The sequence below is a fragment of the Triturus cristatus genome, chromosome 6, assembly GCF_964204655.1.
Source record: "Triturus cristatus chromosome 6, aTriCri1.1, whole genome shotgun sequence".
NCBI classification, from domain to species: domain Eukaryota; kingdom Metazoa; phylum Chordata; class Amphibia; order Caudata; family Salamandridae; genus Triturus; species Triturus cristatus.
Genome location: NC_140589.1, coordinates 798,035,405 through 798,107,493, shown reverse-complemented (window position 1 = coordinate 798,107,493; position 72,089 = coordinate 798,035,405).

Below are 72,089 nucleotides of genomic sequence, written 5' to 3'. Positions count from 1 at the left end.
ATCATGAAATAAAATGACAATTTTTCCCTCGGGAGCACACCCACCCCATCAGTCCACGCACGGAACCTAGGCATCATCCTCAACTCCTTTCTATCCATGAACCACCAGATTAACTCCGTTGACTCCACCAGCTTCAACTGCCTCCGCAACCTCTGCAAGACTTTCAAATGGATCCCACCAAATGCAATAAAAACGTCACTTATGCACTCATAACAAGCAGACTGGATTACGGCAACACACTCTATGCCAGAATCAACAGAAATCTCCTGCACAAGCTCCAAACCATCCAGAACATCGCGGCCAGACTCGTCCTCAGAACTCCACGGCATGAACACATGACTCAACACCTACGAGACCTCCTTTGGCTCCCCGTCGAGAAGAAAGTAACCTTCAAACTACTCACCCACCCCTACAAATCCCACCACAACATCGGACCCAAATACCTCAACGAGAGTCTCCTTCCACGTACCCAAAAGGAACCTCCGCTCTGCTGACCTCGCCCTGGCAGAAACCCCACGCATCCGCAGAAACAGAGCAGGCGGAAGAGCCTTCTCCTACATCACAGCCAAGACCTGGAACAAGCTCCCTGTCAACATCAGCCACTCCCCCAACCTACATACCTTTAGGAAGAACCTCAAGACCTGGCTCTTTGACTAAACCGGAGCTGCATCCCCTTCCCCCCAGCGCATTGAGACCCTCACGGGTGAGTAGCGCGCTCTATAAAACCCTGATTGATTGATTGATTGATTGACAATTTGCTACTTCTATGTGTGCTGCAGAATACAGCACACATAGAAGTAACAAACAGCCATTATGGACTGTTTAAGTGCAGGAAGGGACACCTTCCTGCACATAAACAATCATCCCTGCAACGCAGGCACCCTTGCTCTATGGTGGAAGGGTGCCTGCGTTGGCGCTAGGCAGCTACTTTCAGCACTTGCACTAGAGAAAACAAAGGTGTGCCCCATATTGCTGTAGATACAGCGCATCCCTGCATCTTGGAAATACACTGCATCTAGATAATCCTGTCTTGAATGTCCATTCCTCTAGAAGTGGAGCACCGAGCAACGGTCTGAAAACACTTCTACTGCCACTGCTGTTCTGATGCTAGCACAAGCTTGCTTTGCAATGAAAACATCTCATTGTTGAAACCTTATGTGCGGTCCTAGTCTACACTGAGGGAAGACTCATTGGGTGCCCCCCTAGCAGGCCATTACCATGTGATGGGGTAATGCAATATAGCCTCTGATTCATTTCTTGCCTCCTGCCCTAAAACTCCTCAGCACTTTGAAACTGTACACAACCGCTCCAACTTAACCAGTGTAAAAAACTATTTGTAGCAGCTGGCCATTGAAAATATTAGTGCATATTTGTGCCAACCGATTGAAAATGTGCTTGACACTGGTGCAAGTTACATTGAATACAGATTCAAGTAGATCCCCCTCATAGTGGCCTTTAGTCCTAATTGATATTTTATACAAATTTCTATACCATGTAGCCCAAAGGCGGTGAACCCGATAGACAAATGTTTGTAGTATATAAAAAAAACGTATAAAAATAAAAGGAAAAAAAAATGCATTTCCCTGTATTAAGGTATTTGGCGGGAACGTTGAAGACAAATTGGTGTTAAAGACGATGGTATAAATCATTGATTACAATTGTGAAGAGGTTTGGACAGTTGGATCAGAAATTTTGCAATGCAGTGGATCAGTAAAAATGTCTGCCAACGCAATCGCCGGATATTATTAGATCTATTATTAACCCAATGCCAGATTCCTAATTACTCCCGCAGTCTAATAGTCCCAACTCAATTTGAAGACCTTGCTTTGGCTCTAATGCCTCTAAATCCGATGTAAAAGTTACAGTGAATGCTACAGAGGATCCATCTGAAATACAAAAATAGCTGTGGACTCTACAAAAAAATGCAACCATCTGGAGTTGAAAAAAATATTTTGGGTATTGGAGTTTATTTCTGTTTTAAATTTTCACAGATTTATTAATACAACAGTCATCGCTTCAATTAATAAATACTTTGTCTCTAGAATGACGTCACAAATGCAAATACTGTCTTTATGAACAGAACGGCAGCATACAATTCAGCCTACAACCCCAGTTGCAATGCAGGACAGGCCTTACATTTGAAACTGAATCACTAAAAGCTTCCAAACTCTAAACGTTACTAAATTTGTAACATGACATATCTGTGGAATTGTGACCAACACAATAGATATTGAAATCTGTAAAACACAGCAAGAATACGCTTTAATAATTGTAAGATCTGTCATATTAATTCACACTTATGTTTGTACCACACATGTCAGTTTGTGATGTATTTTTGTTTTGGGCATACCATTCTTTTATTTTTGTGTGGTCTTGCTCTTTTATAAGTTTGCAATTGCATGAAAGAGTGATTGGACACATCCGTTAAGGATTCAATACATTATTTTTGTATAGGAATTATCCTGACACAAGCATGAAGTGATGGTAATATGTTAAATAGTTTTATGGATTTATAGTCGACTGGAGGCATTTGTATATTCGGTTTAATTGGTTACAAAGTCTACATCTACACTCCTCATCATTGACAGTTTCAACACCATGACGTGTGCCCAAGATCTGCCAATAAAGTAAAATGATATAACTCTTTTGAATTTGACTCCTATTTGGAATTGTGAGGAAGTTGAGGACCTGAAATGACCATATGCCTTCTTGTATAAAATCTTATAAAACATTCTGTTCTAAATTTGGAAATGGCTGCTTTTACCTGAATGTTTTTTGTCATTCCGAGAACATGAAAGATTTCTAGATCCTGGAAGATACAGCAAGAACATAATATAATTTATCAATATAAATGTATTTTTTTTTTTAAAGAAAAAAGAATTGTAATCTATCCCTCAGTGTAACACTATTGGTGGGTGTAGATGTTGCTGGATGCAGGATCCTCATATCAACACAACTGTTTCTCCCACAGGCTCTTTTGCCTATTTGGAAAGTCACTAGAGCAGTCATTGAGCAAAGGGTGGTTGAAAAAGCTGTACTGTCCTCACTTGTGAGTTGCAAGATTCATTTGCTCATTGCACACAGTTCCTAACAGGGATGACATTTCTGTACTCAGAATTATTTGGAGACTTTTGTTGTTCATATTTGCCGCAACACAGTCACAAGATTACTACCATGACCATCTTCAGAGAAAACACAGCAGAAATTCAGGATCAGCACCCACATGTCCATTAGAAGTAAAGGCTCAGGGACTTAATTTGGACCTTTTATGTGGCTGTACACCATTCCGCCAGGTCAGCGGAGGAATATACTGCACTGATTCAGTAAATTACAGACTGACATATTTAGAGTTCTCTGCAAGCTGCTCGAGATCTGTATGCCTTCTCAGGAGTCCCCACTATGGAGGCTCCTCATAAGGCAATGAATCTATGCTGTACAGGTGCCATGTTCAATGGACCCTCATCACAACTTTTTTTTTCCCACTGAAAGCCGACGTTTGGCCTTGAAAACCAAAAAATAATGGCTCTGACGTGCTGGGATTTTATTCATATTTCCTGTTTGGGACCACCTGTTAAAGACAGAAACAATGACGGTGGAACATCTGCTCTCAATAGGGCTGGTGGTTTGAAGTCAACGACTGACTGCACAATGTCAGGTTGACTGTGGATCTGGTGGCAGAAACATAGAGGTACCCCTGACTCTAAATTCAACAAGGGAACTACAAGTTTGGTGGACAGGATATTGTACCACATGTGCGGTGAGTACCCTGTCCTTCAAACTATAAATGAGCTCCAAACTGCAAAACTAGAGTAACTAGTACCAATGATAAATGCACCCCTCTTGTTATCCTTCTCCAATAACTGACCTATTTATCACAAGGCTTTGCAAAAGATCTTCTAGCCAGGATCTACAAAATCTTTCATACCCTTTGGAATTGTGTCCCCAAATTACCTCACAGTTGGGAATAACTATGGGGCTGTTTATGAGTCTGGCAGTCCATCAGTGAAGGTGCGGTGGCAGTTGGGGACCACTGCACTGGTGGTCCGACCGCCATATTACGGTGGATGGATCGCCATGGGACCACTGCATCCACCTGGGATCCGTGATCCCTGGTTGTGGGGTGGCAGTCTGAGGGCCACAACATGCTAGAAGTGCCAATGTGGCACCACCAAGCATATTACGAGTTTCGTCACAACCAGCGGTCTCATGTCAGTGATCACACCATGAAATTGCTGGTGGTGAGGAAACCTAGGGGCCCCCTGGTACCTCAGGGTCTAGGGATGAATGCTGATGTGCCCCCCATCTGCATGCACCCACAGTTCCAGCACACCATGGATTTTACAGTCCATGCCTTGCTGGAATGCCCTGCGGTGAGCTCATGGAACTGCTTTTCTAAGGCTCTCCTATGAGCCTTTGAAAGGCAGCCCTGTGGGTACGCTGCCACCGGACCGCACACCCAGATTACAACTTGTAATCTGGTGGACGGTCAGCTTTGGCGGTGTGGGAGTGGGGCAGTGGATTGCGCCCCACTCATTCAGCACCGAAGTCGTAATCAAGCCCTAATTTTTCAAAGATAAACATGCCTTCCGAGTAAAAATGCATTAGTAATGGTTTAAAATTTAGTGTCAAGCACTTTTACATTTTTTGCAGATATTAGATTATATACTCTATTCTCATCATTCAAATCATATACAGTTTGTTATACTTGGCATTTGAATTTCGTTTCATTTTTTGGTACAAGGTCAGATGAATTTTCTTGTTGGGTTTCTTTTCTGTTTTTACACACTTCAAGAGCTGTAATCAAGTTAGTCCTATCATCATTTTTGACATTGTTGTCTAAATTGACAATGGTGTATTAGTGTATGTGTTAGAAGAGAGATAAAATGAGTCTTGCCTTAAATTGGATTGACGTAAACAAAAAAGTGAGGGGTGAAATCCTTGAAGAATCTCAGGCACTGTATTTTGCACACCATGCAACCTCAGATTAGACTCACCATATGAAATTCAGCCTTGGTTGTGCTCCAGAAGAAACAGTCCAGCCCGAACTTCCAAACCAAACATGGGTCGGCTGTTTGGGGATCTTCTACTGTAACTCATTTTGTAATAAATACCAGACATCTAAACAAATAAATATATTTAAAATCACAATCTGGAACTGTGAACTATTTCTGCTATCATTTCAAACTATCTTTTTCTTGATTTTTATTGGTCAGCTTCTGTAGGCTTGCCTCCTCTTTGTGTGCCTGTCACTCCCTTGACTCGCCGACACATTACTTGTGTCCTTCCACAGTGCATTACTTCAGCTCTAGTTTAAAAATTTTGTTTAAGCACTCTATGAGTGCATGTGTTTTTTAACTGTCTCCCTCATGTACTTCTCCTCCTTCTTGTTCTTTTAACAGAAACCCTCCATTGTCTTTCTGTATGCCCATAATTTAGCACAATTTAAAAAAATCATAATACAGGACACATTTACCAATCAAAGACAGGAAGAGCTGAAAGTGCACTTTGCACTCGTTAGATGCAGTGACACATAAAAATGAGACAAGAATTGTAGAACCCTAAAAGCATGCTTTAAAATGCAAGATGAACTCTACATACAAAGTAATTCTAATACACATAAATGAGTTGCATTAATAAGTGTTTCTTCTGAAAATTTTGTTTATGAACACTTATTGATGGAATTATACTATTAATAAGTAGCCTAGTATTTCTAATGTTTTCTGTTTGAATGCACCATTTAGAAAACTCGGTTCAAAAACATGTAGAAACTAGAAACAATCTTGAAAATTTGCATAGTAATATTAGAGATTCTATAGATTATGAAACAAATTTTGTGATGTGAAATTAGAAAATCTAATACTTATATGAATGTTGGGAAAAAATTGTGGTAGTAGGTTATTTCTAATGTTAGCTATCTTCGTGTAATAATCTCTTGTGAAAGTTTTACATATTTTCTATTTGATTTGACTTAATTGCATTATATTTGATGTTGGTTTAGATTTTGTTTCATTTAAAATTTGTGATGCTAACTTAAAGGCTTTTTCAAAAATGCTTTTTCTCTAATGCTGACCTTTTCTCCTATTTAATACAATAGACCACTTACCACAAGTGAAAGGTTGCTTTGTTTTTCCTGTACAGTGTACTCCCCGACATTCCTGAATGCTTCTTCAATGTTCACAGTAAAATATTCCTGTGGACACAGGATTTCTGCTAGTGCTGTAGATGATAACTGATTTCAGCTAGTGCTATAGATGATAACTTTGTATCGCTTTCCCACCGAAGTTAGGCCTATGTGGGCTCTCAATCTTTTGTTTCTCATGACCAGCGTAGGAAAGAATTTCACTATTGCAAGTGTCATGGGTGACATTACGTGAAGCTGAACATATGATAGTCTTTCAATGGTGGTGTGATGCTGCATTACAGGTACACTGCTAGAGACTTTATAAAAGAGGAAACCCCAAAGGTGGGGCAACGCCATTTTGATTTTTCGTACTCTGAGACCTGCTATGCTGATCAATTTTTGAGAACTTTTCCCTACTTTGAACTGCCTTGCTGATGCGACAGTCGGCAGCTGATGGACTGGAACCTTCTTTGCAAACCATTTCCCTTTTTCATTTCATTTTTTACCTAGTTCTATGCAAATGGACTTGCCCTTAAATGGACTTTACATCTGAACCTTTACCCCTTGTTTGCAGGATTTGAGCTGTAAGACAATGAACTATCCTACTGCCATAATTGTGGTGGGACCCTGTAACTCTGAAAACTGATTCTGATAATAACCCTCGGATAAAGCCTGCTTAAAAGTTTGGGCTGTTATACAACCTGTGATATTCTTAGCTGAACTTCTCAAAAGATTGCTTGTAGCAATGAACTTTGAATCTTTAATAGAAAACCCAAATTAATAAAATATCTGGCTGAGTCTATTATTGAGTTCTGTTGCTCTTTCATTCAAACTATGCTGTTTACTAATGAATTATTTGTGTTGTAGAGAGAAACAGTGAGCTCTGTCAGAACATTAGTGTTACTTCTTTTGTTTTGTGTTGCTGTTGCAGAGCTTTTGGTCTATATAGTCCAAACTCGACTTAACTTCTTCAGGAGGTTTGGTCTTCCCATTTCTATTCTTTATTTCTACAGCATGGTTTTTAGAGTGATGTACCTAAATCTGATCTCAAATTTGTGAGTTGGCTGTCAATTGATGATCCTTATTGGACAGATAACGTGGTTTTTGGCTACCCTAATTTCCACCCCGCCTATCGGCTGAGAAAGATTTCTCAGTGGATCAGTGCGTCTGTGGTAAATGGAAGTGCTGTGGATTGTATAATCGTAAAGGGCCCAGTACCGTTAGAGTAGTAAGAATAGTAGGCATATAATGATAAACCTTTACCACGCTTGCACTGCAACACCCACTACTACTCCCTCCCACTCTCTTTTGTCAATGTGCTTGTCGCCAATCCTTCCCGCCCTCTGTTGTCTGTCTACTTACCACCAGCCCCTCCCATGCACCCACTGTTATCCATGGGCTCCTCATCCACGTTCTTGTCTCCCCCCTCCGTGTTGGATCCTACCCTCCCTCTGTGTTGACTTCCTCTGTATTGCCTCCCACCCTCACTACTTCATTGTTACCTACCATCCTCTCCCTGTGTGTTGCCTATCGACCTCCCTCCCTCTCTCTGTGGTGTCTTCTTCCCTCCCTCCATGTTGTTTTCCTCTGATGGCCACATCATAGCACTTTTATTTTATTTCTCCCCTCACCCGTGTCATTGTCTTCTGCCCTCCTTCCCTCCATGTTACCTCCTGCCCTCTGTGTTACCTTGGGGGAGCAATAAAACAAAAAGCACTATGATGTGGACAGAACTGGCCACTTTATGGTGCTTTTTAGAATTACTTTCAGCCATGCTACACAGCAGATGTGCTGCTGTACAACATGGCTACAAAACATTGGCAAAGCCAATAGCTCTAGTAGATGAGACTAATTTGCTTTGGCAGTTATTGTTTCAAAAGAAACCAGTGTAATATCTTTCTTTCAAGTGATAGTCTTTCCCATGTTTTAGGTTGTATATTAAATTAAGCCTGGCATCTTATTCTACTTGGTTTCAGCAATAACAATTGCGTGGTGGTGAAGTGAGAGACAAGCTCACAGAAAATACACGGTCAGAGAGATTTCTCTACAGAACCCACCTAAAGACACATCAGAATATGAGAGTCTCTCAAATCCAGAAAAGACCCAGCTATGGTTTCTTCAATCAGTGGAATCACCAGTCACATAATTCAACATGCCATCTTAACTGATGTCACACAAGAACCTGAACGTTATACCATTTCCAGACAGCTCTATGAACATTGGGGCCTATGCATTAACTGCATTTTTTAGTATGTTTAGTGGTGCAACAATGGTACTACTCACATACTACAAAATTATATTCACAATATTATGAGCAGATCCTCTCCTATCTTTTATTGCAGAGATCTCCGTTCCGATTGCAGAGATTTCCACACATGTATGCCTGCATTTTAGTAGTAAATGTGGGAGGAACAGGGGACAGTGGTTGGCAAATTGGACGTACTTACTACCAAATGCTATCAGCTTAGTTAAGGATAAGGAGGGCTCAAGGGAGGATTTAGGAGGGGTTTAGGTATGGACATCCACTCACTCAAAAAACAGTAAGGCAATTGCAATTCACAAACTGCACTTCTAAAGTTACTACAGCTAAAACGTCTCCAAAACTGTCATAAATGTACTCCAGCTCAGATATGGAGGAAGTCCAATACCACACATGGGCAAACACTGGTACAGCAATACTCACCTAAAGAGAACAAGCACTGACAAAGCCAAAAGGTCTGATTTAGATCTCAATGGACGGGTTACTCTGTCACAACTGTGATGGATATCCCCTCCTCTGAAATATAAATCCCATAGGATTCAGTGGGATTTACATTTCAGCGTACAGGATATCCCTCACCATGTGTCTTTAATATGGCAAAATGTAATTCATTATACATTTATTAAAATAATTAGGATGTATTATGTTTTAGGTGTCATGTGTAATGTCCTTTCACCGCTGTTAGCTCTGGCATGTAATGTTGCACCAATTTGTCAATCATAGGATTCAAGAGTTAATCCATACAGAGAAAAAGGGGCTTCAGGTTATCCTTCTTCAATGTTTGACTTTAGACATTGTTAAACACATCTTGGTCCATCCAACTATTACATTGTTTTCTCATTTCTTTCCATTAGCTTAGATGTGTCCTTTTGCTTTTTTGTGAAATGCATTAAGAACTTTTTTCTATCTAGAAAACAGACTCTGTCATCACACATTTAATTCTTTATGCCATTCATTTACACAAAGCAATGTTGTGTTCTGCAAAGCAGAAGGAATTTTTACTTGCTTTTTTCACCAGTGGACTAACAGACATTAGTCTCTACAAAACCCAAAGATGTAAAAGTCCAGTCCTTCTTTTACCTAGAGTACCTAGAGTAATATGAGTGGCAACAAAGCCAAGACCAGGAAAGGTGCAGTTTTACTATACAGTTTACATAATGCCCTCTAAGGAGAATACAATTGGTTCAGACATCAAGTTGCACTAGCTAGCCAAAGGATGCCCTTACAGAAGAATACAATGGAGATGAAATGCTGAAGTTGTAATATACCTCCAATACACGCCCTCACAGAAGAGTTCAATGGAGACGGAGATGAAAAGCTTCTGTTGCCATATAGTACCAGAACAGAAGAGTGCGATGGAGATGGAAAGCTCTTTGCTCTAAAATTCCAACAGAGGTTCTCAAAACAGAGTGCAAATGAGGTGGAAAGCTGCAGGTGTGCTATAGAATCAATAGTGATTGGAAAGCTGCAATTGCACTATAATACCATTAGAGGTCCTCACAAAAGACAACAATAGAGACAGAGAGCTTGTTGCATAATACTACCAACAGAGGTCCTCACAGAAGAGTAGAATTACGTCATCATCCATCCTGGGTGTCTGTTATACTTTGGAAGAGAGAGTTATGCAAAAGACAGACAGTGCTGACATATTGAGAAAATACATACAACAGTGCTTTGTACCTAGGCTCAGGTTTTCCTCAGACAAGTGCAATAAACCAACATATTACCTCTGCAAGATCATATTTGCCATTTGCCATGAACTGTCTTCCACCATTAATATGTTCCTTTCTTTTTGGGATTACGATGTATACCCAAATGGAGAATGTCAAATGGGCAACTATTCCAGAATGACTGTAACATCCTGGAATTTTTGCACACAGTGAATATACGTGACTGCAACACCAGTACATCGGAAATAGGCGCAGGAACTGTAAAGCTGCTGCAGTTCCCCAAGTTGTTACTAGAATCCCCTCTCAAGTCAGATACAAATGCTTGAAATGTTAATTACCAAGGTTGACGGGTGTGACTTCTACCTAGAAAATTGCAATTGCACTCTTGTTATTCAAATGCCTTGTGCTAATTTTTCTAAAGGATTAATAAATATACCAAAGCTGGCTGGTAGTGATGAATCAATATTAAAACTTACAATAAATGTTTTTAGTGTTATGGAAATAGTTTGTGACACCCTGCTATTCTTGGGAACTAATAGTCTCTGGAGAATAGAAATGTCTAAAATGTTCTACTCCTGGTGAACTATTTTTTGGTGTATGTATACATGTTGGATTATTCTACCACCAGAGATCCTCAAAGAAGAGTCATATAATGTAGATGGAAAATGTGTTGCACTCTACTACCAAGAGAGGGCCTTGCAGAAAAGTCCAATGGAGAAGGAAAGTTGCAGTAGTTGTATACAACCAATAGAGGTTCTCACAAAAAAGTACTAAGGAGATTTTAGCATGGCCAGCACTAAATTGTAAACGTTTTTTGGCAAAGATCCCCAAAAAGTTTCCAATTTAGTGTTCACCATGCTAAAATCCCCTGCACTAATGTTTTCTCCTATTTGGGGGTCCTTTTTGATGATAACTTAAATTGGGGTCCATTAATTTTGAGGAAAAAGGGGGACCTGGCCCAGTTGAATGCGGCAATTTTTTATTTTGCCTCAAAAATAGGAAAAAAAAAATTGGGAGTCATGCTGAAGGTTTACCAAGCCAAAAGCATGGCCATAGCTAGCTATGGAAGCGAAATCTGGGGACACATGCCTGCGGATTCCCTCCAGGTGGCTGAGAATGATTTTTTGAAGCGCCTGTTTAGCGGTCCATGAGGAACTGATGTTCCCCTATTTAAGTGATGTCCTCGTGCTGCACCCCTTGGTGTTCTGGTTGAGGTGCTGGCTGAATAAAGAGTTAACTCTGAACCATGCAATTTTAAGAGAGTGTATGTCCCTCGATAATGCGTCCCGAATTACCTGGCTTAACTACATTAAAAGCAGCCTTGAAGGGGTAGGGCGCGTTGATTTATTCTGTAAGCCCGAATCCATTGCCAAGAAGGACGTGAAATTAATTAGGATGGCCTTCTTAACCTCAAGGAAATTGGACAGGGAGGCACGGGAGATGATGAAACCAAGTGTTCGTACGTTTTTAATGCTTAAAACAACTCCGACAACGGAACCTTAGCTTATGGGGTTTCTATCAATACATGAGAGGTTTGTACTAACTAGATTTCGGATGAACCTTTTTCACCTCCTGTTAGCCAGGCCCAAGGGCTACAGTAGAGGTCAAGTGCTAGCTCCCTGTGGCTGCGACGGACGGTCTCCACAGGACTTGCTGCATTTTATGTTTTTATGTAAGTTTTATGAAACCCCTTGAAGGTATTTTCTGGTTCCCATTTTAAAAAGAATGAAATTTACTCAGCCCCGTCCTCCCCTTATGTACCTTCAATTGTTGAAAGAGGACTGCATTAATTTTATAGTGGGGTTTTTAAAAGCTACTGTGAAATCCAGGGCCTGTATGGATGTTTAGACAACAGGAAGTTATGTTCTACGGGCACATTGCACTTTAGGTTCTGAATATTTTGGAAGGCTGGGTATTGGGTTTTACTTATGAATTGTGTATGTGTCTTACTTTTTTAAATTATGTTTTAATGTATCACTGTCTCTATGTACATGTAACCTTGCAACTTTTATGTTTCTCTGACGTGAAACCGAATAAAGTTTATTTGTATTGTATTGTATTGTACTAAGGAGATGGAAATGGAAAACTGAAGCTATGCTACACCACCAATAGAGGTCTTCACAGAAAAGTACAATGGATTTAAAGTGGAGTGGGCGTGGCTAGAAATTTGCACTCTTACTAGTCTAATGCCTTTAGTTCATTTTTCTAAAGAATAAACAAACATAACAAAGTTGTTGATAGTGATTAGTCCACATTGCAGCTTCCAATAAATGTCTTGAGTTTTATAGATATAATAAGAGGGTGGGGGCACACTGCCTTGACATCTCAGCACACAGTTCACTCAGATGCATTCTGGTAACACTTCCATAAAACTTAACCATGGTGCTGGAAATGCTGCTCAACAGTCTTTTCTTGTCACAGTACCACTCCTTGAGCACAGGTGAATCACCCAGCGCTCAACAGATTAACCAGCTCAAGGGAGACTTATCAAACAAAAACAGGGCAGGAACACACTGACTTGACATCCCAACACCCAGTTCACACAGATGCATTCTGGTAAATGCAGTGCATGGTAGCACTTACTTCGGGGACAGAGGCCTGAGAAGACTTTGAGCAGAATTTCTGGCACCTCTAAAACAAATTGCTACTCTCTACAGAAGAAGGACAACAATCCTGAAATATGTGTCTAGATATAAACAGCACAGCACCAACGATGGTGAAAATTACAGAATTTTACAGAAAACAGTGTTACCATGCACTGCATATACCATAAGGCATCTTAGCGAACTGAGTTCTGGGATGTGAGCTCTCCCTTCTTCCTTTGTTTGATAAGGCTCCCTTGAGCTAATGAGCTGATGTGCTGTAGTTGATCAAGCAGCACTCAGTGAGTAGTATGGAGCCCTGAGAAGACCTTGTGAGGCATTTCCAGTGCCTGTAAAAGAACGTGCTACTTTCTAGTGAAGAAGAACAGCAGCCCTGAAACACGTCTCTAGAGATACACAAAACCGGCTGCACCAACAATGGTAAGTACTAAAATCTTTTACTGAATTGAGTGCTACCATGCACTGTATTTACCATTATGCATCTACGCAAACTAAGTGCTGGGATGTGAGATAGTATGCTCCCTTCCTCTTTAGTTTTAGAGAAATAGTTGGATATACCCTAATATACATAAGGACTAGCACTCATGGGGAAATGCAAGTGTCTAAAAATGTTATCCATGGAGAATTATGTATTTGTACCTATTTCTATATCTATATATATATTCACTGAATAAAACATAGGTTTCAGGGGCGTTATAGTTAGGAATTAGCATTTAAAAAACCTTTGAAATTCACTGAAAAAACCATAGGTTTCAGGTATGTTATAGTTAGGAATTAGCATTTAAAAAACCTTATAAATTTACAGAAAAAAACATAGGTTTTATGGGTGTCATAGTTAGTTGGACATTTCACTTGTACAAAACCAGTGAAATTTCCCCGTTATAGTTAGTTCAGCTAACTATAACTCGCGCGCCCGTAATGCACTGCTGATGACGTCACATATTACATCACTCATGACATGGTAAGTGACATCACTCATGACATCACTGATGACATCTCAAATGACATCACCTATGATTTTTTCAGTGAATTTCAAAAGTTTTTTAAATGCTAATTCCTAACTATAACATATCTGAAACCTATGGTTTTTTCAGTGAATTTCAATGGTTTTTTAAATGATAATTTTTTTGATACTGTTTTTCTCCATTTTTTAAACTATTTATTTTTACATATTTTATTTTTTAAATACATTACATATTTTTAATAAACATTGAAAAAAAAATGTTTTAAAAAATATTGAAACTCTAATATTGTTTTATTGTATTTTATATTTTTTTAAATATATCTATAATATATTTTTATTGGGTTTTAAAAAAAAACAATTTTGGGAGTCGCACACCCAAAGCGTACCTTTCTCAATCACTGCGCAGAACTTGGCCGCCATTTTATGATTGTTGTGTAGGGTCCGCGTAGGGTGTGCGATGGGTGCGTATTTTCCTGCGCAATTGCTATGCGACCGGTACGCGACTCCAGGCGCATACGTGACACATATGTATTACTTTATGCGACGCTCACGCACTTGCGCGTGACGTCATATACGTGTTCGATGTGTTAGGAGTCGCACACCCAGCGCGTGCACACCAGGGGCTCATATAGCATTGTTTTTCCACACGGGGAGCTGCTAACATGGAGCTTCTCATGTGGAAAAGCATGTGGAAAAGCAAAATGGTTTGCATTTTGAAAGAGAGAGCAGGTTTCCCTGCTCTCTCTTTCAAAATCCAAACCAAGTTTGCTATGAAAGGGCGGGACAGCTCTCGCACTGCCATAGCAAACAGCAGTGTCCCGGGGGTGGGCACCCTGGGACACTGCAGGAGCCGGCCCTGGGGGTGGCGGTCCCCAGGGCCCTCGAGGGCTCTAGGAGGGGGGCAACATGGCCCCCCTCTACAACATACAAAGCCCCGGGGGGGTGGTGGTCCCCGGGGCTTGGGGGGCCTTTGAGCACCCCCAACCATTTTTGAGAAAGCCCCAGGGGGTAGCGGTCCCTGGGGCTGGGGAGACCTTTGAGCCCCCCACCCATCTATTTTCCTGGGGGGGTGGCGGTTGAGCCCCCCCACCCATTTATGTTGTAGCCCCGGAGGGTGGTGGTCCCCCATAAAATTTAAAACTTTTGCCCCCGGGATTTGGCCCCCCGGGGGCTAATTATTAAAGCCAGCGCTTCGTTTTATTTCTTTTTTTACGCAATGATTCGTGCACCCTGCGCGTATTTCGTAGTTTAAAAAAAAATATATATATATACGCCCCTGGGGGTCCTTGTGGGACCCCCTAAGCAGGTCTAGAGGGTCAAGGTACTTCTACCCTGTCCCTTTATGAGTTTTACACACTAGTTCCACTGATTTCTTCAGCCTCGGTTCTACCGAGGCACAAAATGGCTACCAACACTTCCTGGTTTGGAGTGTTGACAGACAGTTGACAGCCAATTAGCATGCAGCTCATGATCGGGATTCGCGGATCCAGCGCGGCCATAGATATGTATGTAATTTTGATTTTGATTTTCTCAGGAACTACTGAACGGATTAACACCATTTAAGGAAAAGGCACAACTCTGAACCAAGGTCTACTTTTGTGCCAAATTTGGTGTAATTCCGTTCAGCAGTTCGGGCTGTAGCTGCGACTAAAGGTCCCTATGGAAAATTGCATGGGGAAAACACGTTTTGGGACCCCCCTTTTTTCTCGGCCCCTGCTTGACAAATCACCCTGAGACTTTCAGGATAGGAGCGGACCGGAGCGGACCACGAGTTTTGAAAATTTCGCGAAGATTCGTCAACCGGCGCCAAAGTTATTCCAAATAGAATGTTGCGGATTTCCTAAGGATAATAGGTTCCACAGTTTAAGGGCCAAGTAGGCAAAGGACAAACCAGATCTTCTAGTTCTGTTGATTCTTGGAAGAGTGAGAAGGTCTAGCTTGGCTAACCAGAGTTCTCTGCTTGCCTTGGAAGGTTTTATAAGATGCTGAAGAATCTGTGGACCTGAATTATGTTTGCACGGTGCGGCATACATAGCGCCTTGAAGTGGACTCTTTTACTTATCAGCAGCTTGTGCAAGGTGGCAATGGCTGGGCAAGCTGACTGGGGTCTAGGTACACCCAGTAGCAAACGGGCTGCCACAATCTGCATGATTTGCAGCCTATTTATCACTGAGATAGGGCTGCCTAGAAACAGGGAATTGCCATAATCAAGGTGTGATAGAATCAGTCCCTGTACCACTGTTCTGCGAAGCTCCAGAGGGAGTTATTTGATAGTTTTCCTCAGAAACCCAGACTCTTGGGGGAAGTGAGATTTCCTAAGGGCGGAGGCCATATACGTTGGCCCCATAATGATGAGTTTTTATCAACCACTATACCTCTGTTTTCTCCCCATTTAATTTGAGGCAACTCTAGTGTTCCAAATAGAACACTCATGGAAAACAAGCAAAGAATTTCCTATTTACATGGGCAGGGTCAGACTTCATGCTTTTCCTTTCAAGTTAAAATTACCTGTGGGTCCACAGCTGACGAGTAATCTTTAACTGTGGGCGCACAGTTCATTTTATAGTCAACAGGCAACTCTTGTCAGCACTCCCTCTCTAACCTGCAGATGAGTTCTGTTCATTATAGCAGATACCTTACTGACACTTTTTTCTACAGACTTTTGAAATCTTATGTGCGAAACATTTATTGTCATTGAAATGCTGCTCGCAGTGTCAGCCGTGTCATTCTTCTCCGTGCCTCTAAATATTATGTTTGAGGATTACAAAGCTATCTCTACTCAGTGTCATAAGAAGGACAAACAAATCTTTCAGATTTACATGATTAAACATATGCCTGACAGATGGAAAGCAGGTTCTCCTCCCAACACCACAAAATGTAATTAGCATACTAATTTACTCTGTTAAGACCCCAGGCTCTGATTTTGACAAGCCCCTTCGCCAAAGTTAAACATATCTATTCCTTTAATAACATTCAGTCAGAGGGAGTTCCTTTCCTGCCCTGAAGAGAATAAGAGTAAAAATCTGAGCAATTCCAGTGAAGTATCTTAGGCAAATCCCTACAATTTGTATTGGCCCATACACTGACACTATAAGCTGCTGTTGTTTACAGGCCAGTAATTTTTCTTGTATGGGTTGCCCAGCACGTGATTTGAAATTTACACAGCAACACCTCTGTGAATTAGAGCTAATTTTCTTTTGTACTTTTCAAAGTCTATTTTAATGAGGAGATGAATTTCATATCAAGGGTTTTTTTGGTAAAATGTAGAAACAGGATGGTCAAGTTCCATGCAAATCATCAAATCTTTCAACATATTGATGGCCATTACATAATCAGTGGGACACACATATTTTAGGATCATCAGATAAAAGGCATAGAGCTATCATCATCCCCATAATTCATATGCAAGAGTCTGACATGTTTCCAGATTTACATATTTGAGGCTATCCATGATCATATGGAGGAGGGAAAGTTCCTAGCAACAAATTTTCTTTCCTTAGTTGCAGAGTTCAAAATAGACATGACTGGCCTATAATATCTCATCTTAACTATGTTGCATGAATTTTAAACAAACATTGGCAAAGCCAATAGGACTCACCTGTAGCAGAGATTTAGGCTTTGCCAATGTGTTTTAGCCATTTTCTACACCAGCGTAGCTGCTACTCAGCATGGCTAAAAGGTAGAGGAGAGTGGCACGGAGTGGAGTAGAGTGTCGTAGCCTGGAGTGCCATAGAGTGGAGTAGTGTGGCTTAGCGTGGAGTGTCATAGAGTGAAGTGGCAAAGAGTGGAGTTGCATAGAGTGAAGTAGAGTGGCTTAGCGTGGGGTGGCATAGAGAGGAGTAGAGTTGTGTAGAGTGGAGTAGATTGTCAAAGAGTGGAGTATTGTAGAGTGGAATGGAGTGGCGTAATGTTAAGTAGAGTGGAGTGGCATAGAGTGGAGCAGCATAGAGCGGAGTAGAGGTTTGTAGAGTGAAGTGACATAGAGTGGAATGTCATAGAGTGCAGTTTCATGCAGTGGGGTATTGTAGAGTTGAATGTTGAAAAGCGGAGTGTCATAGAATGGAGTAGAGTGTTGTAGAGTGGAGAAGAGTTGAATAGAGAAGAGTGGAGTAAAGTGGAGTAGAGTGGGGAGGAGAGTCGTAGAGTGCAGTTTCGTAGCTTGGAGTGTAGATATCATGAAGTGGAGTGGCGTAGAGTGTCATAGAGTGGAGTAGAATGTTGTAGAGAGGATTGGCAAAGATTGGAGTGGTGTAGAGGGCCGTGTCATAGAAAGGAGTGGTGTAGAGTGAACTAGAGTGGTGTAGAGTAGAGTGGAATATAGTGACATAAAGTGGAACTTTGTATAGTGGAGCTGCATAGACTGGAGTGTCGTAGAGTGAAGTGCCATAGAGTTGAGTGTCATAGAGTGGAGTGTCTTAGAGTGTTGTGGACCATTAGAGTGTAGTGGTGTAGAGTGCCATGGAGTGGAATGTTATAGAATGAAGTGGCATAGAGTGGAGTGGTATGGAGTGTCGTAGAGTGGAGTGTTGTAAAGTGGAGTAGATTGTCATACGGTGGAGTGGCATAGAGTTGAGTATGCACGGTGTGGTTGCACAGTGCCGTTACAGACAGCACATTTTTAATTGAGTTGACCATTACATTTTCAGACATACAGTTCTATTGATCAAACTATACAGAGCACAAACAATGATGAGATAATGTGTGGAAATCAGCATCACCCAGTGTATTGATTGTTTTGATCATATTAAAATATTTGTGTTCACCCCCCTTTAGAGTTACAAAACAGTTGCTTCATTTGTGCTTGCTAATTCTGATACATTCTGAAGTATTTGTACAGTTCATCTACTGGCATTTACATTTTGTTGCCTTTTATTTCCCATCCACAGCAAGATTGTCACATAAATCCACTCACTTTGCAGTCAGAGAAAGAAAAATGAACACCAATTTCCCTAAAAGACAAAGCCTAGCACTTGACATCTGTCTTTGCACAACAAATATGACAAGATAAAAACAAAATTTCAAGGCCTACGTATTCCTCATTCAATTCTGATTCCCGGCATGGTTATTGTGGGGGTGGTTAAGCACCCCCACCTCCCTACTTCAAGGCGTATGGCTTGGGCCGAAATTTAGGAAGAGGGTTGTTTAAGTTATTCATTAGTAGAGAGCACTGACCAAAATATACAAGCTCATAGACATAACCCTGTTCCTCACTGCCATGCGAGATTGGCAGAGATATCTAAAATCAATCAAGCAGAAAGATAGGAGGAAACTATTTCAATCTTGGAAGAATACAAGAAGGCAGTCAGAGAGGTTGCAAACAGGCTATGGTACACAGGAAGGACAGGGACATGCTGGACGGCCTAAAACAAATAGAAAGTAAGCAGATGTGATTTACAAAACATCAAGCCAATGGTAAGCAATATGTGAATTGCATTCCTAGTGAAGCTTTCAGTATGTCCCCGACAAGTCTTTGCAGCCAGACAGCTACGCTGTCTGGTAGGCTTCGACCGAAAAATGTACACTTACAAGCTGCTATCTGAGCAAAGAATGAACACAGTGGAGAGGACTTACTTGTATACAAAGTTCTTATATCAACACATGTTAATGCAGGATAGAGAGGTGTCTATTCCTGCACATCCCTAGTGAGTAAGACTTGTACATGATTGTGCAGACTTATTTTTTGCAAAACGTTTCAAAATGTAATTTTGATCTCTTGAGCATGCACATTTTACAGCTCTTCAGACTGCCCCTGTTGCAACAGAGCACAGTTCAGAGACAGGTTCAGTACTTTTCCCTGTACTTGCTTTCTGGATTAGACATGGAGCAAAAGAGCTGTGTGTTGTGTGGAAAGCATCATCCCCTCATGAATGCAATTGATGCATGTTTGGCTTGGTGCTGAAACGTACACCTTAGTGAAAGTAAAGATAAAGGCCTGCAAAGGACAGCAGACCTCAATTTTTGCATTCAGTGTTCCAATGCATGAGCATAACATCCCCTGCACTGCATATTAACATATGGTGCAAATCCCCAATAAGAGATGTATTCAGTGCTTAATTTGAGCCAGTGGGGGTGTTGGCACTTATTTTTGGGAACCAGCACTTAATTGTCCGCATCAGATATTTACCTGAGGGGCATGAGAAGTAAAAACACACAAAACGGAAGACCATCACAAAAGAAGAAGCCAGAAACGTGCAAGAGTTTCAACAATTTGCTATCGCCACTAGTGGACCTGACAGACGTACTTGAACTCACAACCCACTACAACAACTCGATGACTAACATTCTCGCCACAGTGGCGCCCTTTCAACTAAAAAGGCCATCCTCTAAAGACTCCAAACCCTGGTACAATGGGAGTCTAAATGATCAACGCCGCAACCTAAGACTAGCGGAAAGGACCTGGAGATCCGCACCATCCCTAGAGCACCTTAAATAACTAAGATCAAGGAGGAGTAATTACAACAAACACATCAGAATTTCAAAAGCTAACTTCTTCAAAGATCAACTAAACAATACTAGAAATCGACCAAGAAAACTATTCGAAATTATTAAACATAAGTCCGCTCAACATCATACCTACTCCTCTGTAGGCCCCAAACCGCAATCCAACTGCAACACTTTTGACGCACACTTCTTGGAAAAATCCAAAATGATAGAAAAAGAGCTCCGTACAGCAAATGAACAACTCTCATTGGTGCCCCCACCTAACCCCAACGTGCCGCAATCGGCACTAACACCTATCCAGCATGATCTTACCATAAAAACAATGCGTCCTGGAACACTTTTAAAATCTTTGACGAAAATGACATCTTCAAGTTAATAACAACACTTAAACCGTCAAACCATTTCTGCGCTCTGCTTCCAGCCAACATCTTCAGTAAGATCAAAACTGTTCTTATACCCATCTGGACAAAGATAGTGAATGCATCTCTATCACAAGGAACCTTTCCAAGCTGCTTAAAAGAAGGGCAGGTAGCCCCCATTCTAAAAAAAAACATGGCCGACCACACAATTGCTGATAACTACCGTCCAATATCCACTATTCCTACTCTAGCAAAACTAATGGAGAAGTGCATCCACTCCCAACTATGCAACCATATAGCCCAATTCCAACTCATTGACCAGTTCCAATCAGGCTTCAGGCAGAATCACAGCACGGAAATGGCCATGACCCACATCGTTGATGACTCACTCAGAATGCTAGATCAAAATGAATCCTGCCTCCTAATCCTCCTAGACCTTTCATCAGCCTTCAATACAGTCAAACATATCAGTCTCCTCGACCTACTTGAACACAGAATGGGCTTATCAGCAGCAGTCCTAAAGTGGTTCCCCTACTTCTTAGACAACCGAACTAAAAAAATCAAGATTAACCGATCGCTATCCTCGACCACACCCATCACCCTGGGAGTCCCTCAAGGTTCCGTCTTATCTCCTACCTTCTTCAATCCATTCATGGAACCCTTACCTGAAATTCTGAAACTCTCCAATATCGATTACCACATGTACACAAATGATACACACAATATCTAAAAATATCATCGCCAGATGACATCCGACTACTCAACACAACTTTACAAAAAACCCACATCTGGCTAACAAAAAAACACCTCAAACTCAATGCCCTCAAAACTGACTTTCTCCTAATCTCCCCACCACAAGGACAAGATGACATAGTAAACTGGATGAAACCCCTAATAGCCCTCAATTGCAAACCTTACATTATCAATTCTACAAGATCACTGGGAATAATACTAGACAAGAATCTCAACATGAGGAAACACATCAATACAGCCACCAGAGGAGCCTACTTTCATATGAGCATTCTCAGAAAACTAAAACCCTTCCTCAACGATAACGACCTAAAAACAGCCGTTCAATCTCTAGTTCTACCCAGACTATGGGAATCCAACCTTATGTGGCTTGCCGAGATCCAGTCTGGGTCTTTTTAGAGCCTCACTAAACGTGGCTGCAAGACTCGTCACTGGCTACAGAAAGAACAACCACATCACCCCAGATCTAAAGGAACTGAATTGGCTCCCTTATGAGGCAAGAGCGCAGCTAAAGATTGCATGCATGACACAAAAAGCCCTGCACCTCAATACACCAAAGTATCTAGCCAATAAACTCGAATTATCAGGCAATAGCAGAACTCTGAGAAGCACCAACACCCTGCAATTGAAACCACAAACATTTAGGAAAAAGAAAACATACACACCACCTTCACTGGCCTAGCACCCAGGATATGGAATGCCCTGCCCCAAGCAATCAGAATGAACCCCTCCACCACCTCATTCAAAAATGAAGTCAAACTACTTCTGATGAATAAAACTCTCTCCTGATCCCAGCCCTGATGCAAGTTGATACCAAACAGAAGCTACTCATCAACCAAGAGCTGTGTTGATCTCTATTCGAGAATGGCTAACACAATCATGACCTTCTACAAGAACTAACAACATATATGATCTCTTCTTAGATACTCATTTATATGTGACTAGCGTGCAACTTCTCTGTTGATGTACATTTGTAAAGCACTCTGATACCCTCGTCGGGTCTATTCTGCGCTATATAAAACCTTATAAATAAATAAAATTAATAAGAGTATGATAAAAGTGCATAGAGGTGGATTTAGGACTTTGCAGCTTTTGTATTCCGTTCGCCAAAGTTTAATTGCCCCCACCCACTGGATTCTGAGCAGGAATTTCGGAAACCAGCCCTCGTTCTTTTACAAATTAGGCACTGGGTGTACGGAGGAACAGGCATCGTGGAACAGATGATGGTCTTGGGGACCACAAATATCTCTCCTGATGCCAACAGCATGCACAAAGAGAGTTTCCACACTGTGAATGTGTACGATTTGCTGTGAGCAGACAATAACCCATTCAATGAGTTGCAGCCTTGTGTACTGTATGGCGAGAAAACACTGCAGCATTTCCATGTAAATTACAAGGATGAGGCCAAGCCTATTTTACACTGCATTCTCTATATATTGCAAGTCTTAACGTGGCTACTGAAATTTGCAAACTACATTTGTCAATCACATTTTAACCACCGACCGACCCCCCTCCCTCCTGACCCTTGTGACATATAATGGTCCTCAGTCTGGTGAGATTTATACTGTCAATTGTGCATTAAAATAGCTGTTTTGTAGTTGATCATACATACAGATTTCGCACTCATATAGCCAGCCACTTTGCACAGCGTTGACTTTGCAGATACAAATGTGTTTTGTTAATTTGTTCCATTTGTTCCACTTCTTCAGTAATGGAAGAAAAACTTCTTAATGAACCCAATCAGGACACTGGCACAGTTCCCCTATTGGTATTAGATGACCTTAGAATAGTGTCAGATGTTAGCAGAGTCAGGGGCATCGACTTGGCTTTCAGCAATTGATGCCCCATACCACATGATTCTGAATAATTATCTACAGGATCTTGGCCTGAGGGGCTCAGTGCATGCCTAGTTAGATTCTTTCATTACAGAGGTGACTCAGCACGCTATCCTTCTTCATTTGTTCCCCAAGAACCTATATTTGAGCTTTTGGGTTCTACAAGGATCTATACTGTCACTTATCATGTTTAATGTTTGTGTTGAGCCTTGGATCAGTTCATCCAGTCACAAGGCTAGAATTACTACTTACATGATATCCATATTCTACTTCAAATGTTTTATTAGTTTGTGGGCATAAACAACTTTAAGGCATGCATGTTGAAAGCTTGGGGCTTGATAGGCAACCATTGCTGAAACATTTAATCAGAAAAGACAGAAGTAATTTAAAATGTTATTGTCCTTCATTTGTTTCTGGCAGGTGGTCATCTATTTCAACTCTACTCTAGAATAGGAAAGCCCTGTATCTGGGAATAACAGTAAGACACCTCTCGCATTTGCAGGATGTTCATAATGCAGCTGTACACATCTTAACAGGTGCCTGAAAAATTAAACCCTTACTCCCCTTCTCTTTTCTTTAGTTACAGTGTCCGTCTGTGTGGATTTTAAAAGACTCCTGTCCTGATAATGGACTAGACTGAGAATGAATTTATATCCGCGTGCAACCAAGAGTTTGCAAAGCGATCAGAATTCTGAGTTGTGCCATCATTATTGCACACCGCTGTTTTCCCAAAACAGATTTCAGCAGGTCAAACTGCTGAAATTTACTAGAACGAAAAGTCCTGGAAAAAAAACACAATTTGTCTGAAATTTAGTATCATAAAAACAGATTATGCATGCTGAAACTCGTTTCCAATGGAACATTTTACAATAAGGGTATTTACCTCGCTCATTACATACCTCACCATAGGATAATGTTATTTACCAGGTGCAGTAAATATCTCACTGTTTTCTCACCTACTCAGGACACAGAACTGTTGACACACGTCTGCTTTGATTCATTACCATATTTTCTTAGCAATGAACTTCAAAGATAGGGACATTAATGGTCCCTGCAGTCCCAAGGCCCCACTCTCCCACAAATGCCTTGTGTTTCAGGACAATGACAAGCAAGACAATCCAAATTTAAAAAGTCAGATGTAAGGTAGTTCTACGCAAGATATGCCCATGGAGGTGTATATAGCCCTTACTAACCATATGTGGGGTGCTGAAGTGTGAGGCTACATGGGTAGCTCACTAAATTCTGTCGTGTATGGCTAGAAGTGGGTTGTCTTTGTATCGATCCAATTGAGTTTCAAAACTCAACTTTCCTTGAATACCAAGTCACTTGGATTCACCATCGACACCAACCTCACCCTCAAGGAACGCATCCGTTGGATCTAGTTACACCTGCAGCCAGGACAACATTAGTCTGTAAATTAAGAAGCGCAAAAAGGAACAAACAAGGGCAACAATGGTACAATAGTCGCACATCTGTACTTTTGGAGTAATGTAAAACAAGACACAATGGTGCTCTAAAACACCATAACACACCTGTTGCTAAGGTGTGTGTATCTAGACCGGAGAAACAAAAATATTTCTTGGCCCAGGCACAAACAAACCATTGGTTGAAATCACCTACAAAACAACACTTTCAACACACATGTAGTTCTTTGCCAAATTTGTAACTATAGCAGCGTTATTGTTTGTATTTTCTTGCAGAACCACGAATAAGTAAAAAATCTATTTTTGCTACTATATTTGGGGGCTTCTGATTAATCTTTTGAGTAACCAAATAAAGTGGCAACGTTTACATGTGTAGATAGCCATACTAATTGTACCTAGACTAATATACTCAATGTTATATACATCATAAGAGTGCACTGTTATTTTCTGGTTTGTTTTCCATATATGCACCCAGGATCTGGAATAACATTCCTGTATTCATCAGGTATGCCCCAAACCTGTTTCAATTTAGAAAAGAGAATGCATTAACCATCCACAACTCAGCTTCCTCTGCTCTTACCGCTGACTCGTTGCTTGTCTTTTACCATGTAAAGACCTTCACTGTCTTTTAGTTAGGTTTGCACTATATGAATGCATATACATACATATATACATACACACATACATACATACATACATACATACATACATACATACACATAATACATACATTTGTAGGAAGCATTTCCATGTTTTGTGTGAGGAACACCGAGGTGTGGTTGTGGTGAGATGGAATGCAGTTCTTTGAACATCTCTGCAGGTCCCTTTTTGGTATTTAGTATGATCATAATATGATCAGAGTCCACTTAGCAGTTTACTGCACTGAGCTTTCCATTCTGAGATATTTTGTTTAAGGTTTATGATCCTAAGCAGGCATAGTTTGGAAGAAGAAACAGTGTAGAAATCTGCTGACATGGACTTTTAATATCATCACATGTCCAATTGTCATTGTGAACTGTCAAAAAGCAGTCTCAATAAGTAGCTTGTTGGGACCTGCAGTGGTGGACTAAATTAAAGTCCTCTGTTGACCAGCAGCACGTGGCAGATCTCTTCAATGAATCCTCGCCTGTTCAGTTGGTGATGGTGGTTTATTGCTGGTGACTGTACAGTACTGGGGCATGGACATGTCCCACAGCAGTGTTTTCTTATGAGATTGTAAGAGTGTCAGTCAGTATAAGGGAGTTATTATGAGGCCCATATGAGCTACAATAACTGTCTGACCACTGAGTGTTATGGTATTAATATTGGTGTGGGTCAGGAGGGCATACATATTTGAAATGTTGTGGTTGCATTTATATAGTGCTTACTAATGCTGATGAGTCATTAAAGTGCTTTACACTGGCCAGAATGCTGCTCCGGAATACAAAGGCTTGTGTTCTTTTTCCTTTATTCACTGGTTATTTTTTGTTATTGGGAAGAGTCTGGTGCTCTTAAGGAAACCATTCAGTGTCTTTACTCCAGTTTCTATCTGATGGATTAAGTTAGTAGGAGTAAATTGTGATCTTTTGTGAGTCAGGGTATGTGAATTCATACACTTGGTGGTGGTATTAAGAGATGAGCTACAGGAGATTTTGCATTGCTAAACTGCAGTGGTATGACTTTTAAAAGGAGATGTTGTGATCTTTAAAAAGGAGATGAGGACAGTATGCATTAATACAATAATAAGGTTTAAGGCAAGCATGCACATGACTTAGAGAAGACTGTGCTGAGAGAGAGGAAGCATGCAGAGGGTGAAAAGTAAACAGATGTCCATGTGGAGGAAAAGGATAGGGTACAGTTCGCTGTTTAAAATCAAGGTCAATTGATTTGGGGATAAGAGGGGACTTTTTTAGAGAATGCAGGTAACAATCTGCAGATACAAAACTGTAGAAGGAAACTACATTGTTTGCATGAGGGATAGTGCTAGAATGGGTACTTTGGTAAGCACAAGAGTCAGCGAGTATTTTATCCCCTGAAAGGATACAGCGTAGATTATCACTTTTAGCAGGAACAGTCTATCAGATCAAGGGTGGGAATCATAAAGTAATAGCAGGATGCATATATAAGAACATTTTGAGAGGTTTAGTTTGCACTCAAAGGCAGTAGTAACCTCTTCGTCAAAGCTATGTAAGAGAATATAAGGGTAAATAATGCAAACATCAAAAAGGAGAGTCTTTTGATGTACATCCATTAGTTTGGTTCACAATAGCAAGTACAAAGCGAAGTGGCACCGATTTTGGATACTCCCCGCCTGAGGATAAGCCACTAGGTGCACACTTCATTGAGCCCATATTGAGGGTGCTCACATTTGAAGCAAACCCCAGTGCTTCTTTCTGTGAGAAGCATCACTCTAGACAAAGGAAGGTAGCCCGAGAAGAACACTTGAAAAGAACTAAACAAGTTCTGCAACATGAGACAATGCATTCTCCTTGATGCCATCTATTGTTAGCATGCATTTGCCTGTTTCAAGTATTGTCTCTATTTTCACTTCACTCTTTCTCCTTGCATTTAGCTCTCAATTCCCATTTCTCTTTCATCTCACCTGCTGCACACATTATCCTTTCCATATTTCCTCAAGTGGTTGAAATTGATTTGTTCAAAATAACAACGTTATACATTATCCAGGCAAAATTTTAATGTTCCAAAAATGCATCTGAATTTCGCTGGAAAATGTGACACATGCAAGAAGTGCAAAACCCCAGGAAGAAATAGCCAAACCTCTTATCAAATTACCATAAATTCACATAATCCTATAGGATGATGAATTTACACCTACCTAGTGTGGCATGTTTCATCAGTAGATTCAACATCTGGCACTGGAAAGAATCTAACATTACTACTGTTCACTGGTGTAAAGTCTCATAGTTATGGATCCCTAGTTTGTGTATTACAATTGTGTGGGTCATGTAAAGTGTTTATACTAGGGTCTCTCTGCCAGCAGATTAAAAAAGGAAGATTGAGCCAAAGACCCTGCTTATCTTTTCCCTCAACATTTGGTGCTCAAATATTGCCACTACGAAGGCAGATGGCTTCATCACAACAAAAGGTGTCTCCCATCAAATTTTGGAAAACTCCCTAGTTCATAGTGCATCTTATGCAAGTACAGTCACTATATGCTTTGCCTTTTTCATAAGAAGGGGCAATAGCAGATGAAACAGCCATTCTTCATTGAGCGGGTGTACTTTTGACGGAAAACAGTGCAAGCTTCAATCCTTGATAGGACAGATACAGCTAGTACAACAGCAGTGCAAGCTTTCCCAGTCATAAGGCACATACACATCTGGCAGCAGCAGTGCAAACTTTGCTTCATTGCAGAGCAGGCACAGCATGGAAGTAATATCTCTGCCCTAATGCTGGCTTTTGACAAATGCCGGTTGTGTCCAATCCTGAATGTCCAAAATCATGTATTATTTATCAGTCCACCCCATTTGTACCCCCATTTAATAATGTGTACAAAAGAAAGAAAAAGTGTGTGAAAGGGCAGAAAGTACCTCACGTAAGCATCACCAAAGGAGCTTCTGGTATGTACTCACCAGTTTGCTCATGTTTCTCATCATTGGTGACTTTCTTGAGCATGAAAAGATAAATCCAGTGTCTAATATATAATAAAAGGTGAAGAAAAAAGAAAAGAAAAAAGAAAAAGAAAAGGTATGTAAAGAATTGCACAAAAAGTGCTTGTGTCAAACTAGACCCCGTGATGCGAGAAAGAATAACCACGTTTCTCCAAACTATGAATGAGTTATAAGACTCACATGCACATGATCCTACTTTTATTAGATGCTGTGAGCCCACTCAAGATTAAAAATGAACAGCATGTTTCAGACCACTTTAGGATAGGCCAACATGTTTCATTAGCAAAATTCCATTGCGGCACTTTCATCAGGGCACGGGGCCAATCTTCACCTCACTGGACTTCCAATTTAAGCCAACTGTGACGTGGAAGCGAAACCAGACTCACGTCTAGATGCAGTTTACGGGCGGCAACTGCATGTGCCTGCAGGGGATGTGTAATTTAGGATTGAAGGACACTCCCTAGAAGGTGGGATACCGGTATGAACTCTGAGGGTTACCACCTGTCACCCTCGGCTTCTATGACTGCAGTACATATATTAGGCAGGCTCGGGCTCCCCGTAAATGCAAGACAGAGGTCCTATCAAATGTGGTGGGGAAAGGTGTTCCTTACCTGTAAATGTGACAGGCATTGGCAAAGCCTATTACTTTTGTCTACCTGAGAGCTATTGGCTTTGTCAATGTCTTTTAGCCATGTTGTAGTGCTGCATGGAGTGGAGTAGAGTGGAATGGCGTAGAGTGGAGTGGCATAGAGTGGCTTGGAGTGGCGTAGAGTGGCTTGGAGTGGCAGAGAGTAGAGTGGTGTAGTTAGATGGGTCATAGAGAAGAGTGGCATAGAGTGGAGTGGTGTAGAGTAGAGTGAAGTCGACTGGCAGAGTAGAGTAGAGTGGTGTAGAGTGCAGCCATGTACAGTGGATTGGCACAGAGAAGGGTTGAGAAGATTAGAGTAGAGTAGAGTAACGTAGAGTAGAGTGGATTAGATTAGAGTAGTATAGAGTGGAGGTGTTTGTAGTGGCGTGGAGTGGCATTGCGTAGAGTGGTGTGGATTGACGCAGAGTGGAGTAAATTGTAAGTAGATTAGAGTGGGGTAGAGTAAAATGGGGTAAAGTAGAGTGGCGTAGATTAGGGTGGCATAAAGTAGAGTGACATTGGATGGAGTGGGGCAGAGTGGCACTGTGTGGAGTAGAGTGGCGTAGTGTAGAGTAGAGTGGTATAGAGTGGCGAAGAGTGGCATGGTGTGGCATAAAATGAAGCGTCATAGAGTGCCTTGGAGTAGCACAGTGTAGAGTGTAGTGGCGTAGTGTAGAGTAGAGTGGACTGACGTAGAATGCAGTGGCATAGAGTGCAATGGAGTAGAGTAGAGTGGTGCAGAGTAGAGTGCAGTGGTGTAGAGAGTAGTGACATACAGTAGTGCAGAGTAGAGTCTTGTGTAATACACTGGGTTAGAGTGCAGCGAAATAGAGTGGAATAAAGTGCAGTGGTGTTCAAGCATCATATATACATACATTTTCATCACCATTCAAAGCATCATTACCTACTGGCAGTCGCCAGTAGGTAGTTATAGTTAGGACCTATTTTCCATAAGAAATCTGCAACATTCTATTTGGAATAACGTTGGCGCCGATTGACGAATCTTCGCGAAATTTTCCAAACTTTTGGTCAGCTCCGGTCCGCTCCTATCCTAAAAATTTCACGGTGATTCATCAAGCGGGGGCTGAGAAAAAAGGGGGGGTCCCAAAATGCGTTTTCCCCATGCATTTTCCCATAGGACCTGTTGACGCAGCTACAGCCCGAACTGCTGAACGGAATTACACCAAATTTGGCAAAGAGGTAGTCCTCAGTTCAGACTCATGCCTTTTGCTTACATGGTGTAAATCCATTCAGTAGTTCCTGAGAAAATTAGAGTTAAAAAGATAGATATATCTGGGCGGAGCCTAACCACACATCTCATCGTGAGATCTGATTGGCTGTCAGTACTTCATTCAAGAAGTGTTGGCAGCCATTTTGGGACCAATATACATGATAGCACCTCATTAAAAAGCATTGCAGTTAGTAGAAGGTTTTAAGACTTTAGTTACATTATAAATCATTTCTTGATGGTACCATATTCATTTTAGGAATTGTGGTGTGTTCTAAGGTGATTTTACCATGTGAAAAAGCCTTCTGCTGTGATATCATGAATTATTTGAGAGAAAACTATTTTCTCATACTTTTCCCACAGAGGTTTGGAAGGTGATCTATAAGCTAATCTGAGAGCATATTTTCTGTAAATTCACATTATCTTTCTCAGTCATGTGAGAATGAAGTCTGACATTCTCAGTAAAACATGTACAGCCAACAAGGGCAGAGACTGTCAGTTGATTCCTTTGTGTTCTACTGTAGCTTCCCAGAGTGTTCTAAAGAACAACTAGAGCGCTAACAGTCCTACTTATGACAAACGTATTGCACACCTGAAGCCATCTTGATTGGAATAAAGTGGTAACTCTTAAAACATTTAATTTAAAAAGGAACAAAATGAGGGGGTTCATTGTGCCACAGAAAGTATGATTAGTGCTGCAGAAAGAAAAATTAGGGCACATTTTGAGTGAGTTCTCAAATCCTCTTCTATTTCATTAAAAAATTCTGACATGCAGACTGAAACATGCACTTTCAATACCAGCAGCAGACTTCCCTGGTGAGCAGTAGCTTTACTACAGTGATATAATAAGCAACTAGAGTGCTAACATTCTGAATTTATGGCAAATGTGAAACACATCTGAATGCCTTCTTGATGGAATCAAAGTAAAAAAACTGAAAGTATTTCCTACTGAGTAGACTGTTGTAAATGAGGAAATTAGGAAACTTCATAACAAATAAGTCTCCCAAAATGGCCACCAGAGACAAAAGAGCCCAAATGTAGTCCAAATATCACCCAGATGTAGCCCAAGTATAGCCCAATGACAGAATGCCCCAGAGTGTTCTAACAAACAACTAGAGCGCTAACAGTCTTACTTATGACAAAAGTATGGCACACCTGAAGCCATCTTGATTGGAATAAAGTGGTAACACTTAAAACATTTAATTTACAAAGGAACAAAATGAGGGGGTTTATTTTGCCATAGAAATTATGATTAGTGCTGCAGAAAGAAAAATTAGGGCACATTTTGACTTCTCAAATCCTCTTCTATTTCATAAAAAATTCTGACATGCAGACTGAAACATGCACTTTGAATACCAGCAGCAGACTTCCCTGGTGAACAGTAGCTTTACTACAGTGATCTAATGAGCAACTAGAGTGCTAACATTCAGAATTTATGGAAAATGTGTGACACATCTGAATGCCTTCTTGATGGAATCAAAGTAAAAAACTGAAAGTATTTCCTACTGAGAAGACTGTAGTAAATGAGGAAATTAGGAAACTTCATAACAAATAAGTCTCCCAAAATGGTCACCAGAGACAAAAGAGCCCAAATGTAGCCCAAATATCACCCAGATGTAGCCCAAGTATAGCCCAATGACAGAATGTCCCAGAGTGTTCTAACGAACAACTAGAGCACTAACAGTCTTACTTATGACAAAAGTATGGCACACCTGAAGCCATCTTGATTGGAATAAAGTGGCAACACTTAAAACATTTAATTTACAAAGGAACAAAATGAGGGGGTTCATTTTGCCATAGAAATTATGATTAGTGCTTCAGAAAGAAAAATTAGGGCACATTTTGACTTCTCAAATCCTCTTCTATTTCATGAAACAATTCTGACATGCAGACTGAAACATGCACTTTGAATACCAGCAGCAGACTTCCCTGGTGAGTAGTAGCTTTACTACAGTGATCTAATGAGCAACTAGAGTGCCAACATTCAGAATTTAAGGCAAATGTGTGACACATCTGAATGCCTTCTTGATGAACCAAAATAAAAAACTGAAAGTATTTCCTACTGAGGAGACTGCGGTAAATGAGGAAATTAGGAAACTTCATAACAAATAAATCTCCCAAGATGGCCACCAGAGACAAAAGAGCCCAAATGTAGCCCAAATATCACCAAGATGTAGCCCAAGTATAGCCCAATGACGGGGAACAACCTTTACAACGCAACTTTTACAACGCACTACCTTTACAACGCATTTTTTACAACGCATAATCCATTACAACGCATGACATTACAACGCATGACACTACAACGCATTTTTAAAAACTACCTTTACAACGCATTCCATTACAACGCATACTACCATTACAACGCATACCATTACAACGCATAATATTACACTACACTATCCAACACTTACCCTACTGTTGCACCCCCTGGAGTTAGAATAGTAATTTTTACCCCTATACTATCCAACACTTACCCTACTGTTGCACCCCCTGGAGTTAGAATAGTAATTGTTACCCCTATACTATCCAACACTTACCCTACTGTTGCACCCCCTGGAGTTAGAATAGTAATTTTTACCCCTATACTATCCAACACTTGCCCTACTGTTGCACCCCCTGGAGTTAGAATAGTAATTTTTACCCCTATACTATCCAACACTTACCCTACTGTTGCACCCCCTGGAGTTAGAATAGTAATTTTTACCCCTATACTATCCAACACTTACCCTACTGTTGCACCCCCTGGAGTTAGAATAGTAATTTTTACCCCTATACTATCCAACACTTACCCTACTGTTGCACCCCCTGGAGTTAGAATAGTAATTTTTACCCCTATACTATCCAACACTTACCCTACTGATGCACCCCCTGGAGTTAGAATAGTAATTTTTACCCCTATACTATCCAACACTTACCCCACTGTTGCACCCCCTGGAGTTAGAATAGTAATTTTTACCCCTATACTATCCAACACTTACCCTACTGTTGCACCCCCTGGAGTTAGAATAGTAATTTTTACCCCTATACTATCCAACACTTACCCTACTGTTGCACCCCCTGGAGTTAGAAAAGTAACTTTTACCCCTATACTATCTAATACTTACCTTAAATGCAATTTAATATTATGCGTTGTAATGGTATGCGTTGTAAAGGTAGTATGCGTTGTAATGGAAATGCGTTGTAAAGGTAGTTTTTAAAAATGCGTTGTAGTGTCATGCGTTGTAATGTCATGCGTTGTAATGGATTATGCGTTGTAAAAAATGCGTTGTAAGTGCATGCGTTGTAAAAGTGTGCGTTGTAACGTCATACATCCCCCAATGACAGAATGTCCCAGAGTGTTCTTAAGAACAACTAGAGCGCTGAAAGTCTTACTTATGACAAAAGTATGGCACACCTGAAGCCATCTCGATTGGAATAAACTGGTAACACTTAAAACATTTAATTTAAAAAGGAACACAATGAGGGGGTTCATTTTGCCATAGAAATTATGATTATTGCTGAAGAAAGAAAAATTAGGGCACATTTTGAATGACTTCTCAAATCCTCTTCTATTTCATTTAAAAACTCTGATATGCAGACTGAAACATGCACTTTTAATACCAGCAGCAGACTTCTGTGGTGAGCAGTAGCTTTACTACAGTGATCTAATGAGCAACTAGAGTGCTAACATTCAGAATTTATGGCAAATGTGTGACATATCTGAATAACTTCTTGATAGAATCAAAGTAAAAAACTGAAAGCATTTCCTACCGAGGAGACTGCAGTAAATGAAGAAATTAGGAAACTTCATAACAAATAAATCTCCCAAGATGGCCACCAGAGACAAAAGAGCCCAAATGCAGTACAAATATCACCCAGATGTAGCCCACATGTAGCCCAATGACAGAAGTGTGCAAAATAGTTATTTTTTGTGTATTTGCATTTTTATATAGTGCAGACCTGTCAGGTATTGGAGTGCTTTACATGAGCATTGGTTACATCACACAAGATCATTTTGGTTGTAGACATGGGGAGATTAAGTGATTTGACCAGAATCACAGAATGTTGAGCTGAAGCAGAAACTCCAACCTGGTTCCCCAGTTGCAAAGTCTGCAGCTCTGGAAGTAACACCACATCCTCTCCCCTAGGTGCAACATTTAATCAAGTGGTCGACTGGATAAAAAAACATAAAGATTACAAATGATTTAAAAGATCTTTGTCGCTATTTGAAAACTCAGAAAATATGTCCTCATTTTAGTGTTTTAGAGCACTAACCATAATTTTGATGCAAATAAGACCCTCTCATATTTGTAATTTGTAAAGGAAACGCTCTAGGTATTACAGTTTTGATTACATCAAGATGACGTCAGGCGTTCCACACTTTTGTAATAAATATAGAATGTTAGCAATCTAGTTGTTCATTGGGATACTGTTGAGAGGCAGAGGCCAGGGTCACGGACTCTGAAAATTGAAGGCAGGTAGGAGAGTGCAGAGGCAACAATTTGACCACACTGGGCAGGCAGGAAGGGCAGTGGCAGCAAAACAGACTATAGAGGGCAGTGGAAAGGTGGGCAGGGGCAACAAACCAACAATACAGGACTGGCAAGAGAGGCTGTGGCAATATAAGAGACCATTGTGGGCAGAAGGAAGAGGCAGTGGTAGTACAACCATACATGCCAACAGACCCGTTTCAGCCAGGAAACGTCCAATGTTTTTAAGCTCAAATGGGCTTTATTTGATCTGTCTCCTGTCTACTATCTCCTCCTTTTCAATGGAACTCAAAGGGGAAAATCAATACCCATTTTTTTTTCAAAATCTCCCTCTTACCAAGTTCAAAATGTTCGCAAGTATGGTACATTGGATCATGGTAGGCAGGAGGAATTGGGGTAGGGACATGGACTCGGATAACAGAGGACAGGAGGGACATGGAGAGGTGCACCAAACTGACCCTACAGGGCAGGCATCAGGGTTTGCATCAGCACACAGGGCATGCGGGACGGGAGTGCAGCACAACAATCCATAGAAAGCAATAGGGAGGGGACAGGACCATGCACATGGACAACAGAGAACAGAGGGGAAAGAGGCAATGGTAGCTAGTTGACCTTAATGGACAGACAGGAGAGAAAGCTGCAGCATAACAGACCATAAACGGTAGGAGGGATGGATCAGGGGCATTACAATGGAACAGACAAGCCAGAAGGAGGGGAATAGGGGTCTGCACATGGACACAGAGGGCTGGGGGAAGGGGGCAGGGCAGGAGCAGCAAGATGACCATGGAGGTCAGGCAGGATGGGCACTAGAAACAAGACACACCATGGACAGCAACAATGAGACTATGATGGCATACACACAGACCATGGAGGGAAGGTGGGAGGGGGTCAGGGGCAGCTAGCTGACCACACAGGGAAGGTGGGAGGGGCCATGGCAGCACAGAAGACCATGCATGGAAAGCTGGAGGGTTAGTGGCAGCACAATGGCTATGATGGGCAAGAAGGAGGGTGCAGGGGCATGCACAAAGGACCATGGAGGATAGAAGGGAGGGTCAGGACCTGGGCACAGACAAGAGAGTTCAGGGGAAGGGGCCTCACAACAGACCGCGTGGGGCAGGCAGGAGGAGCAGTTGCAGCACAACAGACCAGGGAGGGCAGAAGGGTGTGGCAGTAAAATGGACCATGGAGGACAGGAGGAAGGGGATAGGGGCATGGCATGTGGAAAGGCAGGGTGGAGGTGGCAGGGACAGGTTACAGTCATCTGACAATGCTAGGCAGGTGGGAGGGGAGTGACAGCTCAACAGAACACTCAGAGTAGATAGGAGTGGCAGGTCCATGGAACATGGTGGGCAAAAAGGATGGAGCAGGGGCATGCACAAAGACATCGGAGGGCAGGGGGAAGGAGAATAGGGGCAGCAAGCTAAGCACAGAGGCTAAGCAGGAGGTCAATGATGGGCCATAGAATTGGGCAATGGAGGGCAGGAGGAGTGGACTGGTACATCATGCTAAATGGAGGGCAGTGGCAGCACATCAGACCATGCATGGCAGGAGGGAGGAGGCTAGTCCATGGATTTAGACAACAGAGTATAGGGAGGAGGTGGATGGGGCAGCAAGCTAACTGTTCAGAGAAGGTGGGTATTAGGAACTTTATTGTTTTTAAAATGTGTGTCTGTGCGAACTACTTAAAATATGAACAAGTATGCAGCATAATCTCACTTTTATTCAGGAAGAAGAGGACGTTTGTGACTGTGACTCCGGGCTCACTTGGAAGAAACACCCCCTGACCCTCCACCTCCCATCGCAAAATGTAATGCCCGTGAAAAGGGTAGGTGGACGCAGTGTTATATAGAACATAGTCCTGAAAGCACGATTGAAAATGAAAATTAGATATAGTATATGGTATAAATTATGCACCAAAAAGTGTGATATAAGATGAACCGGGGCGTAAAATATAATATGCAATACCTTGTGCACCATGACAGATTCATTGGAGAAAGCGAGCTAGCACAGGCACTAGCACGTGCTATGTGATATGTGCCTTGTAGTGTAATATGCACAGGGCAGTGTTGTGTAACCTAACTAGTCTCTAAAGTTGTAATATAAAATATGTGCTGGGGAGTGTAACGTTGCATATGCACTGTGACAAAGATATGGATCCCAGATTGTAATTTGTATGTCATAGCGCTGTGCGTTATAACATAGGCATCGAGGAAGGCACGTTAGATGGGGCAATATAACCCGTGCGAAGGCAAGTTTGGCATGACATATTCACGGGGTGGTGTTACAGTGCACATGGGCTAGAGAGTGTCATAGCATACGCACTAGCTGGTGGAATACAACACAGAGGTGTGTGGCACTCGGCGGGCACTGGTGGGTGTAACACAGCATTGGGCTCAGCCAGGAGCACGCTGTGACTCTCAAGTGAGGTTCGTCTCCTTTCCAGAGAGTAAAATAAAAAGTATTACAAATCCGGCGGTGGATGTATGTGTTATTAACCGTGAGGGGGGTTTCTTGCATAGTTTGGTTGAATTGTTGTCGAATCCCCTTTGAATGGCATGGTGTGCGTGTATATTAAATGTGTCCGTCAATAGCTACCCATGTTTGTATAAATAAACGACAAGGGTGTCTACTTAGAGAGTACCCACCGGCGGGGGCGCCGGGATTAGGCACGGTAGGGCGTCAGACACGTCAGAGCTTCACTAGCGGTGTAAATACATTCCACGTGGATTCATTGTATGCATAGTCGCCTTTTAATGAATATCACGCAAATCGTCATGGTGATAGGTACATACGGTTTGTCCAGCATGTCCTAGGTGTTTCTATAAATATATATATTTTTTTAAATAATAAAAAAGAAAGGCCGGCCCGGGGGATGGGGTCCCTGGGGCCATAAGTGGCCTGAGGAGGGGGGCATTCCTAAAGAATTAAAAAAAAAAAAAGGCTTTGACCCGGGGGTTGGGGTCCCTGGGGCCGATTAAGGCCTTGGGATGGCCAAATTAATTTTTTTCAACAACAAAAATAAGGGTGCAGGCCCTGGGGGATGGGGTCCCCAGGGCCAATAAATTAGAAAAAGAAGGGGGGCCACACAGCCCTCCTTCTTAAAAATATAAAATAAATAAAAGACCGTCATCACGCCGGAGGCCACGCCCCCTCCTTGCAGCACTCTGCAAACGCGCCCCCTGGTCTGTTGTAAGTTGGGGAATTAATTCCCCTTCAATACTGAGGGTCCCTGAGGGCCAACTAGCCCAACAGGTATCTCCAGGGAGCTGCGTTGCAGACAGGTGTTTTGTGGCCATGCCCGTTTTTACACCTCTATGCAACTCAGCACTGTGGCTCTTACTGGAGGTACCTAGTGGGCTAGTTTGACCCTAGGGACCCTTAGGATTCAAGGGGACTTAATCTCCCAACTAAAAACGGCCACAGGGCGTGTTTACACAGTGGTGAAGGGAGGGGATGGGGCCTGAGTTAACATGTGCAAACAAGCCCTGTGGCGCGTTTTAAGTTGGGGAAATAATTCCCCTTCAATCCTGAGGGACCCTGGGGGCCAACTAGCCCACCAGGTGCTTCCAGTAAGCACCACTGCGCTGCGTTGCAGAGAGGTGGTCTAGGCCGTGTCTCTTTTTACATCTCTCTGCAACGCAGCTCTGTGGCGCTTACTGGAGGTACCTAGTGGTCTAGTTGGACCCTAGGGACCCACAGGATTCAAGGGGACTTAATCTCCCAACTTAAAATGGCCACAGGGCGTGTTTACACAGTGGGGAAGGGAGGGGACGGGGCCTGAGGTGACGTGTGCAAACACGCCCTGTGGCGCGTTTTAAGAGGCAGTTTTAATCCCCAGCCCTATTATATACTAGGGGCTTACAGAGGAGGTCATGCGAATCACAGGGGGACCCCAACGCATAGTGTTCCCTAGTGTATGTAGGTGTTTTCACTGTATTCTGAGTGTCTTTTAACATAGCACTGGCTCTAGGACTGGTTAGTCAGACTCAGTTACCACCAGTATCCGTCTGAAAAAGTTGAGGGTACAGGATGATTTTGCAACAAGGCTTCTTTCTGCTCTTCTGTTTGTTCTTTCTGCATTTCTTTTTTTTCTTTCTGTGCGTTTTTTCGTCTTTCTTCACATGTCCTATCTCTGTAGGCATAGTTAGAAATTAGCATTTAAAAAACCTATGAAATTCACTGAAAACACCATAGGTTTCAGGCATGTTATAGTTAGGAATTAGCATTTAAAAAACCTTAGAAATTCACTGAAAAAACCATAGGTTTCAGGGGCGTTATAGTTAGCTGGACTTTTCACTTGTACAAAACCATTGAAATTCCCCCGTTATAGTTAGTTCAGCTAACTATAACTCGCGCGCCCGCAATGCACTGCTGATGACGTCACATATTACATCACTCATGACATGGTCAGTGACATCACTCATGACATCACTGATGACATCTCAAATGACATCACTGATGACATCATCCTTGTGATAGAGTGGCAGACCTCCTCTCCTCCTAATATAACCTTTGATACACACATTCAAAAATAGAAAGTACAATTTTCAAAACAATGGACATACCAATACCAGTTACAACAACCTATTCAGTAAATCTAAGATTCACATACACATCCACTCATTCACCAACACTCCTATACAGTCACTCATACATGTACTCACTCATCATATGTACTCATACACCTATACATCCTGTTACACAATGCCACTCATCCATAGAGTTACTCACACACATAGTCACTCATGCTAATAAAGAATCAAACATCCATTTGCTTGCATATACAGTTATACACACACCACCACACTTACTGCTACAGAAACTTACACATACTTAGTCTTTTAAACAATCCCTTATAGAAACACATACTTTTTCATACAGGAACTCTTTCAATCTCTCACTCTCACATATACTCATTTATATACACCAATAGTCACATATACTAGTTTAAAACATATGAAGTTACTCATGAAGACACTATTGAGACAGTCATTCACTCACTAACACACCCATGCACACACTCATCCACCCATACAGTCCTGCACACATGCTGTCTTCAACACATACAATCAGTGAGTCACTCATTCATGCACCTATGCACTACGTAATACCCCACCAAACCATACAGACACTCAGACACTCATACTGATACTCAAAAAACCAACTAGTAACCTATATAGACACTCATGTAGCTACTCACCAACCCATGCAGCCACTTATACACAAAGTGAGAGACTGATACAGATATTTACATATTTAAACATTACTCACTAAGCCATGTATTCACTAAGATACAATTAATCAGTCAGTTATACAAACAATTTTTCAAAAACAAATCACCCATTTAGACACTTAAATGCCTATTTATTCTTCCATCGACCTTGAGATATACATATATAAAACATATGTAATTTTCAGAAAAACACACATTCACTGGATCAGTGATGTCATCAGTGATGTCATTTGAGATGTCATCAGTGATGTCATGCGTGATGTCACTGACCATGTCATGAGTGATGTAATATGTGACGTCATCAGCAGTGCATTGCGGGCGCGCGAGTTATAGTTAGCTGAACTAAATATAATGGGGGAATTTCAATGGTTTTTTACGAGTAAAAAGTCCAGCTAACTATAATGCCCCTGAAAGCTATGGTTTTTTCAGTGAATATATATATATATATGATGCTTTGAATGGTGATGAAAATGTAATTGGGTCAGGAGGCGAGGAACAAGTGGGAGATTGCGATTGATTGAGCATGGAAATAGTTTGTAAGAGAGCACCTTTAAGTGATGTCATTTGAGATGTCATCAGTGATGTCATCAGTGATGTCACTGACCATGTCATGAGTGATGTAGTATGTGACGTCATCAGCAGTGCATTGCGGGGACGCGAGTTATAGTTAGCTGAACTAACTGTAACAGCCAAATTTCACAGGTTTTGTATGAGTGAAATATCCAACTAACTATAGCGTCCCTGAAACCTGTGGTTTTTACTGTGAATTTCTAAGGTTTTTTAAATGGTAATTTCTAACTATAGCGTCCCTAAAACCTATGGTTTTTTCAGTGAATTTCAAAGGTTTTTTTAAATGCTAATTTCTAACTATAGCGTCCCTAAAACCCATGTTTTTTTAGTGAATTTCAAAGGTTTTTTAAATGCTAATTTCTAACTATAATGTCCCTGAAACCTGTGTTTTCTTCAGTGAATTTGAAAGGTTTTTTAAATGCTAATTTCTAACTATAACGTCCCTGAAACCTGTGGTTTTTTCAGTGAATTTCAAAGGTTTTTTAAATGCTAATTTCTAACTATGCCTACAGAGGTATGACATGTGCAGAAAGTGCAATAAAAGCGCAGAAGAAGCAAGAAAAATGCAAAAAGAGGCAACAGAAGTCCATAAAGTCGAAGAAAGGTGCAGAAAGAAGCAAGACATGTGCACAAAGAACCAACAGAGGAGCAGAAAGAGGCGTTGTTGTATGTCATCCTGTGCCCCCAACTTTTTGCTGATGGGTACTGGTGGTAACTGACTCTGACTAACCAGGCCTAGAGCCAGTGCTATTCTAAAAGACACTGAGAATACAGTGAAAACACATACATACATTAGGGAACACTATGCGTTGGGGTACCCCTGTGATTGGCATGACCTCCTCTGTAAGGCCCTAGTACATAATAGGCCAGGGGGATTAAAACTACCTCTAAGCCAGAGATGCATAAAGATGCTTCTTTAAGTAGTAGTCATGTTTGCAGAGTGGTGGAGAAAGGGTGCTGGGCCTCCGACCGGGACTCAAGAATTCCGCTGCGTAGGACTTACAGGAGGTACCAGGAGGGCTTCTTGGCCCCCAAAGTCCCTCCGGAGAAAATTGGACGTCATCCTCCATCCCATAGTCTGCCAGGAGGCGTGGTTGCAGAGTGGTGGAGAAAGGGAGGCATGTCCTCCTTAGACCTCTTAGCAATCCCACTGTGTGGGACTTACTGAAGGTAACAAGAGGGGTAGTTGGCCCCCAACGACATCCTTGGGGGTCATTTACCCCTCCTATTACCTCCAATAAGTCCTGCTATGAGAACTTAGCAGGATTGCTAAGTTCTCATAGCGTAAGGAGCACGTGCGCACGGAGCACGCACGGAGCACGCACGGATCACGCACGGAGCACGCACGCATGCGCACACGGAGACGGTGTGCGCACCGTCTCGCGTGACCGCAATCCACTGCTGATAACGTCACATAGTTAGAAATTAGCATTTAAAAAACCTTTGAAATTCACTGAAAAAACCGTTGGTTTCAGGGGCGTTCTAGTTAGCTGGACTTTTCACTCGTACAAAACCATTGAAATTCCCCCGTTAAAGTTATAGTCATTGGAGATGTCATCAGTGATGTCATGAGTGATGTCACTGAGCATGTCATGAGTGATGTAATATGTGACGTCAACAGCAGTGGATTGCGGTCGCGCGAGTTATAGTTAGTTGAACTAACTATAACGGGGGAATTTCAATGGTTTTTTACGAGTGAAATGTCCAGCTAACTATAACATGTGTGAAACCTGTGGTTTTTTCAGTGAATTTGTATATATATATCCACAACTACCCACTTCGGAAAGAAGAGGTAGAGGCCACTCGGGGGAGACGTCAGAAGATCTTTATTAATTACAGCGTGTGCATAATGCATTTCAGCCTTTCGGCCTTCCTCAGATGCCGCTGTATGCAAAGAATAACTCCCCCCCACCTTTGAATGTCCAGCGTCTCTCTCATTGGTGGAAATCTGCTGACCCCAGGTCATGTGATGTCAACTCTGCTGCAGTTCTGCCACAACTACAGCTCCCAGAATGCCACGTATCCAGGTGAATGTTGCATGGGAGAGACAAATTCCTGGAAAGGTGCATAGTGTTCAAATGTAGAGTCTTTGCTGAAAATAACAATCTCCCTTGGGTCCCCTTTGATGCTCCAGCCTCTTTGCATGTGTGCCTGCAGGGTTGTGAGACAGGATAACAATGTACCTGCCTCCTCGTCAATGACGATCTGCACCTCGCAGCAATCCCTGACTAGGCATGCACTCAGAGGCGGGCCGGAGTCATATCAATACCTTGATACTTGAAGAAGCTGCAAGCAGTGGGGGCCAGTAATACTCCAGCCTCTTGACAGAGCGGGGCCTCCAAACGCGCCTCTGGCTGGCGTGAACGCATCCACCACTGCCCACTCCGGAAAGAAGAGGTAGAGGCCACTCGGGGGAGACGTCGGAAGATCTTTATTCATTACAGCGTGTGCATAATGCATTTCAGCCTTTCGGCCTTCCTCAGATGCCCCTGTATGCAAAGAATAACTCCACCCCCACCTTTGAATGTCCAGTGTCTCTCCCATTGGCGCAAATCCGCTGACCCAAGGCCATGTGATGTCAACTCTGCTGCAGTTCTGCCACAACTACAGCTCCCAGAATGTCACGTATCCAGGTGAATGTTGCATGGGAGAGACAAATTCCTGGAAAGGTGCATAGTGTTCAAATGCAGAGTCTTTGCTGAAAATAACGATCTCCCTTGGGTTCCCTTTGATGCTCCAGCCTCTTTGCACGTGTGCCTGCAGGGTTGTGAGACAGGATAACAATGTACCTGCCTCCTCGTCAATGATGATCTGCACCTCGCAGCAATCCCTGACTAGGCATGCACTCAGAGGCGGGCCGGAGTCATATCAATACCTTGATACTTGAAGAAGCTGCAAGCAGCGGGGGGCCAGTAATACTCCAGCCTCTTGACAGAGCGGGGCCTCCAAACGCGCCTCTGGCTGGCGTGAACACATCCACCACTGCCCACTCCGGAAAGAAGAGGTAGAGGCCACTCGGGGGAGACGTCGGAAGATCTTCATTAATTACAGCGTGTGCATAATGCTTTTCAGCCTTTCGGCCTTCCTCAGATGTCCCCGTATGCAAAGAATAACTCCACCCCCACCTTTGAATGTCCAGTGTTTCTCTCATTGGCGGAAATCCACTGACCCAAGGCCATGTGATGTCAACTCTGCTGCAGTTCTGCCACAACTAACGCTCCCAGAATGCCACGTATCCAGGTGAGTGTTGCATGGGAGAGACAAATTCCTGGAAAGGTGCGGAGTGTTCAAATAATCCCTTCAGGCACTTGTAAATCCACTCATTCTTCAATACCCCTTGGCATAGATATATATGAAAAATATTTAAAGTTTAGAGAAACACACATTCACTGGATGATGTCATCAGTGATGTCATTTGAGATGTCATCAGTGATGTCACCGACCATGTCATGAGTGATGTAATATGTGACGTCATCAGCAGTGCATTGCTGGCGCACGATTTATAGTTAGCTCAACTGACTATAACTGGTGAATTTCTCTGGTTTTATATGAGTCAAATGTTCAACTAACTATAACGTCTGTAAAACCTATGGTTTTTTCAGTGAATTTCAAAGGTTTTTTTAAATGTTAATGTCATATTTTAATATTAATAAAAACCTATATTTTTCTAATTGTTTTTTAATAGTTTGCTTTAAAAATTATGTAATGTTTTATATCTTCCCAAAAAAATATGCATATCAAACGTTTTTGTTTTGTTGAGAAAACTACAGTCCCGTACCGGTACTCTACCAACCTCGATCAGCACGCCAATCCTATCCACCACATTTAAATGATGTGCATTTCGTATCCGACAGGTTTGTGACACCACGTCCCTCGTAACAACATGTACGTATGAGGTTGCGCCCGCTGCTACTTTAGTATGCGACAGGTACGCACTACCAAGCCATGCGTTACGTCATGAACTTATGGGGTCGTGCCCACTGCGCATTGCAAATGCGACGAGTGCACGCTGCCACATCCTGTGTTACATCATAAATGTACGGCATTGCACCACGAACGCCATTCCCTCATTTTTTTGTCTCAAATCTATATCTAAATAACTTTAAAGTGTATATGAGAGCAAGCGATAATCTAACATATTTTAAACATTTATATATTTCTAACTGTAATAAACGTATATTTTAGCAATTATATTTTCTCAAAATCACGTCGGGTGCGGTCTCCTTCCGCCCTAGGTGCGCGATTGCCATGTGACCAACAAAAACCACTTCATTAGTTCATAACATTTCCCATTGTAACAGTTGGAAAACGCCACCCATTTTACTCAATCTCTGCACTGCATTTGATGAGACACACCTCTTCTGCTTAGAGAGCTTTTTTCTAAACTATTTGCAATGTACACATATCTTACACTACACACAACATGCAACCATCCACTTCATCAATATTCATGGTCTGTAAAGTAGCCTTCCACCTGTGATAGCCATACACCTACAAGTTACATAACCAAAGTTTTCCCCACTACCAGAGGTAACATATTACATACACTGCCCACAGCACAATGTATAATCATACGGCCCAGGGGCACTATCATGCATAGTTAATGGACACACGAACACAGATAGATAGTGAAAGTAGGTATGAGTACATGCGCGCGACACCTTTTTTTACCAGGGTCACATATCCAGTAACGTCTGTGGTGGATGCATGTGGAGTCATTGTAAACCATTCCTCAAGGAATAGTTGCTGCTATCATCTACTACAACAGTAATCATTGGATCACACACAGACATTCAATAATAAAAGAATCAATAGTTTGTACTGCAGTAAGGTAGGGACAGTAGATGTGAAGTAATAAAGAAAAATATTCTATCTTAAAAGAAACACAACTTATAGTATACTGGGACACAATTAATAGATCAGAAATAATACACAAAAAGATTTTATCATAAAGGGTCCATCAGTTTTAGTGCACTTAGAAAGTCACATCAAAATCATTCAGCATGTCAACAACCAGCAATGATGTGTGCTGTAGACGGGCAGGCCGTACTTGGAGTAATATCTGTTGCCATCAACAGAACATCATCAGCAATAGCAACTCAATCTAAATTTTGAACACTGCTGTCTACAGTGTAGGCCAGAGAGAGGTCAGCATGGGACCACAGCTACGTAAGGTGGAATGCAGCTACACAGTTTGTCGTACGCGAAGCAACAAAAAGCGTGTCTGGAGCCTGTAATAATACGTATTCATGGTGTAGACAGAGCACACTGGAGCAATGTCTTTTCCTACAGAACTGTGTCATCTACAAGACCAACTCGATCCGAATTGTGAACACTGCTATCTGCAGTGTTAATTGTAAACAGTACTCACACAGACATTCATGAATACTTTCTCTCACTTCCTCTTAACAAAAGACAACAACAGAAATTGCAGAAAAATCTGCAATAAATAAAACAAAACAATTCAAATACCATTTCTGCTGTCTACAGTGTGGACTATTCAGTTCTCCTTTGCACTTGCAAATTAAATTTGGTCATTGTACTAAACCTATAAGTCATTTAAAAAAATGTCTTCAAAGAAGTATCCTAAAAACATAATATGTATATTCCAATAGACGTTTTAGTTACTTGACTACTGGATTCTATAATTAAACAATCAGCACTCGATCTGAATTGTGAACACTTATGTCTGCATTGTAGGCCAGACTCACTATTCATTAACACCTGACAGCCATGTACCGTTCAATTCGAAAGCATGGACTTGCTTGCAGCAGATCAAAAGGGGTACACAGAAATAATATCAAACTTCAACTTCTGACATCCTCAATCATACAATCAAGACCCCATTTCACTGTTCGGACCTGCTGTACCACAGTGTACTCCACCGACTAGTGTCAATCAAGAACAATAATAATGTGCAACAGTTAGGTATGGAAACACCGAGTCTGATGCACCTCAACAGAGGGAGTTCCATGAAAACCAAGCAACAAGTAATATCGGACATCTTCCATTGTGGAATCAAGACACGGTTCCACTGTTGGGACCTACAGTTGCTTGCACCTGGTCAAAGGGAGTACCTTCATCTCCACTCTCAGATGCAGTTGTAACATCGTCCATGGTGGGATCAGGACGTCATTCCACTGTTGGGACCTAGAGTTGATTGCACCTGCTCAGAAGGGATACACAGAAATTATCACAGACTTTAACTTCTGACATCCTCAATCATAGAATCAAGACCCCGTTTCACTGTTCGGACCTGCTGTACCGCATTGCAATTTCAACTTCATGCATAGCAATGGCTGCTTCATTTTCTAGTACTGCTCGTCCAAGAAGATCGTGACTACATGGACCACTAGTTTCACTATCTTGAGAACTTTCATAACTAATTTCAGCTGTAATAGTTTTTTTCTGTTCAACTTCATCATTCAACATTTTTAAATATATAGCAAAAATTGTACATGCAACGCTACTTTTACATGTATTACAAGAATCTTCGTAACAGTCAAAGTCTCCAAATAATTCACTTTCACTACACCATGAATTAAACAGTTGCAGAAGTGCTAAATAGTAAAATTCTCCCTTATCTAAACTTTCATAACTAACTTTCTTGTGGTTTATGAGATTACTCTTTGCATCTTTTACTAAACAACCATAACATTTAACTACTGCATATTTGCCTTCTTTTACATTCTCTTTATCATTTCAAGCTGTAATGTTGAAGTACTTTTCGGTTAGTACGTGTCCAACATATTAGTTTTAAGATTGTCTGTACTGTCTGCTTCATTTACTGCTAATTCTTCAATTTCTTCAAATCATTTCAAGACTCCATTTTGTTTGCAGGCAAGACCTAAACTTACCCAAATGATTCCTTGTGACTTTGAATTTAAACTTGATGAGCACAATCAGTCTGAACATCCATACAATCCAATTTCTTGGTGGGAAAGCATTTTCAAAGTAAAACTGTACAATTCTTTACTAAGGCTTTTCTCTTGTGTAATTTCTTCCCACTGTTCTTTCATCTCTATTTCTTCTGATTTTGTTATGTACGATGTAACGCAACATGCAACAGCAATTGAGTTATCTGCAACATACTGAATGTCCATGTTCGCATTCCACATTTTTAAAATGACTGGATTGTAATCATTGATATACTTTGACACTTCTCTTATTTTTAACTTGTAGTTATTCCTTTGAGATTTCCAAGTTATTGTGTGCCGTACAGAAGAAAAAAAATAAATTACGCTTCCTTTACAAATGACTGGACAGGAGAAACCAAACCGACATCTTGTGTAAAATTTTCCTTTAAAGTTGTAGTTTCTTCTGCAATACTTTCAACAGCTGTGACTTTGGAAACGTCAAACTTGCTATCTCAAGCTTCTATCTCCTTCTTCTCTTGGTGTCTCACATGTCACATACTATTCAATGAAAAACAATACTGTTTCATCAAAATCATCTCCAAATTTAGGTTCATCCTTGATCCATAGTAGCATATGTATATGAGGTGCACCTCTTGCTTGATACTCCTTTCTCCAAAAGAAATCGGTAACCTCTCCAAGAGCTGTATTCTTTTTATTGCAGATAAAAGATATTATAGGTTGAAACCTATCATTACAATATCTGCCCACATATACAGGATCCAATCAACACAGTTCACCACGAGTCTTTATTTCAACACTTTTTATATCAGAATTTGCTTCTCTTAGAAAGTCAAGCACATCATCCCATGCATACTCTGCACAGCTAAGTGAGACAAACCATGTTCTTGTACCTACGTTCCGTAACACACACTTGAGTTCTTCATGACGACAATACTAATACTCATTTGTTCCACGTCGACATGCCATCAAATTGATTAAGTGTCCTTCTAAATTTTCATATCTTTCTTGAAGTTTCTCCACAAATTCTTTCGCAGAAAGAATTTATTGTAGAACTTTAGTTTTAAGTATGTGGTTCACTGCATACGACAAAGAAGATAGATCACTTTCAAACAAAAAGGTGAAATATGTTTGAAAATCTAGTATCTTCAGAATATAATCTGAAATTTCAAGTGGTCAAATAGAGAAAGTGGACAAGTCAAGGACTGAAGATATTTATGAACATTACACAATGTGTTCTTTGCATTCAAAAGAAGTAATAGGAAGCAGCATTGAGTTATTTGAAATGAAAAAAGCACAGGGAGCTCCAATAAGTGTATGGGAGAAAACCTTGGGAGGTCATTATTTTCCACAGCTGTTTCCTACAGGAGAAGGTGGACGGTATAATGATCCACCTGTACCAATTGCAGCTTCAGAATATCGATCAACAAGATTCATCTTCTAAACTTATTACCTGTTCACTCACGTTTACAGTTTTGTAATAAATATTGTTCTCTATAAGATATAAGGTAGCCTTTTCAACTTTATTAACATCCACAAAATCTTTCCATATTTTGCGACTTTTTGTTACTACAACATTTACTAGAATGACTACTGCCGAATATTCCTCTTTCAATCCAGCAATAGTTTCAATATTTTTCTTAAAATCCAAAGGAAAGTACACCACTCTTCCTTCAAACCTCTTTGCAAGTTTGTTTGTGACAGTTTACATGTTTTAGGCTCCATCCGAATTATAGTTTGAAAAGAATTAACACATTGAATTAGAACAGACTCATATGTATTCAATTCTGCCAGTTCCTCCAGAATAGCTACTAATTCTAAGTTATTATGTACTGCTCTAAAAGGCTTTTTGTTCTCTTCTTATTTGTTATAACAATATTTACATAAACGTTGATCACTACCTAACTCAAATTGACCTTCCTTCAACAAGTAAATTGTAAATTCTACCCACTTACCATTGTTCTTCTTTTCACTTTTCAAATACAAATCAACATTCCTACTTTGACTTTTATAATCAGTACATCGACAACAAACACAGACATAGTCTCGTATTTCACACGACACTACATTAAACTTTCCAATTTCTTCTTCAAACTGATCAGTGCTAATCACTTTCCCATCTCCTCCAACATCTGTAATTGTCAAACTTTCACGTTCTATGAACTGCTCCTCTGAACCAAAATATTGCATTTCAATATCATCACACTTTTTTTGAACAACTAATAAAGAAGCATATAAAAGACTTGTACTCATTCACTTAAAAATAATGCAGAACTTTTTACATAGTACACTTTCCTCATGAACTTCTGCATTTCTGAATAACATACTGCTAACATCCTCAACTGATAAAAAACCCTTTTACAAACTTTTCTTCAAAGACAAGCCAGAGAATGCCCGTACTTCTCAGTATATTTTCTTACATGACATAGATCTAGTCCTTGTAACAACTTAACGTTCTGTTTAATACTTTCTCTTCAAAATCACAATCAATAACTTCTGTTTTAAATTGAAAGCACTATCCACTATACTTTCAATATGCTGTTTCTCTTTCAATTCAAAAACATTCCTTTTATATTTGAAGCATTCTTTCATGGAATTCTGAATCACTCTAGATCGAAAAAGTCTCTGACGATTTTCATGAAACTCTTTTTGTCTCAGTAACAGATACTATTTCTTTATCATCTTTCCTTTTCCTGGTATTTGAAATTGAACTCTGCTTCACCTTTCTTGAAAAATTTCTATTTTTCCTCTTGTGTGATCCTTTTTTCATCTTGTACTTACAGTAGAGCAAAGTTTTTCTGTACTACTCCCATTTTTTCCAAATACAAACTTTTGCCTTTTGCACAAATATATATTTTTCTTATCTTTTCTTTTCTTTTCATTTTTACTTCTTCTTGGCATTTCCAAATTTTAATCCAATCGAAATAATTTTCTGAAAAAAAGAAAGATTCAATTATTTTTCACATTTATTCACTATGTTAAAATTATAACATACAATTACAAAACTTCCACTAACGACTTCCACACCCAATGCTGCAACGTGATTGAACACGACAGAGCAGCACTAACATGACAAGTAGTGCCATAGAACATACAGCAAGTATTTATTTAATTATTTACAAACACCTTTAAAATGTATATGTAACTGCACTACTTCGTACTTTTCACCTCTCCGCCGCACCCCACCAACCCACACCACTCTCTCTGCAACCCACCACAGACAACTTTATAGATAGTATTTAAAAAAAATTTAATTCTATGTACTTAAGATGATATTATCAACCAAAAAGCACATACAAAAATCACCATTATTAGCCTACAATTTTATCTACAACTTTCCAAACATGACACTGCCCCCCCCGGATTTTAGTGTGGGGGGGGAGGGGTCTCTGTGTGTGTCTGAGCAACAGCACTTGCTTGCACTTTATTTTAGGTGGCCTCAAAACAGGTCTTTATGGGGTCTACTTTCAGGCCTCGCTAACCTCATCCCTTTTGTTTTTCTTTATTGCACTGCAGTGAGACTGTGAGAGCATGCACATTACTCACTACTTAGAAGTGCAGACATCATGCCAGGTGACTCGCATTGTAGGAGAAGGGAAATCCTTTAAAAAGACACTTTTTCTCTCAGAATTTCCCTTCTCTTTTTGCAACGCAGGAGCAACATCATCGTGGGGTAATTAGCAAACACACCACCAGGCGCGTATCGCCCATTGCCCCGGACTCTCTCAAACAGCTTCGAGCGCACACACACAGCCACACCCGAGTACTTCACAGGTTTTCAAAAGATCATTTTTTGGTAAAGAAGACCCTGTTCTTTTTCACCCCTTTTTACAGCCCCTACATCCCCACTCTGCCTATTGCTGAAAAAATTAGGCTCCACCGCAATCTCGCTCTGCTTGCGTCTCTTGAAACGACCACAAGCAAGCAACTCCAGCACGAACCTGCTCTGACCATACACACTCTCTACGAAAACACACGCTTTGCCTGCCTCACTTAGTTCTCACACCCCCACTTTAATATGAACATAAAAGCTTTCCACTTACTTTTATATTCCTCTACTGTACTTCACATGGAAATATAGAAATCAAGGTTCTCACCACCCCAAATTACCTCTCTGGTATACTTTCTCAAATGTAAGAAATACAGGTACTCAGTATCTGTCAGTCACGGCCACTTTTAAACAGTGTACCTATATACAACTCGACAAAACGCTATGTTTCTAAATTAACGTCTTACACTTAAAAGCTCCTTTACATTTCTTTCGCTATATGTACCTTTCTTTAAAACACCACCACAGAAGGATTGTGAAATATGCTCCACAAAGAGCAACTCAAAGCTTTGTTATTCTTTGTAAAATAATCTCCCTGTCAATGCTTTTCGCAAACCTTTTCGACCCCTTAACAGGCTGGATGGATGAGTGTAATACGTCCTATTTAGGATCGGGGGTGGACGATGCCCGAAAATAAGAACGTATAGTTGAATAAAAGGCGGGTGGATGTACGGCCAGATGCATCAATGCATATATACATAGATGGATGTATCAATGTATGAATGGAAGGATAAATGAATACAGGGACCAGTACTTACGATAGACTGGTGGACTGATAGATGCTCAGGATTGGTTATGGGACAGATGTATCTATGGATAAATAGGCGTATGGCTGCATGAATGACACAGTGCTTACAATAGGTGAGTGCGCTCATAGATGCTTAAGATAAGTGCAGGAACAGAATGTATGCATCAATTAAAAGATTTTTGGATGGCGCAGTGCTTAGGATAGATGAATGCTGGGCTTTAATTGGGCCGGGTCTGAGGACCAGCATTTATTTTCAAGTAGCCTCCAAAAGGGTCTCTATCAGGCTCTATTTTCAGCCCTCACAAACATAGTACATTTTATTTTCTGCCCTCGCAAATATAGTCAATTCTTTATTTTTTATTGCACTGCAGTGAAAGCATGGACATCGATGTACGCATGCTTATTTTGCTCACTACTGAGAACTGGAGACATCACGCTACGTTACCCACGTTGTAGAAGGAAGGGAAATCCTTTAAAGAATGTTTTTTTCCAAACATAGGATAATTGGAGAGGATTTTCTAAAGCACACAATGATACTTATCTTGATTTAGACCACAGCCCAACTTGCATAGCCCACACCCCTTTAAGAGCTTTGCCCCCCCTCCTTTAGAGCACCCCCACTTTCTGAAACGCTCATAAGCAAAGCATATTAAAACATGCAAATTTGTGAGTAAAACATATACCATGCCATAGGGCACTTTATAAGTGCTCCCAGTGGTACCACATCACCTTTATTAGCTTGACATCTGCACGTTACTATATTCTGTGTTTTAATCAGAAACATACACACCTCCCCCACACCCACAACCACCCACGTTCTTCCTTAACCATACAAAATAAAAAAGAAACCTCCACCATTCCTAGTAGCGCCACTATACCCATACACAGGCTTAATTTTAACAGGTGTGTGCCGGAACACTTATCAACAAAAGTATTCAAACATGGAAATTCACGGGAAAAACATGAACAATACCATAGCACGGTTAATAAATGGGCATAGTGAAACTACATTACCTTTACTAACAACACATGCCCACGTTACAAATGTCCGTCTTATAATCAGCAACATACGCACATCCCCCACCCCCACCCATACCATGCTTAACCTTACAAAATCAAATAACGAGCCTCTGCACTCCTGTTACCGCCACAGTAGCCATAGATAGACTTAATGTCAACAGGTGTCTGCCAAAAAGCAAAAGCTATTAAAACTTACAATTTTGCAACTCACACATACACCATACCATAAGACGGTTTATAAATAGTCACAGTACCACTACACCACCTCCACACCGCCCTTGCCTAACTTTACGCAATAAAAGAAAGAGCCGAAGCAGATGTAGAATCGCCAATATAGCCATGCACAGCCTTAACTTCAACAGATGTCTCCTGGAAAGCTCATCAGCAAACTGTATTAAAACATGCAAATTTGCGGGTAAAACATATACCATGCCATAGGGCGCTTTATAAGTGCTCCCAGTGGTACTACATCACCTTTAGTAGCTCCACATCTCCAGGTTACTATATTCTGGATTTCAAACAGCAACATAACTACCTCCCCCACACCCACCCCCGCCCTTGGTTAACAGTAAGAAATCAAATAGAAACCCCCCATTCCTAGTAGCTCCACTATACCCATACACAGGCTTAATTTTAACATGTGTCTACCGGAACACTTATCAGCAAAAAGTATTTAAACATGCAAATTAGCGGGTAAAACATAAACCATCCCATAGCACGGTTTATAAATGGGCCCAGTCGAACTACACCACCTTCACTAGCTAGGCATCTATATGATACGAGTCGTTTAAACACTCTGGAGAGAGTATAGCAGGGCATGGGGAGAGTAAACCAAGTTCTAATTCCCAAACTTTTGATATACAGTCCCTTTACTGTATCTATATTAAAGATATTAAATGGAATGAATAAATGGACGAGTATCTCAAAAGGGATAGTGAAGCTCACCATTAGTAAAACACGAACCACTTCAACACCTACATATATCCACCACAGCGACACAGCCTGACAAATAGTATCACTTATAATCACATGTAGTTCTCTAATGTCAACAAAGTCATACAGAAAATATACCGCACATTTACATTTTTTTATCTCTCACACATTTATAAAACATCTCTTCTAAAAAAGCACTCCCCAACTACTTCTATTCCCTAAGAACAGACAATACTTAATACGTTTACTACCATATATTTTAGTATATCTACCTTTTTATTATTCACTAGTCAGAAACTACAAAAACTATTAACTATACCCAAATGCAAACCAGAAACCATATTCTTATTATATCTCAACTTAGTATCACATGATTCAAACTATGCGTACATATTAAAAAAACATATCACTTTTCCTATCTCCATCTCCTCTCCATGTAATCTTCAAACACTGTACACGGCACCACTGTACAACAACCTACCCTGACTTACATTCAAACCTACCTCTCAGTGTCAAAAATAAGACCACAACCTGCCCACATAACATTTCTGCATTTCGGTTTATCGCTTTTAACTTAATAACACACACGTCTCCTACCACCACCCCCCACCCCACTATTTCCACAAAAAGTATCAGTTCAAAACGTGCAACATTTTCTTTATCTCCCCAAATACATTACAAACTCAAATTAACGCTGTACCTCATTTTCAAAACAATACAGTCCTATAAAGATGACAAACTGCACTTCTTCTGTGTGAAAAATTCCTAAACATATATAAAATACTTATATAACAACAGCTCAAATGTTATACTTATTTCATAACCAATATCAAACACCACACTTTACTAACACTATATTACTTTGAAATAAAAAATACTTTCAAAATAAAAACATCACCTCAAATACTTAATCAATACTATAAAACACAAAACACACCTTGTTCATTTCTAACTCACCTTTGTAGTTGTTATCCAGATTTCAAAAGACACACACATACAATTCTCTCTTTCTCACATAGTACATGTAAAGCTCCGACTTCATCAAGAATGAAACCAGAAATGGCACAATTTCTCTGTGGCTCCACACATAAATACATGTAAAGAACAATTCAGAATACTTCATTCCTTCAACGACATTCCAAAACTTACCTCCATTGGTTAATTTTGAATTTTCCTTCTGAAAAGATACTTATTATTCCGCACCACATACAGATCACAAGTTCAACCTATTATATCACCACACTTTCTGGAACCTTCTATGACACCTGCAGGTTAAAAGTTCATCATTTTATTCTTTGACCTAACGATATACTTTTGCAACATTTTATCAAACATTTAACGGCACGTGCACGTTAAAAGTTCACAATAGGGGTCAGTAGTTCATCAGCTTTATTCCCAACCCCAGCAGCACCTCACCTTACACTCCCAGCACCATCAGACCCGTAGGAGTCAGTGCTTTCCACTTTCCAAATACCAAATTCATTTCATATACATAAATTTACCTTCGCACACCCTATATAACACCCCCTAAGCACCATACACAAGTTACAATGTTCGAAACAAAAGTTCCTCCAAGTAGCTATAACTACATGACTTCACAGCATATTACACACAGTTTGAACTCACGCTTTCATCCCCGAGTCCGGCAGCTGCTCAGCTTAGCAGCATGAGACTGTACACACTACCTCACATATTTTCCGTACCCCAGAACATTCAGACCAGTACGGGTCAGTATTTTGTCCTAGTAGTTATAAACACATGCTGACACTACTTCCACAGCTGTACTGCAGCGGCCACGGCACATGACTTCACAGCATAAGACACACAATTTAGACTCACGCTCTAATCCCCGGGTCCTGCACCACCTCACCTTAGCAGCATCACACTCTAGGCAATACCTCACTTAATTTTCGTAGCCTAGCTCTTTCACACTGGTAGGTATCGTTAGTTCACTTCGCCCCCCCCCTCTATAACACCCCACAGAGGTTACAGTGCTCCTACCCTCCTATTTCCTACTTTTTTCGCCCTTTTTTCCCCTTACTCGCTTCAACGGAATCACAAAATAGCAGCCAACACTTCCTCCTTCCATGAGACTCTAGACAATACATCACAAATTTTCCGTACCCAGGACTTTCACACCACTACGGGTCAGTAGTTCATCCTAGTAGGTATAAACACATGCTGACACTACTTCCACAACTGTACTGCAGCGGCCAGGGCACATGACTTCACAGCATAAGACACACAGTGTGGGCTCACGCTTTAATCCTCGAGTCGCGCACAAGCTCACCTTAGAAACATCACACACTAGTCAATGCCTCACTTAATTTTCATAGCCTAGAACTTTCACACCGGTAGGTGTGATTAGTTCACTTTGCACCCCCTCTATAGCACACCCTAAACACTCCACAAAGGTTACAGTGATCCTACCCTCCTCTTTCCCACATTTTTCGCCCTTTTTCCCCCTTACTCACTTCAACGGAATCACAAAATGGTGGCCAACACTTCCTAGTTGCGAACGCTCACAGCGCTCGCAGTCAATCGGCAGCAAGCTCGTGCTCGTAACGCCTCAGCCAATCAGATGGCAGTATTCCCAAATATCGATATCTGTAAATTTCAATATTTCTCAAAAACTACTGAACGGATTTACACCAAATAAACAAAAGCATGCTTTCTAGACCACGACCCTTCTCCCTGCCAAATTTGGGATAATTCCGTTCACCCGTTCAACCTGTAGCCTTGTCTAAAGTTTCATATGGAAATTAACATTGAAAAAACACGTTTTGGGACCCCCCTTTTTTCTCGGCCCCCCCCTTGACGAATCATCCCCAAACTTTCAACATAGGAGCTGATCTCAACAAAGAATTAGTTTTGAAAATTCCACGAACATTCATCAATCAGCGCCAAAGTTATTGCGAATAGAATGTTGCCATTTTCCTATAGTAACTAGGTTCTAACTAGAACTACCTATTGGCGACCGCCAGTAGGTAATATATATATATATATATTCACTTAAAAAAACATAGGTTTCACACATGTTATAGTTAGGTGGATATTTCTCTCGTAAAAAACCAATGAAATTCCCCCGTTATAGTTAGTTCAGCTAACTATAACTCGCGCGACCGCAATCCACTGCTGATGACATCACATATTACATCACTCATGACATGCTCAGTGGCATCACTCATGACATCACTGATGACATCATCCTTGTGATAGAGTGGCGGCCGCGCGAGTTATAGTTATCTGAACTAACTATAACGGGGAATTTCATTGGTTTTTTACGAGAGAAATATCCACCTAACTATAACATGTGTGAAACCTATGGTTTTTTAAGTGAATTTGCAAGGTTTTTTAAATGCTAATTCCTAACTATAACGTGTGTGAAACCTATGTTTTTTTCAGTGAATTTGTATGTTTTGTTAAATGCTAAGTTATGTATGTATTAATTTTTTTTTATATATTTATTTTACAATAAACTACGTATTAGAAAAAAAAAAAAAAATTTTTTTTTGGGGGGGGGGTTTCACCGTGCGCGCACCCCCGCGACTTTAAAAAAAAAATTAAAATGTTTCTTTCTGCCTTCGGGGTCCTTCAGAGACCCCCTGACAAAGGCTAGGGGGCCAGGAACTCTCTACCCTGCCCCCTTTTCACGTTCGCCACCTTCCTTTTTCACTCTCACACTGAAAACAAACAAAATGGCGGCCGACACTTCCTGATTTCGACCGATTCGAACGTTGACTAACATGTAACCACCAATCAGAATTACGCTCGCGCACGTTAGGGTGCTCGCACGGTGCGCACACGGTGCGCGGCTATAGATATGTATGTGCTTTTAACTGCAATTTTCTCAGGAACTACTGAACAGATTGACTCCATATATGCAAAAGGCACATCCCTGAGCTGAGGACTACCTCTCTGCCAAATTTCAAGTAATTCTGTTCAGCCGTTCGGGCTGTACCTTGGACTAAAGGTCCCTATGGAAAATTGCATGGGGAAAACGCGTTTTGGGACCCCCCTTTTTTCTCAGCCCCCGCTTGACGAATCCGCCCGAGACTTTCAGGGTAGGAGCGGAGCGGAGCGCCCCACCTATTTTGAAAATTTCGCGAGGATTCGTCAACCGGCGCCAAAGTTATTCCAAATAGAATGTTGCGGATTTCCTATGGAAACACGGTCCTAACTATAACTATCATCTGGCGACCGCCAGTAGATAATTTTCAAAATAGGTGGGGCGCTCCGCTCCGCTCCTACCCTGAAAGTCTCGGGGGGATTCGTCAAGCGGGGGCTGAGAAAAAAGGGGGGTCCCAAAACGCGTTTTCCCCATGCAATTTTCCATAGGGACCTTTAGTCCAAGGTACAGCCCGAACGGCTGAACAGAATTACTTGAAATTTGGCAGAGGTAGTCCTCAGCTCAGGGATGTGCCTTTTGCATATATGGAGTCAATCCGTTCAGTAGTTCCTGAGAAAATCAAAAGTAAAATCACATATATATATCTGGGCGGAGCCTAACCACACATCTCGTCCTGACATCTGATTGGCTGTCAGTACTTCATCCAAGAAGTGTTGGCAGCCATCTTGGGACCAATATACATGATAGCACCTCATTAAAAAGCATTGCAGTTAATAGAAGGTTTTAAGACTTTAGTTACATTATAAATCATTTGTTGATGGTACCATACTCATTTTAGGAATTGTGGTGTGTTCTAAGGTGATTTTACCATGTGAAAAAGCCTTCTGCTGTGATATCACGAACCATGTTTGAGAGAAAACTATTTTCTCATACTTTTCCCACAGAGGCAGGGGTGGGGGAATCATATCGCCGGACGCCCGAACCATGGGGCATATCAACAAGGGCTTTATCTCTGCTTTTTTGGCTTTAAAAGCCAAAAAATGAGAGATAAAACTAACGCCCTATCAACAATAGGGTGCTAACATGCAAATTTGCATGTTAGCACCCTTTTACTCTACGCTTCCCTTTGCATCTCTAATGAGATGCAAAGGGGGCGTTCCAGAGTAAAATAATAGGAGAAATGTCGCTAAGCGACATTTCTCCTATTATCAAGAATGTCGCTAACCCTGTTAGAGACAAAAAAAGCAGCGCTAACCGCGGTTAACGCTGCTTTTTTACGTCTGGTATTTTTCTGACTTAGCCATGATATCCTATGGAAGGAGGATATCATGGCTAAGTTTGCCTGTCCCTATCAACAAGGTAACGTGAGATTATCGCTGGGTTTCCAGCGATAATCTCACGTTAGCCTGTTAGCGTGAGGATTTTTATCGCTATTGAGATAAGCGTTGCTAATAGCACGCTATCTCAGCGATAAAAATTCACGCTAGCCGGCGATAATTATCCTAGCGCTAAGTGCGCTTAGAGATAATTATCGCCGGTTGTAGTTGATATGCCCCCATGTTGTTTATATTGACGGGCAAGAAGATTTATTGTCTATTTATGTCCGAAGGACATGTAGACATTAATCACGTTTTAATCACGTTAAAACAACAGGCTGTGGGCACTCTGGGGCTCACAGCCAATCTGAAGCTTGCAGAGAGCCTTTGGCGGCATCTGATTGGCTAGCAGCCCATGACTGGGCTCTAGCCAGTGATTGGCTGGGGGAGTGAAACGTCACTCAGCCTCTGCAAGCAGTAGTCCGTGGCCGCCACGAGGCTTGCAATAAGCATTCAGGTAAAATAAGCAGTTTTGCCAGCTTGAATTGTGTGATATTGTGACGGAGGTGCTGCGATTTTCTTTTATATATATTTTTAGCAACCGTGCGTGGGTAGATTAATTAGTACAAAAGCCTAGGCCTGGCCCGCCTCGACGTCTCAGATGAGGACGTCAAAAAAGCGTATCGCAAGCAGGCGCGCTGCGCTGCGCTACCACCGCTTCATGGGGGAAACACCCATTACAACGAATTCAGATTCACGCGCTGCCATCGCAACGCGGGTTTAACATCGCGGGTCCGGAGCCTTCATACCGCAGATGGAAACAGATCTGCAGATTAATGCTTTCAAAAGAGACATCCGTTGGTGACTTGCAATTTATAACTTAAAGTCCTAATATAGAATAGTGAACTATTAACTTTCAGCCCAGAACTGCATAAACACACCGACAAATATACATTTCAAAATTGATTAATGTTGCAAAGAGGGTACATTTGGCGAAAAAAACGATTCTTATTATTAAAGGAAGCTCCCAACTTTGCTGTTTTTTTTTCGACTCTGCGTTTGTGCTTCTCCACACCAAGCACTGTTAAACTGCTGCCTACCAGTATGGGTGACATGTGACTCCTACACTTTCACTCCTTTGGCTTATGGGCAAAAAAACATTGTTGCACACGGCGCAGCCAGCACTAAAAGCTTTTGAAGCACCTGCTGCAGCGTTTCTTTCCGCCGGCCATTACCAGGCCTCACAGAAATGTGTAGAAAACTCGAGTGATGAATTACCATCCTGGAAAGAGATCCGTGTTTTGTATAGTTGAGGTTGTGACCTCTGTGAAGTTAGTACAGAGTGTTAATATGCCTGCTGCAAAGAACATGTACGAAGTCGATTACAGAGTGCATAGGATGGAAACAGATGTGCAGATTAATGCTTTCAAAAGAGACATCCGTTGGTGACTTGCAATTTATAACTTAAAGTCCTAATATAGAATAGTGAGCTATTAACTTTCAGCCCAGAACTGCGTAAACACACCGACAAATATACATTACAAAATTGATTAATTTTGCAAAGAGGGTACATTTGGCGAAAAGATCCGTGTTTTGTATAGTTGAGGTTGTGACCTCGGTGAAGTTAGTGCAGAGGGTTAATATGCCTGCTGCAAAGAACATGTACGAAGTCGATTACAGAGTGCATAGGATGGAAACAGATGTGCAGATTAATGCTTTCAAAAGAGACATCCGTTGGTGACTTGCAATTTATAACTTAAAGTCCTAATATAGAATAGTGAGCTATTAACTTTCAGCCCAGAACTGCGTAAACACACCGACAAATATACATTACAAAATTGATTAATGTTGCAAAGAGGGTACTTTTGGCGAAAAAACGATTCTTATTATTAAAGGAAGCTCCCAAATTTGCTGTTTCTTTTTTGACTCTGCGTTTGTGCTTCTCCACACCAAGCACTCTTAAACTACTGCCTACCAGTATGGGTGACATGTGACTCCTACACTTTCACTCCTTTGGCTTATGGGCAAAAAAACATTGTCGCACACGGCGCAGCCAGCACTAAAAGCTTTCAAAGCACCTGCTGCAGCGTTTCTTTCCGCCGGCAATTACCAGGCCTCACAGAAATGTGTAGGAAACTTGTGTGATAAATTACCATCCTGGAAAGAGATCCGTATTTTGTATAGTTGAGGTTGTGACCTCGGTGAAGTTAGTGCAGAGGGTTAATATGCCTGCTGCAAAGAACATGTACGAAGTCGATTACAGAGTGCATAGGATGGAAACAGATGTGCAGATTAATGCTTTCAAAAGAGACATCCGTTGGTGACTTGCAATTTATAACTTAAAGTCCTAATATAGAATAGTGAGCTATTAAGTTTCAGCCCAGAACTGCATAAACACACCGACAAATATACATTACAAAATTGATTAATGTTGCAAAGAGGGTACATTTGGCGAAAAGATCCGTGTTTTGTATAGTTGAGGTTGTGACCTCGGTGAAGTTAGTGCAGAGGGTTAATATGCCTGCTGCAAAGAACATGTACAAAGTCGATTACAGAGTGCATAGGATGGGAACAGATCTGCAGATTAATGCTTTCAAAAGAGACATCCGTTGGTGACTTGCAATTTATAACTTAAAGTCCTAATATAGAATAGTGAGCTATTAACTTTCAGCCCATAACTGCGTAAACACACCGACAAATATACATTACACAATTGATTAATGTTGCAAAGAGGGTACATTTGGCGAAAAAACGATTCTTATTATTAAAGGAAGGTCCCAACTTTGCTGTTTCTTTTTCGATACAACTTACCGATTCGCAAGGAACGTAGGGCTCACGTCTGGCCAGCTGCAAAAGTGAGGGGGAAATGGCAGGAGGCACGCTGGCTGACACCTTTTATATCCCATCCATACGTTTTTACAATGGTGACGGTAAATTAGTACATTACGTATGGTTTGAAACGTACGTATTTTGTGGGAATAAATACACAGCCAAGGGTGACGGTAAATTAGTACATTACGTATGGTTTGAAATGTACGTATTTTGTGGGAATAAATACACAGCCAGAAAAAATGGAAAAAAAGGGGAATAGAAATAAAAGAATTGCCGTCAGGGTTAAGGGGAGGGGGCGCAGGGGGGCAGGGACGCGATAATATCGCTTGACAAGTTTTCCTTTAGCATTATTATTGCACAGCATTCAATGGTTTACTGATTTTAATAAAGCAAAAATATATTAATGTTTCTCTGTCAGCCGGAGCACTTAGGTTTGATGTGAAACGGGGGTAGGTGGGACAAGTGGATTTTACAGGACACGTAGATCTCAGTGGCATTTTGTCCCTTGGACAACTAGATTATTTGGAAAATTCCACACCCCTGCAGAGGTTTGGAAGGTGATCTATAAGCTAAACTGAGAGCATATTTTCTGTAAATTCACATTATCTTTCTCAGTCATGTAAGAATGAAGTCTGACATTCTCAGTAAAACATGTACATCCAACAAGGGCAGAGACTGTCAGTTGATTCCTTTGTGTTCTACCGCAGCTTCCCAGAGTGCTCTAAAGAACAACTAGAGCACTAACAGTCTTACTTATGACAAAAGTATGGCACACCTGAAGCCATCTTGATTGGAATAAAGTGGTAACACTTAAAACATTTATTTTACAAAGGAACAACATGAGGGGGTTCATTTTGCCATAAAAATTATGATTAGTGCTGCAGAAAGAAAAACTAGGGCACATTTGGACTTCTGAAATCCTCTTTTATTTCATAAAAACATTCTGACATGCAGACTGAAACATGCACTTTGAATACCAGCAGCAGACTTGCCTGGTGAGCAGTAGCTTTACTACAGTGATCTAATGAGCAACTAGAGTGCTAACATTCAGAATTTATGGAAAATGTGTGACACATCTGAATGCCTTCTTGATGGAATCAAAGTAAAAAACTGAAAGTATTTCCTACTGAGGAGACTGCAGTAAATGAGGAAATTAGGAAACTTCATAACAAATAAATCTCCCAAGATGGCCACCAGAGACAAAAGAGCCCAAATGTAGCCCAAATATCACCCAGATGTAGCCCAAGTATAGCCCAATGACAGAATGTCCCAGAGTGTTCTTAAGAACAACTAGAGCGCTTACTGTCTTACTTATGACAAAAGTATGGCACACCTGAAGCCATCTTGATTGGAATAAACTGGTAACACTTAAAACATTTAATTTAAAAAGGAACACAATGAGGGGGTTCATTTTGCCATAGAAATTATGATTAGTGCTGAAGAAAGAAAAATTAGGGCACATTTTGAGTGACTTCTCAAATCCTCTTCTATTTCATTATAAAATTCTGATATGCAGACTGAAACATGCACTTCTAATACTAGCAGCAGACTTCCGTGGTGAGCAGTAGCTTTACTACAGTGATCTAATAAGCAACTAGAGTGCTAACATTCTGAATTTATGGCAAATGTGTGACACATCTGAATACCTTCTTGATGGAATCAAAGTAAAAAACTGAAAGCATTTCCTACTGAGGAGACTGCAGTAAATGAGGAAATTAGGAAACTTCATAACAAATAAACCTCCTAAAATGGCCATCAGAGACAATAGAGCCCAAATGTAGCCCAAATATCACCCAGATGTAGCCCAAATGTAGCCCAATGACAGAAGTGTGCAATACACTTATTTTTTTGTATTTGCAGTTTTATATAGTGCAGACTTGTCAGGTATTGGAGTGCTTTACATGAACATTGGTTACATCACACAAGATCAAATTCATTTTGGTTGTAGACATGGGGAGATTAAGTGATTTGAGCTGAAGCAGAAACTCCAACCTGGTTCCCCAGTTGCAAAGTCTGCAGCTCTGGAAGTAACACCACACCCTCTCCCCTTGGATGCAACATTTATTCAAGTGGTCAACTGGATAAAAAAACTAAGATTACAAATAATTTAAAAGTTCTTTGTCGCTATTTGAAAACTCAGAAAATATGCCCTCATTTTAGTTTTTTAGAGCACTAACCATAATTTTGATGCAAATAAGACCCTCTCATATATGTAATTTCTAAAGGAAATGCTCTAGGCATTACAGTTTTGATTACATCAAGATGACGTCAGGCATTCTACACTTTTGTAATACATATAGAATGTTAGCAATCTAGTTGTTCATTGGGATACTGTTGAGAGGCAGAGGCCAGGGACACGGACTCTGAAAATTGAAGGCAGGTAGGAGAGTGCAGAGGCAACAATTTGACCACACTAGGCAGGCAGGAAGGGCAGTGGCAGCACAACAGACTATGGAGGGCAGTGGAAAGGGGGGCAGGGGCAACAAACCAACAATACAGGAATGGCAAGAGGGGCTGTGGCAATATAATAGACCATTGTGGGCAGAAGGAAGAGGCAGTGGTCATACAACCATACATGCCAACAGACCCGTTTCAGCCTGGAAATGTCCAATGTTTTTAAGCTCAAATGGGCTTTACTTGATCTGTTTCCTGTCTGCAATCTTCTCTTTTTCAATGTAACTCAAAGGGGAAAATCAATACCCCAGTTTTATTTCAAAATCTCCCTCTTACCAAGTTCAAAATGTTCGCAAGTATGGTACATTGGATCATGGTAGGCAGGAGGAATTGGGGTAGGGACATGGACTCGGATAACAGAGGACAGGAGGGACATTGAGAGGTGCACCAAACTGACCCTACAGGGCAGGCATCAGGGTTTGCAGCAGCACAATACACCACACAGGGCATGCGGGACGGGAGTGCAGCACAACAATCCATAGAAAGCAATAGGGAGGGGACAGGACCATGCACATGAACAACAGACAACAGAGGGGAAAGAGGCAATGGCAGCTAGCTGACCATAATGGACAGACAGGAGAGAAAGCTGCAGCATAACAGACCATAAAGGGCAGGAGGGACGGATCAGGGGCATTACAATGGAACCGACAAGCCAGGAGGGAGGGAATAGGGTTCTGCACATGGAAACAGAGGGCTGGGGGCAAGGGGGCAGGGCAGGAGCAGCAAGATGACCATGGAGGTCAGGCAGGATGGGCACTAGAAACAAGACACACCATGGAGAGCAACAGTGAGACTATGATGGCATACACACAGACCATGGAGGGAAGGTGAGAGGGGGTCAGGAGCAGCTAGCTGACCACACAGGGAAGGTGGGAGGGGCCATGGCAGCACAGAAGACCATGCATTGTAAGCGGGAGGGTTCGTGGCAGCACAATGGCTATGATGGGCAAGAAGGAAGGTGCAGGGGCATGCACAAAGGACCATGGAGGATAGAAGTGAGGGTCAGGACCTGGGCACAGACAAGAGAGTTCAGGGGAAGGGGCCTCACAACAGACCGCGCGGGGCAGGCAGGAGGAGCAATTGCAGCACAACAGACCAGGGAGGGCAGAAGGGTTTGGCAGTAAAATGGACCATGGAGGACAGGAGGAAGGGGATAGGGGCATGGCATGTGGACAGGCAGGGTGGAGGTGGCAGGGACAGGTTACAGTCATCTGACAATGCTAGGCAGGTGGTAGGGGAGTGGCAGCTCAACAGAACACTCAGAGTAGATAGGAGTGGCAGGTCCATGGAACATGGTGGTCAAAAAGGATGGAGCAGGGGCATGCACAAAGACATCGGAGGGCAGGGGGAAGGAGAATAGGGTCAGCAAGCAAAGCACAGAGGCTAAGCAGGAGGTCAATGATGGGCCATAGAATTGGGCAATGGAGGGAAGGATGAGTGGACTGGTACATCATGCTAAATGCAGGGCAGTGGCAGCACATCAGACCATGCATGGCTGGAGGGAGAAGGCTAGTCCATGGATTCAGACAACAGAGGATAGGGAGGAGGTGGATGGGGCAGCAAGCTAACTGTTCATAGAAGGTGGGTATTAGGAACTTTATTGTTTTTAAAATGTGTGTCTGTGCGAACTACTTAAAATATGAACAAGTATGCAGCATAATCTCACTTTTATTCAGGAAGAAGAGGACGTTTGGGACTGTGACTTCGGGCTCACTTGGCAGAAACATCCCCTGACCCTCCACCCCCCACCGCAAAATGTAATGCCCGTGAAAAGGGTAGGTGGACGCAGGGTTATATAGACCATAGTCCTGAGAGATATAGTATATGGTATAAACTATGCACCAAAAAGTGTGATATAAGATGAACCGGGGCGTGAAATATAATATGCAATACATTGTGCGCAATGACAGATTCATTGGAGAGCGCGAGATAGCACAGGCACTAGCGCTTGCTATGTGATATGCGCCTTGGAGTGTAATATGCACAGGGCAGTGTTGTGTAACCTAAGTAGTCTCTAAAGTTGTAATATAAAATATGTGCTGGGTAGTGTAACATTGCATATGCACTGTGACAAAGATATGGATCCCAGATTGTAATATGTATGGCATAGCGCTGTGCTTTATAACATAGGCATCGAGGAAGGCACGTTAGATGGGGCAATATAACCCGTGCGAAGGCAAGTGTGGCATGACATATTCACGGGGTGGTGTTACAGTGCACATGGGCTAGAGAGTGTCATAGCATATGCACTAGCTGGTGGAATACAACACAGAGGTGTGTGGCACTCGGCGGGCACTGGTGGGTGTAACACAGCATTGGGCTCAGCCAGGAGCACGCTGTGACTCTCAAGTGAAGTTCGTCCCCTTTCCAGAGAGTAAAATAAAAAGTATTACACATCCGGCAGTGGATGTGTGTTTTATTAACCGTGAGGGGGGTTTCTTGCATAGTTTGGTCGAATTTTTGTCAAATCCCCTTTGAATGGCTTGGTGTGCGTGTGTATTAAATGTGCCCGTCAATAGCTACCCATGTTTGTATAAATAAACGAGAAGGGTGTCTACTTGGAGAGTACCCACCAGCGGGGGCACCGGGATTAGGCACGGTAGGGTGTCAGACATGTCAGGGCTTCACTAGCGGTGTGAATACATTCTACGTGGATTCATTGTATGCATAGTCGCCTTTTAATGAATATCACGCAAATCGTCATGGTGATAGGTACATACGGTTTGTCCAGCATGTCCTAGGTGTTTCTATAAATATATATATATTTTTTTTAAAATAAAAAACAAAGGCCGGCCCCGGGGGATGGGGTCCCCGGGGCCATAAGTGGCCTGAGGAGGGGGGCAACACAGCCCCCCTCCTAAAGAATAAAAAAATTAAAAAAAAGGCCATGACCTGGGGGTTGGGGTCCCCGGGGCCGATTAAGGCCTTGGGAGGGCCAAATTAATTTTTTTCAACAAAAAAAATTAGGGTGCAGGCCCTGGGGGATGGGGTTCCCAAGGCTAATAAATTAAAAAAGAAAGGGGGCCACACAGCCCTCCTTCTTAAAAATAAATAAATAAAAGACCGGCATCGCGCCGGAGGCCACGCCCCCTCCTTGCAGCACTCTGCAAACGCGCCCCCTGGCCAGTTGTAAGTTGAGGAATTAATTCCCCTTCAATACTGAGGGTCCCTGAGGGCCAACTAGCCCAACAGGTATCTCCAGTATTCGCCAGGGAGTTGCGTTGCAGACAGGTGTTCTGAGGCCACGCCCCTTTTTGCACCTCCATGCAACGCAGCTCTTTGGCGCTTACTGGAGGTACCTAGTGGGCTAGTTTGACCCTAGGGACCCTTAGGATTCAAGGGGACTTAATCTCTCAACTCAGAACGCCCACAGGCCCTGTGGCGCGTTTTTTAAGTTGGGGAAATAATTCCCTTTCAATCCTGAGGGACCCTGGGGTCCAACTAGCCCACCAGGTGCTGCCAGTAAGCACCACTGCTCTGCGTTGCAGAGAGGTGGTGCAGGCCGTGCCACTTTTTACACCTCTCTGCAACGCAGCTCTGTGGCGCTTACTGGAGGTACCTAGTGGTCTAGTTGGACCCTAGGGACCCTCAGGATTCAAGGGGACTTAATCTCCCAACTTAAAACGGCTACAGGGCATGTTTACACAGTGGGGAAGGGATGGGACGGGGCATGAGGTGACGTGTTCAAACACGCCCTGTGGTGCATTTTAAGAGGTAGTTTTAATCCCCTGCCCTATTATATACTAGGGGCTTACAGAGGAGGTCATGCTAATCACAGGGGGACCCCAACACATAGTGTGCCCTAGTGTATGTAGGTGTTTTCACTGTATTCTGAGTGTCTTTTAACATAGCACTGGCTCTAGGACTGGTTAGTCAGACTCAGTTACCACCAGTATCCGTCTGAAAAAGTTGAGGGTAGAGGATGATTTTGCAACAAGGCTTCTTTCTGCTCTTCTTTTTGTTCTTTCTGCACGTTATCCTTCTTCCTGCACTTTTCTTCGTCTTTGAGGACTTCTGTTGCTTCTTTCTGCATTTCTTTTTTTTTCTTTCTGTGCGTTTTTCCTTCTTTCTTCACATGTCCTATCTCTGTAGGCATAGCTAGAAATTAGCATTTAAAAAACCTTTGAAATTCACTGAAAAAAACATAGGTTTCAGGCACGTTATAGCTAGGAATTAGCATTTAAAAAACCTTAGAAATTCACTGAAAAAACCATAGGTTTCAGGGGCGTTATAGTTAGCTGGACTTTTCACTCGTACAAAACCATAGAAATTCCCCCGTTATAGTTAGTTCAGCTAACTATAACTCGCGCGCCCGCAATGCACTGCTGATTACGTCACATATTACATCACTCATGACATGGTCAGTGACATCACTCATGACATCACTGATGACATCACTGATGACATCATCCTTGTGATAGAGTGGCAGACCTCCTCTCCCCCTAATATAACCTTTGATACACACATTCAAAAATAGAAATTAAAATTTTCAAAACAATGGACATACCATTACCAGTTACAACAACCTGTTCAGTAATTGTAAGATCCCCATCCACTTCCACTCATTCACCAACAGTCCTATACAGTCACTCATACATGTACTCACTCATCATATGTACTCATACACCTATGCATCCTGTTACACAACGCCACTCATCCATAAAGTTACTCACACACATAGTCACTCATGCTAATAAAGAATCAAACATCCGTTTACCTGCATATACAGTTATACACACACCACCACACTTACTTCTACAGAAACTTACACATACTTAGTCTTTTTAACAATCACTTATAGAAACACATACTTATTCATACAGGAACTCTTTCAATCTCTCACTCTCACATATACTCACTTATATACACCAATAGTCCCATATACTAGTTTAAAACATATGTAGTTACTCATAGAGACACTATTGAGACAGTCATTCACTCACTAACACACCCATGCACACACTCATCCACCCATACAGTCCTGCACACATGCTGTCTTCAACACATACAAACAGTGAGTCACTCATTCATGCACCTATGCACTACGTAATACCCCCCACCGAACCATACAGACATCAGACACTTATACTGATACTCAAAAAACCAACTAATAACCTATATAGACACTCATGTAGCTACTCACCAACCCATGCAGCCACTTATACACAAAGTGAGAGACTGATACAGATATTTACATATTTAAACATTACTCACTAAGCCATGTATTCACTAAGATACACTTAATCAGCCAGTTATACAATCAATTTTTCAAAAACAAATCATCCATTTAGACATTTATATACCCATTTATTCTTCCATCGACCTTGAGATATACATATATAAAACATATGTAATTTTCAGAAAAACACACATTCACTGGATGACGTCATCAGTGATGTCATCAGTGATATCATTTGAGATGTCATCAGTGATGTCATGAGTGATGTCACTGACCATGTCATGAGTGATGTAATATGTGACGTCATCAGCAGTGCATTGCGGGCGCGTGAGTTATAGTTAGCTGAACTAACTATAACGGGGGAATTTCTATGGTTTTGTACGAGTGAAAAGTCCAGCTAACTATAACGCCCCTGAAACCTATGGTTTTTTCAGTGAATTTCTAAGGTTTTTTAAATGCTAATTCCTAGCTATAACGTGCCTGAAACCTATGTTTTTTCAGTGAATATATATATATATATATATATATATATATATATATATATATATATATATATATATATATATATATATATATATATATATATATATATATATATGCTAATACATTTAGAAGGGCACCCTCCATGAGGGATGCCTTGGTTAAGACCAGTCCAGAGACAATCAAATCTTCCAATTGGCTCTCCAATCGATCTGGTTTTGTTAAATGCAGTTCTTGCAGGGCCTGCAAATTTGGAGTGAACACTTTAGAATATTGTGACGCTTTCACCCAAGATGCTTGCAAGATTAACGATCTGTTTACATGTAAAACAGATTATGCTGTTTATGTACTCCAATGTACTTGCCATCTCCGATACATTGGGAGCACTAAGCTCCAAGTCTTTAATCGTATTTTGCAGCATCTTCGAGCTATTGTTAACGCTGATCCCAGCTATCCTGTTGCGCGTCATTTTAAATTGGTTCATCAAAATAATCTTAATGATTTAAGTTATTCTGTTATTGACGCGGTTTCATCTTCCAAAAGAGGTGGGGATAGAGAGAGGAAACTTAGACAGTTGGAGAGCCATTACATTTTACTTTTGGATACGTAGATTCCCAATGGTCTTACTACTGGGGAAGACCTTTACAACTTTTTATAGGGTCTACTGTATTTATGGACTTTTCGGGGGTTTTTTAGGATCTTTTTCCATAATTCGATCCTTTAATGGGGCAGGCTTGTCCCACTACCCTTTGACAGCCTTTTTGCACTATTCGAGCCTTGTACCTTACAAGTTGTTGTTTGTTGTTTACTGCTATTTTTCATATTGATTGTGTTTTAAACCTTTTTTCTGCTTGAATTAATTTTTATCTGGGATCTTTTATGCCTTGTTGTTATTGGATTTTTTAGCTCGTTTTACCAATTTTTTAGTTTTACTGGTATTAATTCGGTGGAGATGAGGTGTAGGGATTGGGTAATTATTTATTTGGCGGAGATTGGGTTTATTATATGGTATTGGATTGCTGATTTCATTCATTTATCAGGATTATTGCCAATTTCCTGATCCTGCTGATCTCTCATCACTGTATAGTATGTATTCTGTCTACTACTATGATTGACCTATTGCACTGAAAAGCTTTTTTAGTTTTCTGTTTCCATAGTACACATATATTCTTGATATATACTTGATTATTAGTGTTAGTGGTTTGAAATTTATTTTGGAGAATTTATAGCACTTTTGCACTTGATATTTTGCACTGTTTTTTTATTAGGTGTCCGACTTTACATTTTTTAATCGATTATGATTAAATACTCGATTGTTATTGCACTTTGCACTGATTGTTACTACTGTGTACTGTTTTGCTCCTAACTATTTTTACCCCTTTTATGATATTTACTGTTAGGTATTAATGTATTTTGATATCATTTTTTATAAGGCAATTTTTGGGCACTTGCCCACCATTGGTCTAGTACCTTCTATGAATTTTTCAGAATTTTTCAGAATTATTGTGATAATATATATTTATATTTATATATATCTCTATTTATTTTAATATATTTACAGTCTAATAATGATTATTTCTGTATTAGAATGGTTCTGGCTATGCAATTTGCCATTTTTGTCAGTTTGAATCCTATTGAAGGTTCTGTTTTTGCCGTAAGTATTTCTTCATTGTCTATGACTAAGTGGATGGAGCATTGGTGATCAACTTCACAGTATTTAAACTCTTTGGTCTTTGGCCATGTCATGTGATCAAGACCGCGTTTCCCGGTCGAAACGCGTCATGCTGCTGTCACTAGAGGATTAAAAGCACTTTTTTTTCATCATACTCATGGAGTGGTCTGTTCCTGATTAATGCGCTATTTGCCTGGTTTCTGGATTGTCGAATTGTTATATATATATATATTATGGCGGAGTTGGCTGAATAAAATTTGCACAAGAACTACTGGGTCCACGCTCGTTTGTTCTCAAGAAAGGAGGAGTGAAGGCGAGTTGTAGCATATATATATATATTCACAGATGAAACAATAGGTTTCAGGCACGTTATAGTTAGGAATTAGCATTTAAAAACCTCAGAAATTCACTGAAAAAACCATAGGTTTCAGGGGTGTTATAGTTAGCTGGACTTTTCACTCGTACAAAACCATTGAAATTCCCCCGTTATAGTTAGTTCAGCTAACTATAACTCGCGTGCCCGCAATGCACTGCTGATGACATCACATATTACATCACTCATGACATGGTCAGTGACATCACTCAGGACATCACTGATGACATCTGAAATGACATCACTGATGACATCACTGATGACATCATCCAGTGAATGTGTGTTTTTCTGAAAATTAAATATGTTTTATATATGTATATCTCAAGGTCGATGGAAGAATAAATGGGTATATAAGTGTC